Source organism: Rhinopithecus roxellana, chromosome 8, assembly GCF_007565055.1.
Source record: "Rhinopithecus roxellana isolate Shanxi Qingling chromosome 8, ASM756505v1, whole genome shotgun sequence".
Lineage (NCBI taxonomy): Eukaryota > Metazoa > Chordata > Mammalia > Primates > Cercopithecidae > Rhinopithecus > Rhinopithecus roxellana.
The window spans coordinates 115847209-115919297 of NC_044556.1; the positions used below are offsets into that span (position 1 = coordinate 115847209).

A 72089-nucleotide genomic window follows, 5' to 3' on the forward strand; every position below is an offset into this window, starting at 1 on the left:
ATAATTTTCTTCATTATCATTCAAATTATTATTTTGCTTAGAGTGGTCAATGATATGGAGAAAAGACCATTAAAAGTCATCACCATCCATTATCAGACATCATTCTGATAAAAGTAGTCTCAAAATAGGGACTTCTGTTCCCTTTCATCTGCTTTGAGTTCCTGCTGTGTTCCCACCCATGTTGACTACTTTGTAAAAAGGAGGAAAAAAAAAGACAAAGTCCAACTTTAAAGAGCTCTAGTTGAGGAGATGAGGTGATGAGAAGACAATCACCACATACCTACGAGGAGGCTGTAATATAGAGCTTGACAGCCTGGACTATTCGGCTTTACACTGGTTGAATTCAAATCCTGACTGCCACTCAATAGCTCTGTGATACAGAGCAAGTTACTAACCTCCCCTGCCCCAGTTGCCTCATCTGTTAAATGAAAGTAATAACAGTAATTACCTTGTAGAGTTGTCTTGGGATAATCCTTAAATTAGATAATCCACAAAACACTCAAATTTATCCATATATACATCCATATATTTTATTTCTCTGTTGACCACTGTTTCTTGTATCCCATACCTTTGCCTTGGGCAGATCTTCTTTTTTGTCCTTGAAATATAACCTTTAATCATTCAATTCTCTTAGTTTTATATGTCTAAACATGTCTTTATTTTGCCTCTAATATTGTGCATAAAATTCTAAGTTGATACTTATTTTCCTCAGCACTTTGAAGATATTTTTCCACTGTCTTCTGGACTTTACGGTGCTGATAAGAAAGAAGTTTGCTGTTGGTTTAACAATGATTACTTTGAAAATTATGTGTTTTTTTCTCACTGGTAGAATACTAACATTTAAGTAGACATTTGATGAATGTGCATATTTATTGACAAGACTCCACACAGGACTCCTAATTCCATAGATTATAGGGGAGGATCATGGTACAAACATCCTTCTTCCTTATGAAGGGGCATGGCAGAAACTGAAGGCTATTGTGACTAAAAGGAAGCTCTGCAAGATTAATAACATATAACTATAACCTTGCCTCCAAGGGGGATCTAAGAGTGCCCCCACAAGAATCTGAGAGACTGTAAGAGGATATGAAGAGAACAGCTGAGGACCCTTATTTTTATTTATTTATTTATTTATATTTAATTTTTTTTTTTCAGACATCAGTGTTACTTGCCAAGACCCTCATTTTTAAACTTCCACGAGTTATTACGTTCCTTTCCACTCTTGCTTTCCAATTCCTACACCAGGACAAGTCTGTATTTTGAGGATATGAGTCAAGTATGGCAAAAACTACAGTACCTTAAAAACTTTAATTTTAGTCCTTCCTGGCCCATGCTAAAACTTACATCTAGAAATGTGGCAAAACAAAATGAAACAGATCTCTCCTTGTACATAAAATAGCTAAAAATTTGGCCTCTTTATTGATCTTATGTCATATATTTGGCTTGAAATAAAACAACAAAACAACCAGTTACAATGAAGGGTTATACAAACTAAATTTTTCTTCTAAATCTCTAAATGCTCTTAGAGAGCAACTTGCAGGGCATACACAGGGCCTTGAGAGTCAGTCCCACAGAAAATACTTACATAAATGAAACAAGAAGGATGCTATTTGCTTTTCATTATGTAAACATCACTTGAACGTAACTATCAACTTATTTGATAAAAATCATCTAGGACCAAAAGCACTATCAAGTTTGCTGGGTGCCATTTTCACTCTAATCATACCCAAAAGGCCTAGAAATAATTCAAAACTAGAAAGAGGCCCAAGTAGTAAGGCTACCTATGGCTCTTGCTAAAAAACATTTGCCAGTCTGATGTGCGTGTGTCTAGAAAGAATGATAGAAAATAAAGAGTTCTGCTTGAGTTCAGGAGAACTTCCCAGAAGGAGGTGGTGGGCCAAGAAATCCACCTGCCTGTTTGGTGGCGGCTCGTGAAGGGGCAAGGCCGAGAATCTTCTGAATGTTCTGTGAAGAAAACAGAGTAAGGATAGGGTTTTAATATCAAATATACAGAAGATGTATTTTATGTAGCTCTCAAGCAAAGGAAACTCATATAGATTAAAGGTATCATTATGACCTGCAATAGGATGATTATCACTGTTATTTTAAAAAAGGCCTACAATGTAATGAAAATCATAGAACAGTAAAAAGCCTTCCTTACCTGATGAGACCTTGGTCTACTAATGAAAGTGGTTGATTTTTTTCAAGCAGACAATGATAAAAGGAGATAATCTTTTTAACAAGAAGCATATGAAGAATATTCATTAGCTATTTCTTATGGGCATTTTCTTTGAGTATAGGTCTGCTGGCTGGATTTGTCATTACTGCACTGTCTATAATTTTCAGTTTCGGCCAGGTGTGGTGGCTCACACCTGTAATACCAGCACTTTGGGAGGCCAAGGTGGGTAGATCACTTGAGGCCAGGAGTTCAAGACCAGCTTGGACAGGATGGTAAAACCCCATCTCTACTAAAAATACAAAAAAATTAGCTGGGCGTTGTGGCGTACGCCTGTAGTCCCAGCTACTCGGGAGGGTGAGGCATGAGAGTCCCTTGAACCCAGGAGGCAGAGGCTGCATGAGCCAAGATTGCACCACTATACTCCAGCCTGGGCAACAGAGTGAGATTCTGTCTAAAAAATCAGTTTCAGTTTCTTTACAGTGTTGAAAGTACTTAGAAACCTGCAAAGCACTCTGAGTTCAGAATTCTCTTAAATTTTCAGCAGCCCCCATCTTTTTCCATTGTTTCATCTACATCTAATGCAATTTTTTAAGAAACTCACTTTTATTCAGTTTTTAAAAATGTATTTCATTCTCATAATAATGTTTTGTTTTTTTTTTTTTGAGGCGAAGTCTCACTCTGTCATCCAGGCTAGAGTGCAGTGGCATGATCTCGGCTCACAGTAACCTCTGCCTCCTGGGTCAAGTGATTCTCCCTGCCTCAGCCTCCTGAGTAGCTGGGATTATAGGCGCCTGCCACCATGGCCAGCTAATTTTTGTATTTTTTTTTTTTTAGTAGAGATGAGGTTTCACCACATTGGCCAGGCTGGTCTTGAACTCTTGACCTCAGGTGATCTGCCTGCCTCAGCCTCCTAAAGTGCTGGGATTACAGGCGTGAGCCACCATGCCTGGCCAAAACCCCTCCCCGCCCCTGCTGCTTTTTTTTTTAAGATGGAGTCTGGCTCTTGTCGCCCAGGCTGGGGTGCAATGGCATGATCTCAGCTCACTGCAACCTCCGCCTCCCGGGTTCAAGCAATTCTCCTGCCCCAGCCTCCCAAGTAGCTGGGATTACAGGCATGCACCACCACGTCCAGCTGATTTTTGTATTTTTAGTAAAGACGGGGTTTCACCATATCGGCCAGGCTGGTCTCAAACTCCTGACTTCAAGTATCCGCCTGCCTCAGCCTCCCAAAGTGCTGGGATTATGGGCATGAGCCACTGCGTCCAGCCAATGTAGCATTTTATAAGAGGAAAAAGGCCGGGCGCGGTGGCTCAAGCCTGTAATCCCAGCACTTTGGGAGGCCGAGACGGGCGGATCACGAGGTCAGGAGATCGAGACCATCCTGGCTAACACGGTGAAACCCCGTCTCTACTAAAAATACAAAAACTAGCCGGGCGAAGTGGCGGGCGCCTGTAGTCCCAGCTACTCGGGAGGCTGAGGCAGGAGAATGGCGTAAACTCGGGAGGCGGAGCTTGCAGTGAGCTGAGATCTGGCCACTGCACTCCAGTCCGGGTGATAGAGCGAGACTCCGCCTCAAAAAAAAAAAAAAAAAAAAAAAAAAGAGGAAAAAAACAGAGATCCTGATTATTCTCGCCCAATTCCTTCATTTTATATCTGAAGAAACTAAAACTCAGAAAGGTATGATGGATGGTTTATCCAGAATTACAAAGCTAAATTAAGAGCACAGTTAGAATTTAAACCTATTGTGTTTTGACCCTTAATCTAATGGATTCTCTTACACAGTAGTTTCTATGTTAAAGTTTTGCTCTTCAGAACAAACTCCATTCTGTGGTAGGCAGGTTTACATGCACTAAACTATTCATCCAGTAGTTACTGAGTACCTACTGGATATAAGATACTATGAGAATATCCATACTCAGGCTTCTCTGCAAGCATACACACCCTCAATCCTTCATCATGAAGAATGATGACTGTTATGGATAAGAGTGTGTATTAAGGTAACACTGTTAGAATACAACAGAATGTTTAAATATGGAGGACATAACTTTAAGGACTCATCTAAATTATATTTATCATAAAATATTTCAATACATGCATTCCACAATACTATAGCTCATGCTTTAAGAAGACATCTGAAACAGGTGAAGAAAAAAATCAATCGTTAGTACATTAGGATACTTCTCCTTAGTAAAGATGGAAACTGATGTGACTTTGTATTTCTTTTTCTGAGACGTGATCTTGCTGTCACCCAGGCTGCAGTGCAGTGGTGTGGTCACAGCTCATTGCAACCTCCACTTCCCAGGCTCAAGCATTCTTCCCACCTCAGCCTTCCGAGGAGCTGGGACTACAGGCATGCCACCATGCCCAGCTAATTTTTGTATTTTTAGTAGAGTCGGGGTTTTGCCATGTTGGCCACGCTGGTCTCAAACTCTTGGGCTCCAGTGATCCGCTCACCTCAACCTCCCAAAGTGCTGGGATTATCGGGGTGGGCCACCATGCCTGGCCTACTTTGCATTATCTTTTTTTTTGTTTGTTTTTTGAGGCAGAGTCTTACTCTGTCGCCAGGCTAGAGTGCAGTGGTGCGATCTTGGCTCACTGCAACCTCCGCCTCCCAGGTTCAAGCGATCCTCCTGCCTCAGCCTCCCAAGTAGCAGGGACTATAGGCACGCACCACCATGCCCAGCTAATTTTTTGTGTTTTTAGTAGAGATGCGGTTTCACCATGTTGGCCAGGATAGCCTCGATCTCCTGACTTTGTGATCCACCCGTCTCGGCCTCCCAAAGTGCTGGGATTACAGGTGTGAGCCACCATAGCCGGCCTGCATTACTTTCATAATAAAAATAGCTCCTTAAAGCTCACCTTCAAAAATACCATTACACAAAGCAGTAAAAAGACCAAATGATGTCACTAATTTGCAATTTCTTTAGTTAATTAGTATTTCCTGAGCACCTACAATGTATTTAGCACTAAACTAGGCATTAAGGGAAATTGCTTTAAAGATAAAATTTGAAATAGTAAGACATACAGAATTAGCTGCTGATAAACATATTTGTCTAGTTAACAAATACAGTAATATAGCCTAGAAAAAATACACAAGGGATTCTTGCTCAGTTATTCTGAAGGGTCAAATAGATGAGTCCTTATAACTTTAGAAATTAAAAACCAATGTAAAAATGTTGGATGCCCTTTATAAGTTTACTGTGATTTAAAGAAGATGATTGAAAAAATAAAAAATAAATAATATTTTGAAGAAATGAGAAACTGAATTGGTAGTCTGTTGAATTTCATTTACTAACTCAAAATATTTAAATGACTACTGAGGGTAAGCCACTGCTCTAGATGGGAATATCTCAAATAGCAATAGCAGCAACAAAAAAGTGTTAAAAATGAGACACTTCAGCAGCCACAAAGTACATGGAAATTCAGGCAACTCTATACTTCCCTTTCCTTGTGGCTCTTGCCACAGACCCATTTTGGGAACACTAAATTAAATGTATCGGTGTTACATTACGCAAGTATTTGTATTTTAACACAAACGCTTTGCATTTACTGCATGCAATTTTATCCTTTAGTGAAATTCTAAACTAATCTGTTTAAATTCCTATAGTCTCACAGGTGAAACCTAGGTCTTCTATTTTTCTCAGATAGATTTCCCCTGCTTTCCCATCAGTAAAATCTTTGTAGGAACTAAGTGATGGTCTCAAGATGCAAGAGCCACAGATAAAAGGACCAGAGGTCACTAACATCTCTATAGTAGTAACATCCTACATTTCTACACACTTTAAAGTTTGCAAACAGTTCTAAGGACTAGATAGTAGTCCTTAGTTATCCCTGCTGTTGAGATGAGAAAGTTGATGCAGGGAGAGGTTATAAGTCAGAAGTGAACTGATACAACTCAAAGTGCAGTTTTCCTTTATTAAGCCACCTCTCTGTAACAGACTGTTACCTTAGGAATAAGAAAATCACATAAAGAAGTTAAAAAAAAAAAAAGGAATAAAAAATTGTGTAACAGGTCTATTTTTTAAAAGTCACAATTATGTTGTTAAATGAGCAAATGCTTTCTCTCTCTCTCTATATATATATATACACACATACATATATACACATACACACACACACACATATATATACCCATGCACATATAAAATATAGTTGCTATGCAAAAAACCCATAGAACATACAATGCAAAGAATGGACCCTAATATAAAGTATGGATTTGAGGGTAATAATGATATGTCAGTGTAGATTAATCAGTTATAACAAACATACCACTCTGGTGGAGAACGTTGATAGAGGGGTGTGCTATGCATATGTGGGGGCAAGGCATATATATGAAATCTCTGTACCTTCCACTCAATTTTGCTGTGAACCTAAAACTGTTCTAAAAAATAAGGTCTAGGCCGGGCGCAGTGGCTCAAGCCTGTAATCCCAGCACTTTGGGAGGCCGAGACGGGCAGATCACGAGGTCAGGAGATCGAGACCATCCTGGCTAACATGGTGAAACCCCGTCTCTACTAAAAAATACAAAAAAACTAGCCGGGCGAGGTGGCGGGCGTCTGTAGTCCCAGCTACTCGGGAGGCTGAGGCAGGAGAATGGCGTAAACCCGGGAGGCGGAGCTTGCAGTGAGCTGAGATCTGGCCACTGCACTCCAGCCTGGGAGACAGAGCGAGACTCTGTCTCAAAAAAAAATAAAATAAAATAAAAAATAAGGTCTATAAAAAGGAATATAAAGTATTTAAGAATATAAAGTAAGATAGTAGTTGTATTAATAATAGTTGTATACTTTTTCTCATACCTTGCCTTCCCCAACTTTTTGAAATACTGCTAAGTGGAATACTTTTAAAATAAAGAAAAATATTCTTGTGGGTGCTATTTTAAAGTGAAGGTCATGGTATGAAGCGAAAAAAAAGAATAACAACAATAATAATGGTTAACAGTTACTGAGTACTTATACTCTGCAAGGCATTGTTCTAAGCACTTTATATGTATGTTCTCATTTAAATCCTCACAGCTTAATGAAGTGGACATTATTATCCTTGCATGCGGATAAGAAAAATAAGATACCAACTGTCAGGCTGTAATTCAATAAATACTCACTGAATATCACACTGTACAACAGGCACTTTTGTAAATATTATCTCATTACATCTTTCAACAATCTCATCCATTAAACTTAACCTGACTGCTTTCCTATAATCTCTCAATTTTTCTTTCTTTCTTGAGGTCAAGTTTTCAGGCCTTGTTAATTAGCAAGATTTAGTTTAGAAATATGCATTTAGGCCAGGACTGGTGGCTCACGCCTGTAATCCCAGCACTTTGGGAGGCCGAGGCGGGTGGATCATCTGAGGTCAGGAGTTCGAGACCAGCCTGGCCAACATGGTGAAACCTATCTCTACATGCGCCTGTAATCCTAGCTGCTTGTAAGGCTGAGGCAGGAGACTCATTTGAAACCTAGGAGGCAGAGGTTGTAGGAGATCGTGCCGCTGCACTCCAACCTGGGTGACAGAGCAAGACTCCATCTCAAAACAAACAAACAAAAGAAATATGCATTTAGCTAAAAGTTAGGAGTTTTAATATATAATAAAGATGCTATGAAAGAAAATACAAATGCAAAATATAGTAAGATGCAATCAAGTTTTAGAAAAATGTAAAACAATTATTTTGAATTCCTGTCCAGTCCTGTGTAACAGGGTAACAAATGAAGAGTGTATACCTAGAAGAGAAAAACAAAGGAAAAACATCTTCCTGTAATTGTGTCTTCTATTGGCAGGAAAACCAGAAAAATACCACCACAGGATTTGTGTTCTTTCCTCTTTACAAAGATTAAGAACCAGTGACGGCCGGGCGCAGTGGCTCAAGCCTGTAATCCCAGCACTTTGGGAGGCCGAGACGGGTGGATCACGAGGTCAGGAGATCGAGACCATCCTGGCTAACACGGTGAAACCCCGTCTCTACTAAAAAATACAAAAAACTAGCCGGGCGAGGTGGCGGGCGCCTGTAGTCCCAGCTACTCGGGAGGCTGAGGCAGGAGAATGGCGTGAACCCGGGAGGCGGAGCTTGCAGTGAGCTGAGATCCGGCCACTGCACTCCAGCCCGGGCGACAGAGCGAGACTCCGTCTCAAAAAAAAAAAAAAAAAAAAAAAAGAACCAGTGATCAAGAAAAGGAAGCTGTTGGTTGTTAACTGGATATTTTGGGACGACTCAGGTCAATGGCGATAAACACATTCTGTGAAATGTTATTCCTTAGTCATTTAGCTAAAATAACACACCTATGGCAATCCTCAGTTCACTCTGTTAGTTTCTCTGACATCTGGCAACCAGTCTTCACTTCCAATTAATCACAATATCTCATTAATTCCCATAATATAATCTTTACTGTATCAACAAAGCTGTGTATAAAATCTAATCACCTCAAAATGACCCTTTTCAATATTACCAGGGCACTCACATTATATCTAACTAGACTACTTCGGAAAAATAATGTAGAGATTAAATATTTACTAAAAAAAAACCTGACAGTACAAGCTTGATATCGCTGAAATATTATTGGGTTAGCAATCAGAAAACTTGGGTTATAGTGCTGACAAACTAGACAATAAAACAACAGGAATGATGTTGTCATTTTACCAAGTCTCAATTTCCTTACTGTTAAAAAAAGACGGTTGATTAGATCAATCATTTTCAGAACCTTAAAGCCTTTAACAATTCTTTTATTTTTTAACTTTTAAAATAAATTTCTATTCTTTTTTTTTTTTTTTTTGAGACGAAGTCTCACTCTGTCATCCGGGCTGGAGTGCAGTGGTATGATCTTGGCTCACCGCAACCTCCGCCTCCCGAGTTCAAGCAATTGTCTTCCTCAGCCTTCCGAGTAGCTGGGATTACAGGCGCCTGCCACCACGCCCGGCTAATTTTGTATTTTTAGTAGAGACAGGGTTTCACCATCTTGGCCAGGCTGGTCTTGAACTTCTGACCTCGTGATCCACCTGCCTCAGCCTCCCAAAGTGCTGGGATTACAGGTGTGAGCCACCGCACTCGGCCCATCTTTTTTTTTTTTTTTTTTTTGCACACAATTCACAGAGATTAAAAGAAGCTTTTTGAAAAATAAAATGTGATGTAAAAAAGCCCAATACAGAAAACAAATAAAATAAGGTAGAAAACTGAAGCTCCCTTCTGGGTCCTTCTTAACACATATATTACAAAGTAGAAATAAACATTCTGAAAGGTAAGCACATCAAATCTGCACTAGAGTAATGTCACTTCCTTTGTAATGATGAATATTTTCTGTCTTAGGTTGACCAAAGGCCCTCTGTAATAAAGGTCTTTTCTGCTGGGGTCAGGGGATTAAATGACAATCTCTTTCTCTCCCTCTCACTTCCTCCTTCCTTTCCTCTTTCTCTTTCTCCCCTGTCTTTCCAATGAAAATGTCCCTAGATCTCTTTTAGCTCCTTCTTTGAGGATCAATCAAGGAGAATATTCTGAATTTTAGTTTAGTGCAGAGACAAAATGTTTTATTTTTTGAAAATCTCATAATGGAGGGAATAACCCCAGTTGGCACTGTGAAGAGTGTCTAAACCTCAGAATAAACTACAGTCTTACTGGTTCGAAGAACCAAAAAGCAAGGTTCAGGAAAACCACAGCTACTGAAAATAGAGAAAGAATCCTGGAAAACAGAGAGACAACGAAACAGGAACCTTAAATTTTGCGTATAAACTCTGCCCCCAAATCTCTGCTTAATTTTTTTTTTTTTTTTTTTTTTTTTTTTTTTGAGACAGAATCTTGCTGTCACCCAGGCTGGAGTGCAGTGGTGCAGACTCAGCTCACTGCAACCTCCACCTCCCAGTTTCAAGCGATTCTCATGCCTCAGCCTCCTGAGTAGCTGGGATTACAGACGTGCACCACCAAGCCCGGCTACTTTTTGTATTTTTGGTAGAGACGGGGTTTCACCATGTTGGCAGTGTTGATCTCGAACTCCTGACCTCAAGTGATCTACCCACCTCGGCCTCCCAAAATGCTGGGATTACAGGCATGAGCCACCGCGCCTGGCTCTGCTTAATTTTTAAACTACATGCAAGGCAGCCTGTAAGAGCCCAGTTAAGACTAAAATAACTGACCTGAGACTTCAGTTGCCATCTACCACAAAGGAGAGTTTGGAGTTTGAGTGCTGCTATGGTTTGAATGTTCGTGTCCCTTACAAATTCGTATGTTGAATCCAAACTACCAAGGTGTTAGAAGGTGGAGCCTTTGGGAGGTGATTAGGTCATGAGGGTTCTGCCCTCTTCAATGGGATTAATGTCCTCTTTTAAAAAAGGTACCAGAGAGCTGCCCTGTGCCTTCCACCATGTGAGGATGTAGACAGAAGGCACTCTCTATGAAGCAGGCAGGAAACAGGCCCTCACCAGACATTGAATTTGCCTTGATTTTGGACTTCCCAGCCTCTGGAAGAGTAAGAAATAAATTTCTATTGTTTGTGGTATTTTGTTACAGTAGCCCTAATGGACTAAGACAATGCCAGGTTAACTGCCTGCCTAAACAAAAATATCAACACTTCTTCCAAAGAATAAAAGAATCCAGAATCTCTTCAACCCATCATTTACATTATCCAGGATATGATCCAAAATTACTAGATATATCAAGAAACTGGAAAATATACTGTTCTTAAGAGAACAGGTCAGGCGCGGGGGCTCACACCTGTAATCCCAACACTTTGGGAGGCCGAGGCAGGTGGATCACCTGAGGTCAGGTATTTGAGATCAGCCAGCCTGACCAACATGGTAAAACCCGGTCTCCATTAAAAATACAAAATTAGCCTGGCATGGTGGCGGGCACCTGCAATCTCAGCTACTCAGGAGGCTGAGACAGAAGAATCACTTGAACTGGGAGGTTGAGGTTGCAGTGAGCTGAGATCGTGCCACTGCACTCCAGCCTGGGCGACAAGAGCAAGACTCCATCTCAAAAAAAAAAGAGAACAGGCAATGGAGTCCAAATACCAAATGCTGGAATTAGCACAGAGGTTTTTTTTATTTTGTTTTTCAGACAGGGTCTCGTTCTGCCGCCCAGGCATGAATGCAAAGGCGTGATCATAGCTAACCTCAAACCTGACCTCCAGGGCTCAAGCAATCCTCCCACTTAAGCATCCACAGACCAGCAACTAGGACTACAGGTACATGCCACTGTGCCTGGCTAATTTTTCTATTTTTTGTAGAGACGAGATTTTGCCCTGTTATCACTTGGGCTCAAGTGAGCCTCCTGCCTCAGCTTCCTAAATGCTGAACAGGCATGAGCCACCACACCCAGCGTAGCAGACAAGGTTTTTAAAGCAGCTAAATAATTATGGACATAAAATATGGCTCATAATATATTAACAAACAAGAAATCTCAGGAAGAATGCCAAATAAAGCAAAAATTCTGAAACTGAAAAATACAATACCTAAAATTCAAAAATCATTGGGTGGGCTTAGGGTTAACACAGATTAGAGGAGTCTGTGAACTTGAAGACAGATCAACAGAAATTATCCCATCTGAAGAATAGAAAGAAAACAGAGTAAAAAAAATTCAATGTAGCTTCAGTGTTCTGTTGGACAATACCAAAAAAGACTAATATATAAGCAACTGGTGTTCCAGAAGGAGAGAGAGAGAATGAGGCAGAAAATAAAGAAATAATGATTGAAATTTCCCTACATTTAATGAAAACTGTAAGTCCTAGCACGAAAAACTTTTAAAAAATACCCTAGGCACATCATAGTCAAATTTCTGAGAACCAATCTCAAAGAGAAAATATGAAAGTAGCTACAGAAAAGTGACATTACTTACAAGGACACAAAGATATGAAGAACTTTTCAGAAACAATGGAGGCCAGAAAATAGAAGAAAGGCATTTAAAATGCTTAAAGGTTAAAACAAACAAAAAAGCCAACCCAGAATTCTATGTCCAGTGAAAATATCCTTCAAGAATGAAGATAAAATAAAGATATTTTCAGATAAATGAAGAGTAAGATAATTTGTCACCAGCAGACTTGTACTATTAGAAGCACAAGAAAGAAAAATGAAATTGCTTCATGCTATACCGTGAGGTAAAGATTCGGGTAATCCTTCTCAGTGACAAGCTTCACTTCCTGTTACATCTCACCAACAGCTCTAGATTCAGCAGTCCCTAGATCCATTACAAACATTCATGCCTCCATGTTTCCTATGCCAAGAACACTTAAGAATGGAAAGCTGCCAGGCGCTTAGCACTTTGGGAGGCCCAGGTGGGTGGATCACCTGAGGTCAGGAGTTCAGACCAGCCTGGCCAACATGGTGAAACCCTGTCTCTATTAAAAATGCAAAAATTAGCCAGGTGTGATGGTCGGAGCCTGTAATCCCAGCTACTCAGGAGGCTGAGGCAGGAGAATCACTTGAACCCGGGAGGCAGAGGTTTCAGTGAGCCGAGATCGAGCCATTGCACTCCAGCCTGGGTGACAGAGCGACATTCTGTCTCACAACAACAACAAAAATAAACTCAGAATTGCTCTTTGTTGCTTAAAGTGAAATATATACATTGTGGTTTATTTTATTTTATTTATTTATTTATTTATTTATTTTGAGACAGAGTCTTGCTCTGTCGCCCAGGCTGGAGTGCAGTGGCACGATCTCGGCTCCCTGCAAGCTCTGCCTCCAGGTTCACACCATTCTCCTGCCTCAGTCTCCCAAGTACCTGGGACTACAGGCGCCCGCCACTATGCCTGGCTAATTTTTTTTTGTATTTTTTTAGTAGAGACAGGGTTTCACAGTATTAGCCAGGATGGTCTCAATCTCCTGACCTCATGATCCACCCACCTCGGCCTCCCAAAGTGCTGGGATTACAGGTGTGAGCCACCCCGCGCCTGGTGCGTTACATCGTGTTTTATTAAGATATCTGGCCGGGCGCGGTGGCTCAAGCCTGTAATCCCAGCACTTTGGGAGGCCGAGACGGGTGGATCACGAGGTCAGGAGATCAAGACCATCCTGGTCTACACGGTGAAACCCCGTCTCTACTAAAAAATACAAAAAACTAGCCGGGCGAGATGGCGGGCGCCTGTAGTCCCAGCTACTTGGGAGGCTGAGGCAGGAGAATGGCCTAAACCCGGGAGGCGGAGCTTGCAGTGAGCCGAGATCGCCCACTGCACTCCAGCCTGGGTGACAGAGCGAGACTCCGTCTCAAAAAAAAAAAAAAGATATCAACCCAAGCCACAATTTTAAAATTTGAGACTTAACAAATTAAAGAGCAATATTCCACAGAGATCAAAGGATCTGTGCTAAACCAAGAGAGATCTGTATTGTCATTACCTTAGCTTTCACTAGAATAAACTCCTGCTATGGTTTGAATGTGTCCCCGAAAAGTTCATGTGGTGGAAGTTTAATCCCTCTGCCCTCATGAATAGATTAATGTCATTATCACCGGAGTGGGTTCCTTATCACGAGTGGCTTTGCTATAAAAGTGAGCTCTCTCTGATTCTTGCTCTTGCCCTCTCACCATATGATGTCCTCCACCACGTTATGATGCAGCAGGAAGGCCCTCAGCAGATGTCAGCACCATGCTCTTGGACTTCCTGCAGAACTGTGAGCTAAATTATCTTTATAAATTAGCCAGGCTGTGGTATACTGTTACAGCAATAGAAAATGAGCTAAGGCAGCTCTATTACAGAGACCATTTCAAAAATTTAAGTATATACCTCAGCTAAGCAAGAGTACAACTTATTGGTGGACATAATCATTTAGCTATTCAACAAACACTTCAAACTCAGTGTGTCTTCTAACCAACATACTCTTCTTTCTTCTATTCCCAACCTCTTAGTGCAACTAGTCCCCATTTGGTCACCAAATCAGAAACCTGAAAGTCATCTTAGTTCTTCCTTTCTCCTTCACATTAAATCCGTAAGTTCAGCTGGTTTCCTCTTCTATTTATTTCTCAATCTTGTCCCATCCTTTTCATCCCTCTCTTCACTGTTATAGTTTATAACATAATGATTTTTTGCTAGACTATTATAATAGTCTTTGGTATTTCTGTATTTTAGTCATGCTCCTCTTATAGCTAACCTTCACAATGCAGTAAGTGCCAGAAAATATGTGCCAGAAAAGGAAGCCTTGAAACTTGATTGCGTTTAAAAGAAGAGGGAGGCATTCAGAAATAAGGAAAAACAGAAGCAAAAAGTACATCTGAGTGAGTGTAACATGAAAACTATTAAGCAAGCCAGAATGGGCAAAGTGCTGTATTTGTGGGGATATGATGGGATATGAATTGGGAAAAAATATTAAGCAATACAATGACAAAGATCTTGGTGAGCCATGAACTATAATTCAATTTCCCATTGATTCTCACATGCCAGGGTGATAATGGTTTGAATCTGTGTCCCCACCCAAATCTCATGTCAAATTGTGTGGTTTAGCACCATCCCCCTTGGTACTGTTCTTGTGATAGTGAGTGAGTTCTCACGAGATCCGGTTGTTTAAAAGTGTGTAGTATCTCCCTCCTTTCTCTCTTGTTCCTACTCTGGCCATGTGACATGCCTGCTCCCCTTCTGCATTCCGCCATGATTCTAAGTTTCCTGAGACCTCCCCAGAAGTTGAGCAGATGCTAGCATCATGCTTCCTGTACCAGCCTACAGAGCCATAAGCCAATTAAACCTCTTGTCTTTATAAATTACCCAGTCTCAGGTATTTCTTTATAGCTATGCAAGAACAAAGTAATACACAGGGCAACAAAAACTCTTCTGCCACAGACAGTATTCAGAAGGAGGGGAGAAAAAGAGAATCACTTGTGTAACAAATACTGAAAATGTTATGTTCCTATTCACTGCATGTGCAAACCTTTCCACTACAAAGCCTGCCAAATGGCAGTATGTTCAGAAACTGAATAATGCCTTAAAATAAAGAATTATTCAGCCAGAGACCTTAAGAGACCTTAATTATCTTTTTTTTTTTTTTGAGGCAGGGTCTCACTCTGCTGCCCAGGCTAAAGTCTAGTGATATAATCAAGTCTCACTGCAAGCTCAAATTCCCAGGCTTTTGTGACCTTCCCACTTCGGGTAGCTGGGACTCAGGCACATGCCACCATACCCAGCTAATTGTTACATTTTTTGTAGAGATGGAGTCTCACAATGTTGCCTAGGCTGGTCTCAAATTCCTGAGCTCAAGTGATCCTCACACCTCAGCCTACCAAAGTGCTAGAATTACAAGCATAAGCCACAGCACCCCGCCACCCTTTCACTTTCATAGTTCCATCTCAAAAGCCACTTCATTCTCTAAACCTTTCTGCCTGAACCTTTCCCCACTAATCGAATGTTACAGCTCTCTTACGGGCCTTCATAACCCTTTTACTTCCTTAGTTCTCACTCTTTTTCACTATGAATGTCAAATTACCAAGTTGGCCAAATGTAAATTCTATAACCTAAACTTTATCTCTACTGCGAATAACCTAAAATTACCACATTGTTAAACTTACTTGTGCTCCTGAGCTGCTAAATGGTGCTGGTATATAATGAAGAAATGATACTGGGAAGACCAAACTCACTCTCTACTTTTGTAGCTTTAGGCAGTTGTAATAAAGAAGGAGCCTGAGAGCTCTAAGAATGGGATGTGGAATCCATGTTTGGTTTTATCACTGCTTCTCATCCCTAAGGATCAGTCATCTAGACCTACAGCCATTTAAAATGGCTTTTGGAAGATACACTGAAATTCTAAAATGAGCAACTGAAAGAACTCAGTAACAATGGGTAAACATTTCTAGTATTATAAAAGTAAAAGCTAATTGGTATGACAGCAAGGAAAAATATACATATTAAATGGTAGATGTGATCACTCACCTGTCGAATCGACATAGTACAGAGAATATACAGGAAAATGAAGGAACAGTCTGTGGTGTCATCTCCCAGCAGATTTCGATGAGACAGTCCTTGGATATAAGAAAGAGGGGTAAAAGGAAGCTTTGCCACCACTCTACCATCAAATCTAAAGGAAAAAAAAAAACAAAGAATTGTTATTTTTGGAAGACTGACAAGTTTCTTTCTTCTAAAGAAGAATGTGGGACAGAAATAGAGCTTTAAGTCTCTGATCTCTGAAAAACAAAGAGAGGGTGACATGATAAAAATACACATGAACCTGATGTGCCACGATGTAAGGAAGAGCCTAGATTATTCTCATAAATCTTTTCTTAAATTAGTGGTTCTCAATTATTTTGGTATCAAGACCCCTTTATATACTGACAAATTATTTAGGACCCTAAAAACTTTGCGTTTATGTAGCTTATAGTTATTAATATTTACTGTATTAGAAATTAAAAATGAGAAATGTTTAATATTTATTTACATTTTTTGAGACAGAGTCTTGCTGTGTCACCCAGACTGGAGTGCAGTGACACAATCTCGGCTCACTGGAACTTTCGCCTCCCGGGTTCAAGTGATTCTCCTGCCTCAGCCTCCCAAGTAGCTGGGATTACAGGTGTGTGCCACCATGCCTGGTTAATTTTTGTATTTTTAGTCGAGATAGGGATTCACCATTTTTGCCAGGCTGGTCTCCAACTCCTGACCTCAGGCGATCTGCCCGCCTTGGCCTACCAAAGTGCTGGGATTACAGGTGTGAGCCACCGCCTCCGGCCAGAAAATCTTTTATATCTTGTAAGTCATTTAATTATATGAAGTTGAACGTGCATGAGACCTTAAACCAGCAGCAAATCTGAGAAAACTTCTGATAGTTCTTTTTTTTTTTTTGAGATGGAGTCTCGCTCTGTCACCCAGGCCAGAGTGCAGTGGCACCATCTCAGCTCACTGCAACCTCCGCCTCCTGGTTCAAGTGATTCTCCTGCCTCAGCCTCCCGAGTAGCTGGGATTACAGGCGTGCACCACCACACCCAGCTAATTTTTGTATTTTTAGTAGAGACGGGGTTTCACGATGTTGGCCTTGATGGTCTTGATCATGATCTCTTGACCTTGTGATCTGCCCACCTCAGCCTCCCAAAGTGCTACAGGAATAGAAGCTTGTTATAAGGAACAGAAATTGGTGTCTAGGATAATAAAGAAAAAAATTGGGAAGAGAAAAAGGAAGGTGCAAAGAGAGAGATGATTTACAATAGGTGGATTATTTCTTTAAGTGCACTTACTCTATGACTCCAGAGGGTAGGACCACTGCTCACGAGTACAGATATAGGGAGGCATATTTTGGCCTAGTAAAAGGAATTATTTTCAAACTCTAAAAACTACTCAATAAAAGTACTAGTTATCTCAGAAACCACTAAGCTCCTCATTGTTGGAAATAAAGGATGACAAATTATCTGCTAGAGACATTACTGATGAGCTTTCTGTATTGGGAGAGAAGTTATGTGTTAAATGACTTTTAAGATCTCTTTCAGGCCGGGCGCGGTGGCTCACACCTGTAATTCCAGCACTTTGGGAGGCTGAGGCAGGCGGATCACCTGAAGTCAGAAGTTTGAGACCAGCTGATCAACATGGAGAAACCCTGTCTCTACCAAAAATACAGAATTAGCCAGGCATGGTGGTGCATGTCTGTAATCCCAGCTACTCGGGAGGCTGAAGCAGGAGAATCACTTGAACCCAGGAGGCGGAGGTTGTAGTGAGCCGAGATAGCGCCATTGCACTCCAGACTGGGCAACAAGAGCCCAACTCTGTCTCAAAAAAAAAAACAACGACAACAAAAAAAAACACTCTTTCAATTCTAAAATCCTGTTATTTCAACTTTATGTAAATGATTCAGGAAGAGATGTCAGAAAGAACAATGAGAAATAAGTAGCTATATCTAGTCCTTTTTCTGGCAATCTGGGAGTTCAAGTCCTTCCCTTCTTAATATTTAACCTTAGATTTTTTTTCCTTAAAGCATCTGCCAGCTGTTAACAAATTTTAAGAGTGTAAGGTTATTTTTGTTTGTTTCAAACAGGGTCTTGCTCTGTTTGAAGCTGGAAAGCAGTGGTGCAATCATGGCTTACTGCAGCCTTGACCTCCTGGGCTCAAAGAATTCTCCTGCCTCAGCCTCCCAAGAGGGTGAGATTACAGGGGCATATCACCACGTCCGGCTACTTTTTTTTTTTTTTTTTTTTTGTAGAGCCGTGGTCTTCCTATGTTGCCCGGGCTGGTCTCAAACTCCTGGCTTCAAGTGATCTTCCTGCCTCAGCCTCCCAAATTGCTGGGATTATAGGAATGAGCCACCACTCCTGGCTTACACAATCTTTTAGTATCCCTTTTAGTCTTCGCCAGGTGTGGTGGCTCATGTCTCATAAACCCAGCACTTTGAGAGGCCGAGGCGGGAGGATCACTTAAAGCCATGAGTTCGAGACCAGTCTGGGCAACATGGCAAAACCCTATCTCTACCAAAAAAAAAAAAAATTAGCCAGATGTCGTGGTGCATGTCTGTAGTCCCAGCTACTCAGGAGGCTGAGGTGGGAGGATCACTTGAGCCCAGCAGGTTGAGGCTGCAGTGAATAGTGATCACACCACTGCACTCCAGCCTGGATGACAGAGCAAGATCTGGTCTCAAAAAGAGATGATCAAAGTTAAACTTGGAGAAATTATGTTAAAGACTGAATAACTTTTGTTCAATATAATCTAAACATATATTAGACTTTTAATTTCATATGCCAGTTTATAAAAATAGATATATAGCCTTTAACTTCTAGGTGCTGACAATCTAAGACACAATATTTTTAAAAAATGTACAGGGTACAAAGACCAGAACAAAAACATGAATACAGCACTAATATTGGTAAAATGTATTACGCGAACCTCCACTAGTTTGGGAAAACAAAACAAGCAAATAAAAAGGTATTGTTTGCCAGCATTCTGAATAAGAAAGTTGATGAAAATAATATACATAAAAACGAAAAAATAAGGCTGGGAGCGGTGGCTCATGCCTGTAATCCCAGCACTTTTGGAGGCTGAAGCGGGTGGATCATGAGGTCACGAATTCGAGACCAGCCTGGCCAATATGGTGGAACCCCCTCTGTATTAAAAATATAAAAATTAGCCAGGTGTGATGGCACATGCCTGTAGTCCCAGCTACTTGGGAGGCTGAGGCAGAAGAATTGCTTGAATGCGGGAGGCAGAGGTTGTAGTGAGCTGAGATTGTGCCACTGCACTCCAGCCTGGGTGACAGAGATAGACTCCGTCTCAAAAAAAAAAACCAGAAAAAAAAAATAGCCTTCTTTCCTGCCAACACATCCTTTTATAAGAAACCTGATTATAATGAAACTTTCATATAATTTTCCTCCTTGAAGATACTCTACTTGACTTCTTTGACTTATATAGCTTGGAAGACCTATATCTCTCTCACTCACACACACACACACACACACAGCATCTAGTATTTTATCTTATATTGATGAACTGCAAAAATAATCTGGCATTTCAATACTGGTCCAAGGTCTAATAACTTAATCACCAAATATTTGATAAGTACTTATTATATTATTAACTCTATTAAGGATAATGTATCACATATGCTTGCATATAGCTTTGAAAACCTCCATTCTCTAAAAATGTCATAAATATCATAGCAGTGATACAGGCATTCTCTTCATCTTGTTCCCATCTTTACTGCAGTATCTTTGGTATTTTACTTTCAAGTATTTAACCCTCTTCTGGTTGTTCTAATTCATTGCACATTAGAACTAGAGAACAGTGATAGAGAGAAAGGAAGGGAGGGAGGGAAAAGAGAATTTGGAAAAGATGACAATATTATTTGTCTGATCATATGATTATCTATCTAGAAAACTAGAGAATCAAATTAAAAGCTATGAGAGTTCAGGAAGATGTCCAGTTAGCAAATAAAATCCCAAAAATTGATAACCTGCTGGGCATGGTGGCTCACGCCTGTAATCCCAGCACTTTGGGAGGCTGAGGCGGGTGGATCACTTGGGTCAGGGCTCAAGACCACCCTGGCCAACATGGTGAAACCCCATCTCTACTAAAAATACAAAAATAAGCCAGGCATAGTGACGCATGCCTGTAATTCCAACTACTCAGGAGGATGAGGCAGGAGAATCACTTGAACCCGGGAGGTAGAGGCTGCAATGAGCCAAGATCATGCCACTGCACTCTAGCCTGGTCAACAGAGAACAGAGTGAGACTCTGTCTCAAAAAAAAAAAAAAAAGATAACTTAATTACATACAGTAGTACCAAACTAGAAAATATAAAATATTACTTATTTGGAAAGAAACTACAGAAAATATATAAAATAGACTTGGCAGAAATACCATCTTTCTGGATAGGAATACTAAAAATTATAAAGGTTATTTAATAACTCAAAATTAATGTACAAATTTAATAAAATTTCAGTCAAAACTCAGAAGGGATTATTTTAGAAGAAGCTGACACTTGATTGATTCTAAAATTCATTTGAAAGAATAAGTGCCCCAGGAACAGTGAACAACACAGTTAAAAGAGAGTAGGTAGTAGGCAATGATAAGAAACAGTTTGAAAAACAGGCTGGGGCCAAAGCATGGAATGTCATGACAGCCAGGGTAAGGAGTCTCACTAAAATCAGTAATCAGAGTTGCATGGTGATAAGTGTGGACTTCAAAGTCTAAGAGACAGGGTTAAACCCCAGCTCAACATTTACTAGCTTGGAGACCTTGAGCAAGTTAAGTAACTTAAGAGTCTCATGTCCTCATCTGTAAAATAAAGATTAGAATTCTTATCTTAGAAAACTGTTAAAAGTAAAAGGGAAGGCAGGGTGCGGTGGCTCACACCTGTAATCCCAGCACTTTGGGAGGCCGAGGCAGGCGGATCACCTGAGGTCAGGAATTCAAGACCAGCCTTGCCACCATGGTGAAACCCCATCTCTACTAAAAATACAAAAATTAGCAGGGTGTGGGGGCAGGTCCCTGTAATCTCAGCTACTCAGGAGGCTGAGGCAGGAGAATTGCTTGAACCCGGGAGGTGGAGGTTACAGTGAGCCGAGATCACGCCACTGCATTTCAGCCAGGGTGATGCAGGGAAACTCCATTTAAAAAAAAAAAAAAAGTAAAAGGGTAACACATATAAAGAGTTTAGTACAGTCCCCAACATAGGTTACTATTTAATTAGTAGCAGATAATGTTACTAGGCAATGAGTAACAGGCTTCTGAGGATGGCTAACTTAACAATGTTGGATAGAGAGGAGACACCTGAGGGAGTGCAAGGAGGCTATTGTGATACCAAGCAAAAAGTAACAGCAGAGGAGAAAAAAGGAAATGATCATTGAAACTAGGATGGGAGCTGGTGCTAGGATGAATGAGAAGAAAGGAGAGAGGGATGAATGGATGACTACACAGAAAAAAGGGACTGTTAACTGAGAGGAAGAGAAGGTTGAAAGGTTCAGATTTAATCCAGTACATATCATTCAGTTTGGGACAGGACAGATACGGAGTAATGTCTAGTGAAAATAAGAGGGAGAGGAAGGGAAACAAAAAAGGTTTGAATTCTCGGTGATTAGAATTGAGTACCACTAAGACATATGGATGAGAGTGTTGCTTTCACAGGGAACACGACTGGTTCCAAGTAAGTTTCAAAGCTCATGGTTGACATTAGGGTTCATTCTTGGTGTTGTATATTCTATGGTTTTGGACAAATATATAATAACATGTTATCCACCATTATAGTATCATAAAGAATAATCTCATTGCCCTAAAGATTCCTCTGTGCTCTGCCTGGTCATCCTTCCCTTCCTCCTAACTCCTGGCAACCATTGATCTTTTTACTCTCTCCATAGTTTTGCCTTTTTCATACAGCAGGAATCATACAATGTACAGCCTTTTCAGAAGAACTTATTCACTTAAAAATACACATTTAAGGTTTCTCCATGTCTTTTCATGGCTTACTAGCTCATTTCCTTTTAGCACTGAATAATATTTCATTGTTTAGTTGTACCACAGTTTGTTTATCCTTTCACCTACCGAAAGACATCTTGATTCCTTCCAACTTCTGGCAATTATGAATAAATAAACATCTGTGTACAGGTTTTTGTGTGGATCTAAGTTTTCGCTTTATTTGGGTTCACTTTCACTTTTTATTCTAAGTAAGTGTTTAAATTTTTTAGAAGTAAGTTTTTATATATTACTCATATAAGAAAATCATTTTGTAAAACTCCATATATGATTTTTCCCCCATATATGATTCTGATGCACACTCCTGGTTAAGGTCCACTGCCTAAGTTTTGGGAAACTACTGATACATAATAAGTCATTTCAAATCATCAGGGAAAAGATGATTTATTCAACTATGTGATATTGACAATGGTTAAAAACTTAGTAAAGTTGGAAACCAAATACCAAAATAAATTATAGATGAAACAAGTATTTAAATATAACAAGTAGGCTAGGTGCAGTGGCTCATGCCTGTAACCCCAACACTCTGGGAGGACAGAGGTGGGGATCACTGGGGCCCGGGAGTTCAAGGCTGCAGTGGGCAATGACTGCACCACTGCACTCCGGCCTGGGTAATGGAGTGAAAACCTGTCTCTAAATAAATAAATAAATAAAATAGGAAAAAATTTTTTTCTATAATCTGATATGAGGAATGCATTACTTACATAATGGAAAAGAGTAACATCTTCAACAACAAAAAATATTTACCAAAAAAAGAGTCTAATAGCCTCTATATGTAAAAAACTCTTGTAAATAAAAACAAAAAATAAACGGCAAAAAAGAAGGCAGGGAGCAAGTGGAAGGAATGAACTAGGAACTTAACATTGGAAAAACATAGTAAGTATATGAAAAGATGTTAAATCTCACACAAGTTATCAAAAAATGAAAAAATTTGAAAGAAATAATATTTTTCAACTATTCAATTGGCAAATATTAAGCAGTTATATCATAATTCCCAGTGATAAGTATAAGGAGAAAGATCCACTCACAAGTACTGATGGCAATAATCTAAAGATATAAATTAATAAAATCTTTCTAAGGAACAATATATACCAAAGTTTAACTCAAGAAATACTAGGATACACCCTAAGGGAATAATAAGTATACACTGGTATACATATTATCTGAAAAATTCTATATGATGATTAATAAAAAATTAGTTAAACAGAGTACATCCTGGCCAGGTGCAGTGGCTCACAATTGTAATCCCAGCACTTTGCGAGGCCAAGGTGGGCAGATCACCTAAGGTCATGAGTTCAAGACCAGCCTGGCCAACATGGTGAAACCCCATCTCTACTAAAAATAAAAAAATTAGCAAGGTGTGGTGGTGCACACCTGTAATCCCAGCTACTCAGGAGGCTAAGGCAGGAGAATGGCTTCAACCCGGGAGGCAGAGGTTGCAGTGAGCTGAGACTGGGCCATTGCACTCCAGGCTGGGCAAAAACAGCAAAACTCTGCCTCAAAAAAAAAAAAAAAAGTCTTTATAATGAACATTATAAAGACATTTCAAAAAAGAATATGTTATAGAAATTAATATACATATCATGTTTTAAAAATTGCCCACAGATTTTTGTGTGGACAAAAATTATAGCAGGTTACAAAAACCATTCTTGTGCATTAAAGTTTATATCCAGCCTGGGCAACATAGTGAGACCTCGTCTCTACAAAAAAAAATTAAAAAATTAGCCTGGGCCAGGTGTGGTGGCTCACGCCTGTAATCCCAGCACTTTGAGAGGCTGAGGCAGGTGGATCACCTGAGGGCAGGAGTTTGAGACCTGGCCAACATGGTGAAAACCTGTCTCTACTAAAAATACGAATATTAATCAGGCATGGTAGTGGGAGCCTGTAATCCCAGCTACCTGGGAGGCCGAGGCAGGAGAATCACTTGAACCCAGGAGGCAGAGGTTGCAGTGAGCGGAGATCACACCATTGCACTCCAGCCTGGGCAACAAGAGCTAAACTCCATCTCGAAAAAAAAAAAAAGAAGAAGGATAGATGAGTACTGAGATAGATCTTTAGTGTCCAGAATGTAACAAATATAAGAAGAGTATTTGAATAGTTGGAATTCTACCAATGAAGCTTACAGTTGACTATAAAACATTGCAGCATTTGGTTTGCCTGGTAATTCATGGTGGTATGTATCTGAGAAATGAGAGAAAGTATGACAGAGTGCAAGAGTACTGGGTTTAGAATTATAAGATAAAAATCATGTGATGTCAAGATATCTTAGACAAGGTATTTATTCTTCCAAAGGTACCTTCCAGCTCTGAAGGTCTGTGATATCAATAATGGTTAGTTAAGTGTAAATTTTATATTAAAAACACTTTGGACAACTTTTCTAATCCCTCATCTAGATAAAAATAATCATTCCCTTCTTTCTCCCTTACTGTACCTCACACTTATTTCTATTGTAATACCCATCAATGTACTCATTTTTTTATCTGTCTTTTCTTCCTATAAATTTTTGATTCTACTAAGGGCAAGGATCACATATTTGGTTTTTTTTTTTTTGGAGATGGAGTTTCATTCTGTCACCCAGGCTGGAGTGCAGTGGTGTGATCTCAACTCATTGCAACCTCCGCCCCCCCAGGTTCAAGCAATTCTCCTGCCTCAGCCTCCCGAGTAGCTGAGACTACAGGTTCACACCAACACACCCAGCTATTTTTCGTATTTTTTTTTTAGTAGAAATGGGGTTTGACGATATTGGTCAGGCTGGTCTCGAACTCCTGACCTCAGGTGATCCACCTGCCTCGGCCTCCCAAAGTACTGGGATTACAGGTGTTAGCCACCGTGCCCAGCCATTATATTCTAATACCTAGCACAGTGCCTGGCACAAAGTACACAGTTAACAGGTTGGAAGGAAAAGACAGGCTTGGGGAGGAGATGCAGGGAGAGGGAGAGTCAGACAGAAAGGAAGCTGGAGAAAAAGAGTAAGAGGAAGGGAAGGAAAGGGGGAGTGAGGAAAATTCTAATACCTGCAGTATAGTTCAGATGAGCTTTAGAAAGGTAATAAATGGACCAGGCCAGGCTCAACGCCTGTAATCCCAGCACTTTGGGAGGCTGGGTGGGAGGATCACTTGAGGCCAGGAATTTGAGACCAGCCTGGCCAACATGGTGAAACCCCGTCTTTACTAAAAATACAAAAAGTAGGCAGGCATGGTGGCGGCCACCTGTAGTCCCAGCTACTCAGGAGGCTGAGGCAGGAGAATCACTTGAACCCGGGAGGCAGAGGTTGCAGTGAGCTGAGGTCATGCCACTGCACTCCAGCCTGGGCGACAGAGCGAGACTCTGTCCTGAACAACAACAAAAAAAGGTAATAAATTACTATCATCTTTGGGTATTTTCTGTCAAACGCAGTTCCACAATTACTCTGGTCTGCTATATGCTGGTTTAGACAACAGTAATTTACCTTATCATTAAACAAGATTATAGTTATTAAGACTCTATTTTAAGAGGCAAAAGATCTTTATATGACTACCTTCATTTTGAAGCAGCATGTTAGTAAGCAACTGAAAAAAAGAGGGAACATATTACCTTCTCTACAGAGAACCCATAATGCCTAAGCCTTATGTCTTATACATAAAATACCCTCAATATTAAGAGGGTAAAAAAGATATTGTGTAATTATATTTTATAAAAATTAAATTCTGGCTGGGCGTGGTCGCTCACGCCTGTAATCCCAGCACTTTGGGAGACCGAGGCAGGTGAATCACCTGAGGTTAGGAGTTTGAGACCAGCCTGACCAACATGGTGAAACCCCGTCTCTATTAACGTCTCTACTAAAAATACAAAAATTATCCAGGCATGGTGGTGCATGCCTGTAGTACCAGCTACTCGGGAGGCTGAGATAGGAGAATCGCTTGAATGCAGGAGACAGAGGTTGCAGTGAGCCAAGATTGTGCCACTGCACTCCAGCCTGGGTGACAAAGCAAGACTCCGTCTCAAAAAAAACAACCCCAAAAAACAAAAATTCCCTTGATTTTGATGATTGTTTTGAATTTATATAAGAAAATGTCCTTAGGAAATATATAGAGAAGTAGTTATAGGAAACAGGGCATACAGCCTACAACATACTCTCAAATGATTAAGAAAAATACACAAATAATGTATGGATGAACACACATATAATAGAGAAAGAAAAGGGAGAAAAAGAAAAAAAGAAGTGAAGCAAAACATTAACAATTGTGAGTGTAGATAATGGATATACTATCCTTGCAACTTTTCTTTAAGTTTGAAATTACGTCGAAATAAAATATTACCCAAAAAATTCATGCTAACCCATGTACAAATATAGAGTAATAGTTATTAGTCAAAAGCATATAAAAGGACACTCACATGGAATTGAACATTCCCATTAGGGCAGTAAAACAAAAGCCAATCGCAAACATGGATTTCATTCGAACCTGTAATGAGACAAACAAATTATCATTTTACACCAAAAAAAACACATCTAAAGCATATCTCAAAAGTTTTGGTTTCATGTCATTTTTTTAAAAAAGCACTCTTAGCAGTTCAAGACCAACCTGGCCAACATGGTGAAACCCCATCTCTACTAAAAATACAAAAAATTAGCCAGGCATAGTGGCAGGTGCCTGTAATCCCAGCTACTTGGGAGGCTGAGGCAGGAGAATCTCTTGAACCCGGGAGGCGGAGGTTGCAGTGAGATTGTGCCACTGCACTCCTGCCCCGGTATACACAGTAAGACTCTGTGTCAAAAAAAAAAAGTACTCCTTAGCAAAAAGCTATAGTTGTATGTTGGCTAACCCACCCTTCACCTCCAATTCCTCTTCTTGCCGCCCAGTGAGGAAGAATATTGGGGTGACTTTGTGGCCCAATTCTGGCCAATGAGTTAATAAGTACTGGCAAAAGGCCCTCAGTAAGTAAAAGAGAACTAACTATTGCACAGTTCAGGTGTCCTGTGTTAAATATATAGAAGTTAAGTGAAAAATTAATCAAGCTATATAATTAGCCTATATATGCTTTAGGAAGACATGCTCAAATAAAGCCTACTCGTAATAAATAATGAGGAAATTGGTAATGAAATCACTCTTCCTTATACTTCATGGTATGCCAGATACTGAGAACAAAAGGTCTCTTAAAGAACAGAAGAGCCCGGCACAGTAGCTCACACCTGTAATCCCAGCACTTTGGGAGGCCAAGGCAGGTGGATGGCTTGAGCTCAGGAGTTCAAGACCAGCCTGGGCAACATAGCAAGACCCCATCTCTACAAAAAAATACAAAAATAAACCAGGCATGGTGGCACACGCCTGTAATCCAAGCTACTTGGGAGGCTGAGGTAGGAGGAGCACAAAAGCCCAGGTGGCAGAGGTTGCAGTCAGTCGAGATAGAGCCACTGTACTCCAACCTTGGTAATAGAGCAAGACTCTGTCTCAAAAAAAAAAAAAAAAAAAAGAAAAAAAAAAAAGAAAGGGCAGGGTGCAGTGGCTCACACCTATAATCCCAACACTCTGGGTAGCTGGGGCAGGAGGATCCATCACTTGAGCCCAGGAATTCAAGATCAGTGTGGGCAAGATGGCAAGACCTCATCTCTACAAAAAAACATTAAAAATTAGCTGGGCATGGTGTACTCCTGTAGTCCCAGCTACTTGGGAGGCTGAGACAGGAGGATCCCTAGAGCCCAAGAATTCACAGTGGCAGTGAGCTCTGATCGTGCTACTACATTCCAGCCTGGGTGACAAAGCAAGACCCTGTGTCTAAAAAAGAAACAAGAACACAAGACAGTAATAAAAGCCATTTATAATGTTCCAACTCCTATATTGGGATTACACATATCACCATAAAACCAAAGATTCAGCATTAACATAAGCAAGAAAAAGAAAATAAACTACTTCATTTGAAAACCTAAGAGGGAACTAAGAACTGTGTGAAGAGGACAAATTATGACCTCTGAGACAGTCTAGAAAAGCTACTTATAGTATTAAAATGGAGTTTAAGAGCAGGAGCATATTTTCACTTCCATGTGGTCCAGGAACACCCATGATATTATTTATAGCCTTCACAAGTGATAAATTTCTGAAAAGGTGAGTGCAATGCACTTGATGTAAATCAGTCTTTTGCTAAAAACATTATGTGGTTAACCAGAAAGTTATATTTAGGTCTCTTACCATTGATAGATCTCTGTTGTTATTCTTCAGTTTCTCTTCTTGTCTCTCTGCAATGAATTAATGAGATGGTTAATACATACAATGCTGAGCACAAAGCAGCTGTTAAATAAACTGTCACTGCTTGGTGATTACAAAAGTACTCTATCTCAATATCATCTAATAAGATGATGAAAACACCTGGGATAGTATACATTTTGTACTCAGAAGATTCAAATTCAGCAGAGCACCAAAATATTTCAATTTAAATAAATACAATCTTTAGAGTTTTTTTGAAATTACGTCTGGTATTAGATGTCTTAACTCTGTACATTAATATATACGCTTATGTTACACCAATAGGAATTGCCAGTTAATTTGTAAGTATAACATAATGATTGTACTTAGATGTCTCAAATTAGTTATCCTTCTCTTAAATTTTCTCCCTTTTTTCAATTTCTCTAAAATGGCATATAGTCTAAAATTATAAGCCACTTGATAGGATGAACTTAAAATTCAGGTTCTAGCTGGCCAATCCCAGCACTTTGGGAGGCTGCAGTGAACACCACTTGAGGCCAGGAGTTCAAGACCATCCTGGGTAACATAGCAACACCCTGTCTCTACAAAAAATTTACAAATTAGCCAACCATGATGGTATGCCCCTGTAGTCCCAGCTACTGGGAGGCTACAGTGGGAGGATTACTTGAGCCCAGGAGTTTGAGGCTGCTGTGGGCCATGAACGCGTCACTGTGCTCCAGCCTGGGCAACAGGGTAAGACTCTGTCTTAAAATAAAAAAACAAAAAGCTATGCATTCTCTAAGTAGTGAATTTTTAGAATACAACATCTATGAAATTTGAGAAAATTTCATGGAAAGAATAATCTGGAAATATGCAGAAGATACATTTATATTTAGAATGATTTATTTTTCCAATGTGACTAGCAAAAGGGAAAATTAAAAGTCAGAAAAGGAATACTCCAAAAATGGAGGTACATTTCTTGTGGCTACTGGAATAAACTAGCAGCAATGATGACATCCATCTGACCACAGAGTCAGTAGACCTTCAGCTAATCCAAATAACATAGAAAACGACCTAGAATGAATGTATAAATTCAGGGCCCCAAATATATTAAATTTCAAGAGCTTCCTCTCATATTTAAATCCAAGTCATGAAGAAAAAAGGCCAGGTGTGGTAGCCCACATCTGTAATCTCAGCTCTTTGGGAGGCTGAATTAGGAGGACTGCTTGAGCCCAGGAGTTCAACGGCAACACAGAGAGACCCCATCTCTACAAAAAACTTAAAAATTAGCCAGGCATGGTGGTATATGCCTATAGTCTGAGCTATCGAAGGAAGCTGAGGCAAGAGGAGTTAGGGGTTGCAGTGAGCCATGAACATGCCATTATACTTCAGCCTGGGCTGACAGAGGGTAACCCTGCCTCAAAAACAAACACAAAACAAAACAAGAAAAGAGATACTTATCCCACTCAGCCAAGCTTCAGAATGTCTGCCCGCCCTTTCCCACCCACCTTCTGGGGATATCTGCCTGGCATCATACCTTGTTGAAGGGTTAGCCTCATGAAGATTTATAACATCCTCTATCCTACTACTGCTGACCCAAGAGGCAGTCAAACCATAGGCTCTCCCATGACCTATGGCATAAAAAGATCAGCTGGACCAATTAGATTCCCCTCTCAGGAATTTATGCTAGAAAATTTTGGTAAAATAAATCAATTAACTATGGGAACAGAAATAGAAAAGTTATAATATAGTACTGGCTCCAAAACTTAATTTGCCTAAGAATTATATGGGCAGCTTGTTTAAAAAAAAAAATAGAAAAAAGTAGACTCCTGGGTCCCACATCCAGAGATCCTGATTCAGTAAAGTCTGGGAGTAATACTTGGAACGCTTCATTTTTCGTAACTATCTCAAGCAATATTGATGTAGGCAGTCTATAGATCACACTATGAAAATACTGAGATAGAACCCCAGGACACAAGCATCTGGAGCAGATATTCCTAAGGGGTTGGCGGCGGGGAAGGACACAGGGAAGGTTAGGTGAAGGCAAAAGCTGAATGCCAAAAAAATTAGTGAAATCTTACAGTGAAGATTCCTGTCTGACGTTTTCTCAAGACTTGCTCTGCTTGCAGGACTTGCTTTACCACGGTTCCTGCCTTCCTGGAACCACTTAGTTCAGCTTTGCCTGAGTTTCTCACCACGTATATCCTTCAAATAAACCCCTTATGACTTCTTTATTTGGAATACAACAAAACAAACTATATATAAAATTCATATACCAAAAGTAAATTCATTTTTCTTCTTTTTTTTTTTTTTTTTTTGAGACGGAGTCTCGCTCTGTCACCCAGGCTGGAGTGCTGTGGCCGGATCTCAGCTCACTGCAAGCTCCGCCTCCCGGGTTCACGCCATTCTCCTGTCTCAGCCTCCCGAGTAGCTGGGACTACAGGCGCCACCACGTCGCCCGGCTAGTTTTTTGTAGTTTTTAGTAGAGATGGGGTTTCACCGTGTTAGCCAGGATGGTCTCGATCTCCTGACCTCGTGATCCGCCCGTCTCGGCCTCCCAAAGTGCTGGGATTACAGGCTTGAGCCACCGCGCCCGGCCATTTTTCTTCTATAAGAGGGAAATACAAAATAGTCAAAACATTTGCTTCTGAAATTAAGAACTGGGAATATCAAATCTTCAGTTAAAAAGCAAAAGACACTTCCACTGCAGATTAATGGTTCTTTCAAGGACTGTTATCAAAGAGCTTCACCTAGTGAAATCAATGACATTTTGCTTCTCTGGAACACTGAATATTGCTGACTGCTTCCCTCTTACTGAAAACTCCCTTCTTTCAGTGCAGTGGCTTTACTCTTTATGCCCCCTTTTTCCCCAGATACTATATATATATACACATTTGTAAATAAGCTCAAGTGAGGAATCTGGGCCAAGAAAAAGTAAGGGTTAGATAATAACAAAACTATAGAGGATCCGTACATAAAAATACATTTAATTGGTCCTATAAACTTGCTGGAGATGAACAGCAAATCTCATTCTAGGCTTATCAGCAGCCAATTCAAAGGAAAACAAAAATCAGTTTGAGCACAGTGTCAGTAAGATAAAATAAATCAATTACTTATGAGAACTGCTACTTTTCCTGACATTGAAAACTAATAGAAACAGTTTCCACAATTTCTTATCGAAAGACAATTGTCTAATGTTGCGGATGTTTTTGAATATATTCCATAGCAGTACTATAACAAAGTGTATGATATCTGGCTGAATTTTTCATAATAAGCCTAACAATGCAAATGCCAAGGCGAAATACAGTAAAAGCATTGTATGAAGTCCAAAATAATCCAGTTTAGGTTTACAGATTTCTGATAGTCTGGCTTAATCTAAGATTAAAATGTACAAATCTAGAGAATGGCTAGATCATCTTTCAAGTAATTCCTCATAAATATTACATCTCATAATTTCTAGTAAGATTTTGATAAGCAACTCTTCATAAATACTACTTCTTTTTTTTTGCAACAAAGTTTTGCTCTTGTTGTCCAGTCTGGAGTGCAATGGCGCGATCTCAGCTCACTGCAACCTTCACCTCCCACCTGCCGGATTCAAGTGATTCTCCTGCCTCAGCCTCCCAAGTAGCTGGGATTACAGGCATGCGCCACTATGCCTGGCTAATTTTTGTATTTTTAGTAGAGATAGGGTTTCATCATGTTGGTTAGGCTGGTATTGAACTCCTGACCTCAGGTGATCCACCCAGACGTCTTGGTCTCCCAAAGTGCTGGGATTACAGGCGTGAGCCACCACACCCAGCCATAAATACTATTTCTTATAACTTCTGATGAGATTTTTTTTTTGGGTGAGCAAACAATTCAGGGTTGCACTCCATGTTAAGATCATTTGAATTCAGATACTCTGTGTTGCCAATTTAAGGACAGAGGATAATCTGCCTTCCATTCTTATATCCCTCCTATTTTTTATAGCAAAGGTACTTGAAAGAGTTGTCCATGTTCAATGTCTTCATTTTCTCACTGTCTGCATTCTCAATGTCTGCATTCTCTCCTTCATCTATATGATCTGGCTTCTGTCCCCCATCATGCCACTGAAACCGTTTTTGCTAAAAGCACTAATAACCTCCATTTCTTAGACATTTACCATCATCATCAGGTCCTTCCTCCTCCCTGACACTCTCCTCTCAACTTCTGTGACACTACTACTTTCCAACTTATCTGGCAATACTTTTTCAGAACTTTACTTCTTCTGTTGTTCCTTAAATTTCTGTTCCTCAAGACTCTCGGCGGGCACAGTGGCTCATGCCTATAAGCCCAGCACTTGGAGAGGTTGAAGCAGGCGGATCACCTGAGGTCAGAAGTTTGAGACCAGCCTAGCTAACTTGGGGAAATCCCGTCTCTACTAAAAATACAAAAATGAGCCAGGTGTGGTGGTGCATGCCTATAGTCCCAGCTACTCATGAGGCTGAGGCAGGAAAATCGCTTGAACTCAGGAGGCGGAGGAGGTTGCAGTGAGCCGAGATCACACCACTGCACTACAGCCTGGGAAACGAGTGACACTCTGTCTCAAAAAAAAAAAAAAACAAAAACAAAACAAGCAAACAAACAAAAAAGTACTTATCATCCTGCATAGTAATCATTTATTTTCTGGTCTATTTTCCCTCTCTAAACACAGTTCATAAAAATAGAATCTTTTTCTACTTTGTTTCTCCAATGCTGTTAGGGGTAACTGACACATACAGAGTAAATGTTCAATAGCATTTTCCCATAGAATTAAGTAAACAGACCACTTAAAAAACATCCAGGATCGCTATACTAACTGAAAAACTTTAATCAGAACAGGAATTGACATAATCTAATTGCATGGAATTCTCCCCTGGGCTGTAACAGCAGTGACCTAGGTATACAGACACAGTTTCTGAAACAAATACACAATCTCACAATAATTTTTTTCCTAATTTCAGAATCAAGAAACATCATAATGTATAAAAACAAGTCATATACAATCCTTATGAATTGCCTTTTGGAAACAGAATTACTTAAATTCTAAGTTATACTAAAAAACTAAAAACATATGATATGTTCATTATTTCTCCAAGTACATCAAAATTACTCAGAAAATTTCCTACCCCTTGGTGGATTTCCATCACTAGTCAATACTCAGTAAGGAAGCCATGGAAACAAAGAATACAAGTAAGACTTAAGTGGAAATAATCATCTTAGATATAAAAAAAAAATATGCTTTTACAAACTATGCCAAAAACCCTCAGCCAAGTTCAAAAGCCACAACTGTCATTTTACAAAACTCAAATTCCAAAGCTAAGAGCAAAAATAGAGGAACTGCTTAAATTTGTCCTGTATACCTCACGAAATGGGTAAGAATCAAGTGAGATAAAGTACGCACGTGCTTTATAAACCATAAAATCATAGAAATGTGAGTTATCACTGTTAATAATTTTATTATAGTTTCATTATCTAAGGATTAATTTTTTTCCAAGAAAAACCAAATTTCATTTGACCAATATCTCATCTTACCTATTTTCTTTTTCTGTTGTCGACCAGCTGACTCTGTTATTGTTTCCTTCTTCTTTTCCACTGTAAACAACATAGTAACACAGTAAAAATTAACTGGACTATACCAAAGGAACAAAGGATGCTTTATTACAGCTGAACCAATGAAAAAAGCTTGCAAGAAAGTTACACAGTGACTGATTATGGTCATGATTAAGTTAACTGGTCCACTCTCACAGCTACTGATGGTAAAAGGTAGATGCAACATTCTAAGAATGAAACAATTATAAGCATCATTAATCAAATACCCATAAAGAATTGTATTGATACGATCACAATGAAAACAGACTATCAGCTGAGGATGATTACCTTAGCTAGCGTCAAAGCACAATTTTCAAATTCTGCTCTCTCAGATAACTAGGTTAATTGTAATTCCATTATCTTATGACAAACGGTAGAAATTTATTCACTCAGTTATTCGCTGCCTAAATAACTCTAAGCAGATGAAAAAAATATGCTCCCTACCTTCTAAAGAATACTGTAGTCAGGGGAGATAATCAAATGACAATTACAGTAATGTGACAAGATAGATATATGCACACTGCAGGAAAATCAGGAGAGCCAGAAAAGCGAAGACCAGCCAGACGCAGTGACTCACACCTGTAACCCCAGCACTTTGGGAGGCCTAGGCGGGAGGATCACCTGAGGTCAGGAGTTTGAGACCAGCCTGGCCAACATATAGTGAAACCCCGTCTCTACTAAAAAACGTACAAAATGGCCGGGCGCGGTGGCTCAAGCCTGTAATCCCAGCACTTTGGGAGGCCGAGATGGGCGGATCACGAGGTCAGGAGATCGAGACCATCCTGGCTAACACGGTGAAACCCCGTCTCTACTAAAAAATACAAAAAACTAGCCGGGCGAGGTGGCGGGCGCCTGTAGTCCCAGCTACCTGGGAGGCTGAGGCAGGAGAATGGCGTGAACCCGGGAGGCGGAGCTTGCAGTGAGCTGAGATCTGGCCATAGCACTCTAGCCTGGGTGACAGAGCGAGACTCCGTCTTAAAAAAAAAAAAAAAAAAAAAACGTACAAAAATGAGCTGGCGTAGTGGCATATGCCTGTAATTCCAGCTACGTGGGAAGCTGAGGCAGGAGAATCACTTGAACCCAGAAGGTCGAGGTTGCAGTGAGTCAAGATCGCACCACTCCACTCCAGTCTGGGTGACAGAGCGAGACTCTGTCTCTCAAAAAAAAAAAAAAAAAAAGACCAATTTTGCTGATGCATTTCAATTACTATCAAGATTACATAACAATAAGCTTTTGAAAAAGAAATAGTGGACCAGGCCTGGTGGTTCACACCTGTAATCCCAGCGCTTTGGAAGGCCAAGGCAGGTGGAATACGAGGTCAAGAGATCCAGACCATCCTGGCCAACATGGTGAAAACCCATCTCTACTAAAAATACAAAAATTAGCTGCACGTGGTGGCACATGCCTGTAGTCCCAGCTACTTGGGAGGCAGAGGCAAGAGAATTGCTTGAACCCGGGAGGCAGAAGTTGCAGTGAGCCGAGATCTCACCACTGCACTCCAGTCTGGCGACAGAGAGAGACCCCATCTCAAAAAAAAAGAAAAGGAAAAGAAATAGTGTAATGTATTTATATTATTTTTCTATATTTAATCTCCTGTAAATGGACTAGGGATATGTCAAAAATTGCCTTTACTTAGTTTATTTATATTATCTGTTACCCATATGATTTTAGTATGCTAATAGCAAACAGTACGGTATAGGTATCATTTCTAAAACCTACATTAAAGAGAATTAGCAAGTAGAACTCTTTCCTTTAGTACAGGAAGTTTGTCCCTGAATTCTAAAAGCAAAATTAGTATCACTGCTTTATCTAAGAATTGTAAAATTCAATTTAACTCCAATATTGCAAATGAAATTTAAAGGGTTGGCCAAAATAAAATGTGATTTATGTGATTTGTGTGTGTGTGTGTGTGTGTATGTGTGTATAGTTTATGTATGTTCTGGGAAACTGAGTAACAGATACTGTTCTAGGTAAACAAAAAGATAAGATATAGGCCAGGCATGTGGCTCACACCTGTAATCCCAGCACTTTGGGAGGGTGAAACAGGAAGACTGCTTGAGCCCAGGAGTTTGGGATCAGCCTGGGCAACATGGCAAGACTCTGTCTCTATAAAAAATTTAAAAATTAGCTGAGTGTGGTGACACATGCCTATAGTCCCAGCTACTCAGAAGGCTGAGGCAGGAGGAGCTCTTGAGCCTAGGAGCTTGAGGCTGCAGTGAGCTGTGTTCGCTCCACTGCACTCCAGCCTATGAGAGAGTGAAATCCTGTCACCAAAATAAAATAAAATAAAACACAACATCATGTATGTGGAAAGAGAGAGAGAAAGATTTTGAATGAACATACTAGTGAGAGATCATAAAAGAAAAATGTCAAATTTCACATTTTAAGATGTTATAAAAACAACATTTTATGTCGGGTGCAGTGGCTCAGGTCTGTAAGCCCAGCACTTTGAGAGGCCAAGATGGGAGGATCGTTTCAGTTCAGGAGTTCGATAGATCAGCATGGGCAACATGCTGAAACCTTGTCTCTACCAAAACTACAAAAATCAGCCGGCCATGGTGGTGCACTCCTGTGATGCCAGCTGCTCAGGAGGCTGAGATGAGAGGATCACAGGAGCCCAGGAAGTCAACACTGCAGTGAGCCATGACTGGGCCACTGTACTCCAACCTGGGTGACACAGTGAAACCCTGTCTCAAAAAATAAATACATAAAAAATAAACATTTTTATTAAAATGTTATAAGGATAACATTTCAAAAGACAAAATGGATTTAGAAAACACTTAATGTTTTATTCTTTATCATTATTATCAAAGAAACAAAAATATTTCTTTCCCACCCCAGAAGGACTATAACACAACTACTTGGCAGTTAATCATGACCACAGAGAAAACAGGGCAATAAAAAGACAGAAGGCTAGAGAATAGAAACATAAGACAATTTCATAAACATTAGTCTGGTCCTCTCGCAGACCAGATTGAGACTAGATAAACTGTTTTTAGGGATACATTAATCTAAGGTTTTTCAAACTTCATGAAGTTGTGATGAAACCTTGGTTGTTGATATTTATTCATCAGAATCTTACCTGACAACAAGAAGTAGAAAAGTCAGAGTTGACAAAAATAAAAGATGTCTACTATGAAATGCATTTCTGTCCATGACCTGGTATTCCTGCCTTCTGAATTCCAGAGTTCTGCCAAACAGTTTATAGATTATTCTAAAAGATTTATCCTATTTTACCGTAAACAACATAACTCATACTTCACAGCAATTTATACTTAGTAAATGCTCTCAAATTAACAAATGTGTTATAAGAATCAAGTTATATATACTGTACTCTAATCTTTCTCATTTATTGAAGTATCCTTTCATTAGTATATATTATAATAGTAACACAATAAAAGGAGACCCACTGATATTCAGAGTACGTCTATAAGCCCAGTGACCATCTGAGTCCACCAACTTACTATCTGTAAGAAAGCATTTTCTTTTGCTAAAGGCAGCTCAGTAGGACTGCTTTTTGGTACCAGTATTCTTTTAAAAATGCCAAGGACCAGATCAGCACAAGCAAAGTAACCTATATCAAATTCTGATTCAAACCTCTTTATATTTTTTGATATTCTTCAAAAACCCTACAAACTTCCCTTGCTTAAATTCCTACTAAGTATCAGAAGGAATTCTGTATTTGCAATTAAGACATTTGTTCAAAGAGGAAATTTACCTTATGTTTTTCCTTTTTAATATTCCTCATGCTAAACATAATAGCTGTGCATTTGATTATACATTCCAGAGACAGAATTTGTGGCCACTCATTTCATATTGTACTTGCTATGGTAAACTCAACACATAGCAAGCAATCAAATATTTCAATTGATCATATAAAAAAAAATAATACATGCTTACTGAGTTTTGGTAGATTATCCGGAGTAGAGGACCTAAGACCACAAGAAATGCCATGAGTCATTCCAATCATCAGCCTACCTCATACTTACCTTCAAAGGAAGTATATGAAGAAATTATAGTAAAATTGCAACTATAGACGTGTAAACTGGCAAATGTATTACTTTGTTTTGTTTTTGTTCAAGATTGGATCTCACTCTGTCACCTCGGCTGGAATGCAGTGGCCCAATCTCCCATCTCTGCTCACTGCAAACTCCACCTCCTGAGCTCAAGCAATCCTCCCACCTCAGCCTCCCAAGTAGTTGGGACCACAGAAACACGCCACCATGTCAGGCTAATTTTTTGTATGTTTTGTAGAGGTGGGGTTTTGCCATGTTGCCCAGGCTGGTCTTGAACTCCTGAGCTCAAGCAATCTACCTGCCTCAGCCTCCCAAAGTGTTGGGATTACAGGTGTAAGCCACTGTGCCTGGCCTCAACGGTATTACTTTGAATTGCAGTGTACAGTGAAGGAGACTTCATTTATTTCTATAATGTAAATAATTAAAGACAAGGCAATATCATAGATACCAGTGAAGCTCAAAATCTATAGGGCAAATCCATATTATATAAATATTTAAGGTATGAGTATATTCAAACAAATGTGAAGCTAAATTTGTTTTGTATTTCATAAAACTACTCAATGATATAAATGACATGAAGAAATGCATACAGGGATGTCATTGCATGCTGCCAACTAGCATAGGATCGTAGCAAAACAATTTTTCACAAAGAATATATGTGATATTATGCTATACAGATAATTTATTCAATATACATTTATCAAGTATCTAATATGTGCCAGGCACTGCATTAGGTACTGTGGATACAATGGCCTTTGTCCTCATAGAAATTACAGTTTTGTTGAGGAGAGACACATTACCCTGATGACCATAATCATATATAGGTAAAACTGCAATTGTGACAAACACTCTAAGGAGAGGTATGTGGATAAATCATAAACTATGATAGGAAGATTTGGCCCCGTCTGGGAGACTGGATAAGGCTTTGAGATCTGAAGAATGTGTAGGATTTTACTAAACAAAATGAGAAGGGAAAATTATTCCAGATAGGAGGAACAACAGATACAAAGTGCCTATAGTAGGAAACCATAAGACTAGCCCAGAGGACAGAAAAAAGGCATGAATGAATAGAGAACAGGGAGCAAGAGAGAACATGATACAAGACGTAGCCAGGAGAAGGGAGGGTGGTGCCGTACCATGCTGGACCTTACAGGCCACATGTTTATCCTAAAGCAACTGTGAAGAAATTGAAAGGTTTTAAGAAAGACAAGTAACATAATCAGATTTGTGTTTTAAAACATTACCCTAACTCGGGAGGCTGAGGCAGGAGAATGGCGTAAACCCGGGAGACAGAGCTTGCAGTGAGCTGAGATCCGGCCACTGCACTCCAGCCTGGGTGGCAGAGCAAGACTCCGTCTCAAAAAAAAAAAAAAAAAAAACATTACCCTAGATGCATTATAGGGGACAAATTTGAGTGGGTGCAGGTGGACCAGAGAGGAGGTTACTGCAGCAGATTAAATGAAATATAATAGAAGTTTAGACTAGGTGGTGGTGGGAGAAATGGAGAGATGTGAAATGATCTGAAAACTAATCAGGAAAACAGCAATAGGGCTTGGTAATGGACTGCATATATGGGGCAAAAGAAGAAAGCATTCAAATCAATAAATGTTTATTAAACATTTACTATGTGCCAGTCAGTGTTCTAGGTAAACAGGATACATAGGTAAACAACAACAAAGAACCCTGCCCTAGTGGAGTTTTCATTCTAGCAGGTAGAAATACACAATAAACAATAACATGATAAATAAGTAAATCATACAGTATATTAGAAAGTAATAAAAGCAACAGAAAAAAATAGAACAGGGTAAGGAATATTAGGAGTAGGGGAGACTGGCAGGTTGCAGTTTCAAATAGAGTGGTCAACTTAAGCGTCAGAGGTGATGTTGGAACAAAGATTTGAATAAGGTAATAGGATTAGCCCAGCACATACTGTAGGGAAGAACATTTCTAGGCAGAAGGAACAACCACTAGAAAGAACCACTCTCAGCACAGAGTATGGCCAGTATGTGTAAAGAACAGCAAGTTGGACAGTGTGGGTAAAGCAGGGTAAGTGAGAAGAAAGAATATCAGAGTGGTAAAAAGGAAGCTCTGTAGGCCATTGTAAGGATGCTGGCTTTTCTGCTGAGTGAAAGGCACATGACCTAATAGGCTTTTAAAAAGATTATTCTGGCTGTCATCTTGAGAACAGACTTCAGGAAGACAGGAACGCTTGTTGGAGACTGTTGCAATAATCCATGCAAAAGATCACAGTGCTTAGACCACAGTGGTTAACACTGGAGCTAATGAAAAATGGTCAAATTCTGGATATCGGAAGCTCTCTGAACCTTTACTGGTTTGGGGTATTTCCCCAAAAAGGAGACCCCACAGTATCTGCAGACAGACTAGATATGGGTTTTAAGAAGAGTAAAAGATAACTGCACAAGAATTATGGCCTAAGCAAGTGGAAGGACAGAAATGCCATAGACCAAGATAAAGAAGGCTACAAATGACACAGGCTTAGACATGAGGAACAAGTATTCAATTTGGGATGTGTTGGGATTGAGATGTCCACCAAACATTCTAGCTGAGATAACAAACTGATGCATTGATACGTGAATCTTGAATTAAGGAGAGAGGGTTACATAAATTTGGGAGTCACTGGCCAATACAGCTGAAAGGTAAGTTCACCAAGGAAGTGAATGTAGAGAAAAAAACCTAAATTTCATGTCACCCCCAACAACAGGAGGTCAAGAAATGAAACCAACAAGTAAACTGCAGAAGAATGATCAGTAAAGGCTGGGCACTGTGGTTCATGCCTGTAAATCCCAGCACTTTGGGAGGCCTAACCAGGAGGATCGCTTGAGCCCAGGAGTTTGAGATCAGCCCTGACAACAGAGCAAGACCTCATCTCTCCAAAATATTAGCCAGTCATGGTGGCGTGTGTCTGTAGTCCCAGCTACTCAGGAGTCTGAGGCAGGAGGATCACTTAAGCCTGGGAGGTCCAGGGTGCAATGAGCTGTGGGGGGGTGACAGAGTGAGACCCTGTCTCCAAAAAAAAAAAATTAAATTAAATTAAAAAGTAAAAAATAAAAAAAGGATGGCCAGTAAGATAGAGAGCAGCAAAACAGAGAGTATGGTATCCTGGAAGCCAAATTAATAAAGCATATCAAGGTTTCTGGCTTACACTACTGGAAGCATGGAGGTACCCATCACCAAAATAGGGAAATTCTGGAAGAGTATCTTGTTTGTGAAGGTAAAGATAAGGAGTTTGGCTCAGATATGCTGAGGTACATAATCAACATTGAGTAAATGAAGTAACAGTAAGCTGTAATTTTAAAAGTCTGAGTCTGGTCTCTATTCTTTGTTTTCTCTGTGACGTAAGTTGTCATTATCATCCTGAGGCTCAGTTTTCTTTCCTATGACATGGAAGTAATATTTATACGAGTGACCACAAATGGTTGCTGTGTGGATCAAATGTGGTAATTTAAGAAAAAAACTTCAAATTCCTATGAAGATATAAGAAAAAGTCACAGAATACAGAAAGTTGTAGGAATTCTAAGAAACCAAAGCTATATTTAATCCTTATAAGGGAGAAAAGAACAGAGAAAACTAAATCAGGCCTATAAGGAACCATTTACCTTGTACCTTTAGCTGAGTCCTGTGGAATTCCTGCTTTATTTCAAAGGTAACAAACCCTTCTTGTTTTTAATCTTTTCCTCAAACACCTCTTCAACTTCCTAACCCAACTGAAACCTGGCTTATCTCTGAAGACACCACTTACCTTGACACCAGTCATAATGACCTATTATCCTCCAAACACGCCTTAAATGTTAAGATTTCCGTATTTTTGCTCATATGTTATTTCCTTTACCTGGAATTTCCTTTCCCCATTTCATTCTCTATCCAAATTCTAACTACCCACAAGGAACTGCAAGGCCATCAGCATTATGAAGGCTACCATGGTTCCGCATAACTGAATGAAACCGCTTCTTTTTTTCTAAAGACAAGTCTCACTCTATTGCCCAGGAGGCAGTGTAGTGACACCATCGTGGCCCACTGTGGCCTCAACCTCCTGGGCTCAAGGGATCTTCATGCTTCAGTCTCCCAAATAGCTGGGACTATAGGCATGTACCACCATACCCAGCCAATTTTTTTTTGTAGAGATGAGGTCTCCCTATGTTACCCTGGCTGGTCTCAAACCCCTAGGTTCAGTCCTGCCTCAGCCTTCCAAAGTGCTGGGATTAACAGGAGTAAGCCACTGCACCAAGCTGAACCTCTTCTTTAGAACCACCACAGCACAAAACATGTATCTGCCACGTCCCCCACTTCCCTCTAGTTGGTATTACACATTTTGCATAAAAGTCTTCTATTTCTGAATAGGCTTCAAGTCAGGTTCATCTTCGTACCAGCTGGTGCTCTTAAAATATTTACTGTGAACATGGACTTAATGAGCTTGACGTGTTGAAATTATTTCTAATGTGTTGTCACACTCACATTTTTTACTCTGTTTTTCCACTTCTGCCTTCAGTCTCTTGTACTTGTCTGTCCTGTAAACCAGGACCCAGGTTATGCCTAAAACAGTAAAAGCAACATGTTAATAGAGAAATGACTGGAACGATCACAACAAACTATTAGAGGTTACTGTTGGAGAAGGAGGGATTCCAACTTTTTGCTTGGTATTTACCCATGGTTAACTTTTTTCAAAGGTTAATACAACTGACTCTTCAGCCAAAACAACAGTAACATGATGTGAAGGTGTCTCCACAATTACACAAGTGAAATCTACCTGAGACCAAAGAAAACTCGGCAATCGACTCCACACTCCCCTCCTGCTCCTCCTGTTCACGAGTTGCCCAGAGATGCCCTGGAGTAGAGTAGATGAGCCTCTCTAGCAAGTAAGGCTCGCGATCTTTCCCCTGGAGGCACAAGGGACCCCGGGGCCCTTCCTCCCGGGGACTGATCAAACGTCTGAGAAATAGCCGCTCTCACCTTCTGCAAGCAGAGCCGTGCACACAGAGATAAAAACGATGAGGAGAGTGTCCGCGAACATAGTGCTCATCTCGCACCTTCGTCCCTGCACTCCCACTCGCCAGGGGGAAAGCGCTCTAGAGCCAGTAAAAGTGAAGCGAAAACGGCTTCCGTAGACTCCACCACCACAGAGTAACAGACCAACTCTGACAGCCCGAAGATCGCACTTCCGCTTCCGGGGCACAGCACCGGAAAGGCTCGTGTCTGAGAACGGCGTAGCCACGAGAATCTAGAGGAAACGAATCCGCAAATCACTGGAGCTGAAGGCTGGTACTCAGACCGAATCTCGCGAGAATTGGAACTATTTCAGACCCAGAGCAAGATAGTGGCGGCGGCGAACTTTGCCCGGTAGTTTTTACTGATTGGGGTGCTGGCGCGCGCCTTTTTCTCGGCCAGAATCAGTAATTGGGATAGTCTTGGCTTCCATCTCAGCTGCACTTCTGTGATCGTAATATTAGTTTAGCTTGGATTTGCCGTGAAGTAAGAAGACTGACTTCCGCAAACGTACTGAACGCCTGGGTGTAGGTGCCAGAGCAAGGACGTGCAGCTGGGGCCGCGAAATGAGTTAGTTGTGGGCCGCTGGCCTCAAGGAGCGAATTGTCAGCGCGAGGAGGAGAAGCTTGTGCATACGCTTTGATAAGGGTTTTAATAGAGGTATTACCACAGTGCTGCGTGACACGGTTGAGAGGGCGGTCAGAAGAAACTAACGAAAAGAATTGAAGCAGTGCCTTAGGGGAGTAGGAGTGCTTTTGGAGAAAGCAAAGGACTTTCTAGGCAAAGTGGAAGTCAAAGCACGGATGCCTGAAAATTCATAGTGTGATAGTGCAGTGAGTAAGTAATGTGTCTAGAGAAAGGGTCATAAACCCAGATGCCTTAATTGGCAAGAGAATATAAATTACGTTATGCAAGCTGAGCCTAAAAAAATGGTGGAAGGTACTATGATGGCTAAGGGAGCACTAAGTTCATCTGAAAGGAGAATTTGATACCCAAATCCAACCCATTTCTCTCGGAGAATGAGCACCCAGTTTCTGAGATGACTTCGTTTCTCAGGAAAATCCAGAAATCCAGGGTTTTATGTGAAACTTCAATTTATACATGCTGGTAACTAATTAAAATTTAAAAATGCCTCAGCAGCGTGGTTTCAGCCATTGTAGACGGTTTCAGCTTTTTCAGACTGGGGTGTGTGTGTGTGTGTGTGTGTGTGAGAGAGAGAGAGAGAGTGAGTGAGAAAACTTGGAAGCTGGCGCCGGGCGCGGTGGCTTACGCCTGTAATCCCAGCACTTTGGGAGGCCGAGGCTGGCGGATCACAAGGTCAGGAGATCGAAACCATCCTGGTTAACACGGTGAAACCCTGTCTCCACTAAAAATACAAAAAAATTAGCCGGGCGTGCTGGCGGGCACCTGTAGTCCCAGCTACTCGGGAGGCTGAGGCAGGAGAATGGCGTGAACCCAGAGGCGGAGCTTGCAGTGAGCTGAGATGGCACCACTGCACTCCAGCCTGAGCAACAGTTCCAGACTCCATCTCAAAAAAAAAAAAAAAAAAAAAAAAAAAAAAACCTGGAAGCTGGCTGAGCTGTATCCTCTTGTACTTCCTATCATTGGTGGGGTTTTGTTTTTTGTTTTTTGTTTTTTTGAGATGGAGTTTCACTCTTGTTGCCCAGGCTGGAGTGCAGTGGCACAATCTCGGCTCACTGCAGCCTCTGCCTCCAGGTTCAAACGATTCTCCTGCCTCAGCCTCCCGAGTAGCTGGGACTACAGGCACCCACCTCCACACCCCGCTAATTTTTGTATTTTCAGTAGAGACGGGGTTTCGCCATGTTGGCCAGGTTGATCTTGAACTCCTGACCTCAGATCCACCCACCTCGGCCTCCCAAAGTGCTGGGAATACAGGCGTGAGCCACCGTGCCCAGTCCTCATTGGTTCTTTTAAACTCTACTGCACTTAAATATATAATTCTCCTAAACACTACTTTTGACCTTTTTTTAGCTTTATGTGCATTTCTTGTCTCCTAGACTTAGCAGCAGAGACCCTATCTCCTTTGTAAGAAATATTATCGAGCTTCTACTATACGTCAAGAACAGTAGTAGGCAGTGTACGGTCAAAAGGATGGTTAAGAGAATATTCCTGACTTCCAAGGGCCCAGGGAGATTATACAATAGAATATAGGTATTATAGAGATTCTTATAATGTTGAGGAGAACAAGATGTGTTCTTCCTGGGGAGTTGGAAAGGTTTCAAAAAGATCATATTTGAGCTAGACGTTGATTTGAGCAGTTCAGACAAGGATAGATTTTTATTCACCTTTGTATCACCCAAGGTAAGTGCTGAGATAACAGTAAGAGCATGATCTTGGAAATCGACCTGCTTTTAAATTCTGGCTCTGCCAGTTACTTGACAGCAATCCTAGAACCTGTTGTTTAGCATCTTTGAGCCTTAAAAATGGTGGTAACATCAGCTGCATAAAATTGTTATGAAGATTGAATGAGGAAGAGTATATTATAAAGCATTTCAAGCAGTGCTTGGCACACACAATTCATCAAATTCGACATGCTATTCATTGTAAGATGCATCATTATTTTACTACTAAAAAGGAAAAAATAATTAAACCATGACATACCATTGATTGTAAGATGAATCCCATTCAGAGATGTTAAAATATGAACAAATAAGAAAATATGAAATATATTAATAAGCAGTTAAGTTATTCCTGTGTAAATGTTTGCAGCCATGGACTGCTAGGATACACTTCTAGGGTAATGATGTCATGACACTATGCCCCTTGTTTAAGAACAGTGCTAGAGACAAGTTCAGATAACATCTTTTCTAGATTCAACTAGTTTTCTTTGTCATATTCCCAAATTCTCTAAGCTCTCAGTTGTACTATCTAATTTTTAGATTTAAAAGTTTTCCCCATGAGGACAGCTCTCCCAAAGCTCATGACCTCCTCCGGTCTCTAGTACAATAGCAAGACTTTTGTCCTGGGACTTAATTTTACTATTCTCTTGAACCTATTTTTTTTTCTAGTTTATAATTGATGTTGTGGTACATCTTCAAGTAACTTTCTGTGAAAGGTGAATGGGAGCTAAGCCTGTTCTTACGTTATTAGTAGAATTAGTAACAATAATATTGTTGTGAGAGTTCCGCGCGGCGCCAGCCCTTCCGCCATGGCCGCCACTGGAGAGCAGTAGCCATGGCTCTACGCTACCCTATGGCCGTGGGCCTCAACGAGGGCCACAAGGTGACCAAGAACGTGCAAGCCCAGGCACAGCCGCCGCCGCGGGCGTCTGACGAAACACACCAAGTTCGTGCGGGACATGATTCAGAAGGTGTGTGGCTTTGCCCCGTACGAGCGGCGCGCCGTGTAGTTACTGAAGGTCTCCAAGAACAAATGGGCCCTCAAGTTTATCAAGAAAAGGGTGGGGACGCACATCGGCGCCAAGAGGAAGCGGAAGGAGCTGAGCAACGTATTGGCCGCTATGAGGAAAGCTGCTGCCAAGAAAGACTGAGCCCCCTCCCCTGGCTTCTCCCTGAAATAAAGAACAGCTTGACAGAAATAATAATAATAATAATAATAATAATAATAATAATAATAATAATAATAATATTGTTGTTGCTTTGGGGTTTTGTGTTGTAGAGACAGGGTCTGTTGCCCAGGCTGGGTCTCAAACTCAGGTTCAAAGCAGTCCTCCTGCTTCAGCCTCCCAACGTGTTGGGATTACAGGCATGAGCCACCATGCCCAGCCAATACTGTGCTTCATTTATTTTTATTTATTTATTTAGTTAGTTAGTTATTTTATTTTTGAGATGGAATCTCACTCTGTCGCCCAGGCTGGAGTGCAGTGGCACAATTTTAGTTCACTGCAATCTCCGCCTCCCGGATTCAAGCAATTTTCCTGCCTTAGCCTCCTGAGTAGCTGGGTTTACAGGCATGCACCGCCACGCCCAGCTAATTTTTGTATTTTTAGTAGAGGCAGGGTTTCAACTTTTTGGCCAGACTGGTCTTGATCTCCTGACCTCAGGTGATTCACCTACCTCGGTCTCCCAAAGTGCTTGGATTACAGGCATGAGCCACCATGCCCAGCCCAATACTGTTGTTTAAATACACAGTACTAAGCTAGGTATTGTAAAAGACTGTAAGAGAATTATAAATCCCTGCTTACCCTCAGGTTTGAAACAATATGAACTTTACCTTTCAATTTTAGTCCCACTACATGTAAGCTACCTTATTTTTAGCAAGTTATTTAATTTATCTGAGCCTCATTGTTTTAAATCTGTAAAGTATAAATACAAATATCTACCTTCAAGAACTACTGTGAGGTTTGTATAGGGTTGAGAACAAAGTTCTGGATTCAGACTACCTGTCTTCAAATCCTGGCTTCTCCATTTAACTAGATGTGCAATTTCAGGCAAATTTTTCACTATACCATGCCTTGGTTTTTCTGGAGTGTAAAATGTCATAATAGTATGTAAATTTAAAGGATTTTATTTTTTTAAAAGTATGTAAGGAAAGTGTTTAGAAGGTCCATGGTCTGTCTGTTCTTGTTACATGGCCAGTAACACATTACTGTTACGTTCTTTTTATTGGATATTCAACCACTGAGCACATAATACTTGAACTAATTTTCTTATTTTATTCATTTTCCCTGTGCTCATTTCTTCAGTAGCTTCAGTTACCATTTATCTGCTGATAATGCATAAAATCTTATCTGAGCCCAAGTTCTTTCCAGTGTCAGGCCTAGTAGTTAGCCGCTCACTGAAAATTTCCATTTGGATATACCAAAATCAATCCATTGTGTTCTTTTCCCCAAACTCCATATTCCCTTGTTCTCTTAATGAGTAGCACCACCATCTAACTGGTTTTCAAGCCAAAAATAAGGGAACTATCCTCAGTAACTCCCTCTTTATCTCACATGTTTACTTTGCAAGTTTCATAGATTTCCCCCTTTTCATATCTTTTTTTCACATCTTTCAGTCTCCTCTAGTACACCTCAATTCAGTTCATCATTATCTCCACTTGTATTACAGCTTTCTAACTGGTCTCCAGTTGTATACCCAATTCTGTCCCCTTCAGGCCATTCTTCTCATTTAGGCAGTAGTGATCTTTGTCAAATACAAAGATGACTGAGTGTGGAAGACTGGGAAGAAGAAGGAGTTAGGGGCAGCTCCCAGACTTTTTTCTTGGATACCTGAACAAATTCATATCAGAGAAAACAGGAAAGGAATCAGGTTTTTATGAGATTTCTCTCCTACTGGGCTAGTAGGACTAGATGAAGGCCTTCAGAAACCCTGGGCACTGAGAAGATCATGAGGTCTCTTCCCAGATATAATTAAAATACTAAGGTGAAATATATTTTTAATTATTATTTTTGAAATCTTATTTTTTCTAAATGTTTTCCCTCTGAGTCCATGTGTGTATGCCCTAAATACATGTTTCATCTGCTGGTTGGATAATCCTGTACTGTTGTGTTTTTTTTAAGAGACAGGGTCTCACTGTGTCATCCAGTCTGGAATGCAGTGACTCGATTGTAGCTCACTATGACCTTGAACTCCCAGGCTAAAGCAGTCCTCAAGCAATCCTTCCACCTCAGCCTCCTGAGTAGCTAGGAGTAGCTGATTAACTAGTGTGTGCAACCACGCCCAGCTAATTTGTGTATGTGTGTGCATGTGTGTGCACGTGCATAGAGCTATGGGTCTCACTATGTTGCTCAGGCTAGTCTTGAACTCCTGGCCTCAAGCAGTCTTCCTGCCTTGACCTCTCAAAGCAGTGGGTTAATAGGTGTGAGCCACTGCTCCTGGCTGAGCACTGTTTCTTTAGGACAGAGACTGTGTTCATTGTTGCATCTTCAGCTTTTGGAACATGGTCAAGGACAGAGAAGTTGCACAATTTGTATTTATTGAATGAATGAATGAAACCTTTGGGAGAGAAGACAGTGGGTTGGAGAAATATCTTGAAAGAATTGGAAATTTTAGGTAGACCTTGAAGAAAAGGTGAAATTCAATTAGGACACAAGCAGTGATTAAAAGCATTGAGTTGGGAACAAAGTGGTAGGATGTGGGAGTTAGTGTGTAGTAAAAACAACTAAAATATAGAAAGAGATTATATATTTGATAGAAACAGGATTGACTAAAGTGAATCCAGGTTGTATCTGTAAGAGGTCCATGGTTGCACTTTATTTTTTTTGTTTTTGAGACAGGGTCTCACTCTGTTATCTAGGCTGGAGTACAGTGGCATGATCTCAGCTCACTACAGCCTCCGCCTCCCAGGTTCAATTGATTCTCCTGCCTCAGCCTCCCATGCAGGGATTACAGGCCTGCACCACCACACCTGGCTAATTTTCGTATTTTTAGTAGAGACGGGGTTTCACCATGTTGGCCAGGCTGGTCTTGAACTCCTGACCTCAAGTGATCCACCCACCTCGGCCTTCCAGAGTGCTGGGATTACAGGCCTGAGCCACTGTGCCCAGCCAACTTTATTTATTTTTGAGAAGGGGTCTTGTTCTGTCACCTAGGCTGGAGTGCAGTGGTGCAATCATGGCTCGCTGCAGCCTTGACCTCCCACCTCAGTCTCCTGAGTAGCTGGGACTACAGGTGTGCACCACCACACCCGGCTAATTTTTGTATTTTTTGTAGAGATAGTGTTTAGCCATCTTACCCAAGCTGGTCTCAAACTCCTGGCCTCAAGTTATCCACCCATCTAGGCCTCCTACAGTGCTGGGATTACAGGGATGAGACACCACGCCCAGACTAATGGTTGAACTTCAGGAGAGCCATACATCGTCTCCTGATAATGCATGCAAAACTTCATGTGTGCTTTTTTTTCTGAGTTGAAGTGTTGTAGTATTCATCCAATTCTCAAAGGTGTTTATAAATCAGTAAAGGTTAAGAATCATTTATGTTGTGCATTTGAAAGACTAATAGAAAGGCTTAAGCTTAATGCTGTAGCAAATTAGTCTTCAAAAATTGTCTACTACAGCACTCATTAGGAACAGAAGAGAGGGAATGAGACCCTAAGATTTAGAGATGAAGGCTGAAACTTAGGACTTTATATTTATCCTAACATCCTATGTAAATGTTACTATTATGGGACTGGTATTAATGCTTCCTTATAAAAAGATATTCCGCCTCATCAGTGATCAGGGAACCATATTTGGGACCAGTCTGTTCAACTGGCAAAAATTAAAGAGGCCATCATATTGGAAAGGAAGAGGTAAAATGATTTGTTTACAGACAAGATGATGTTTTATGTACAAAACCCTAGAGATTCCACCCATAAAACCCTGTTAGAACTACAAAACAAAGTTGCAGGATGCAAAATCAGCACACAAAATTTAGTTGCATTTCGATGTAAAATTTAAAAAGGAAATCTTAAAAATTCCATTTACAATAACATCAAAACTAAAATACTTATGAATAAATTTAACCAAAGAGGCAAAAACTTGTATACTGAAAACTACAAATGTTGCTGAAAGAAATTAAAGATACACAAATAAGTGGAATGATGCACTGTGTTCATAGATTGAAACACTTAATCTTAAAATGTTAATACCACTCAAAGTGATCTACAGATTCATTATGTAATCCCTGTCAAACTCCCAGTGACATTTTTTCAGAAATAGAAAAATTCATCCTAAAATTTATATGAAAACTCAAAGTACCCCAAATAGCCAAAACAATTTTGCAAGAGAACAGAGCTGAAGGTCTCACACTTCTTGATTTCAAAATTTAACTATAAAGCTACAGTAATCAAAACACTGTAGTTGGAGGGGTGTGGTGGCTTACGTCTGTAATCCCAGCACTTTGGGAGGCTGAGGTGGGCAGATCACGAGGTCAGGAAATCAAGACCATCCTGACTAACGTGGTGAAACCCCGTCTCTACTGAAAATACAAAAAAAAAAAAAAAAAAAAAAAATAGCCGGGCATGGTGGTGGGCACCTGTAGTCCCAGCTATTCGGGAGGCTGAGGCAGGAGAATGGCATGAACCTGGGAGGCAGAGCTTGCAGTGAGCTGAGATGACACCACTGCACTCCAGCCTGGGCAACAGAGTGAGACTCCATCTCAAAAAAAAAAAAACACAAAAAACAAACGAAAAAAACCACTGTAGTCCTGGCATAAAGACAGACATATAAAATAATTAACCCAGAAATAAACCCTCACATATATGATCAATTGATTTTTGACAAGGCTGTCAAGACCAGTCAATCAATGGAGAAAGGATATCCAGTTTTCCCCATTTTTACATGTGGAAATCCAGTTTTCCCAACACCATTTATTGAAAAGATAATCTAAATGATAATCTAAATATCTAAAAAATAAATAATCTAAAAGATATATGATCTAAAAATATCCAGTTTTTGTGGCCATGTGCAGTGGCTCACACCTGTAATCCTAACACTTTGGGAGGCTGAGATGGGTAGATCACTTGAGGTCAGGAGTTCAAGACCAGCCTGGCCAACATGGTGAAACCCCATCTCTACTGTAAATGTAAAAATTAGCTGGGTCTGGTAGCGGGCACCAGTAATCCCAGCTACTCAAGAGGCAGAGGCTCGAGAATCGCTTGAATCCAGGAGGTGGAGGTTGCAGTGAGCCAAGATCATGCCATTGCACTCCAATCTGGGTGACAGAGCGAGACTCTGATTCAAAAAAAAAAAAAAAAGATATCCAGTTTCCCAACACCATTTATCTTTTCAATAAATGGTGAATTTTGCACATGGATAATCCAGTTTTCCCAAGATTTATCTTTAAGATAGCCACAGGCAAAATTAACTCAAAATGGATCAAAGACTTAAATGGAAGTGCTAAAACTCTTAGATGAAAACGGGAAAACCTTCATGACATTGGATTTGGCAATGATTTATTGAATATAACACCAAAAGCAAAGGCAACAAAAATAAATTGGATTTAATCAAAGTTAAATTTTTTTTTTTTTTTTTTTTTGAGACGGAGTCTCGCTCTGTCGCCCAGGCTGGAGTGCAGTGGCGCGATCTTGGCTCGCTGCAAGCTCTGCCTCCCAAGTTCAGGCTATTCTTCTGCCTCAGCCTCCCGAGTACCTGGGATTATAGATGCCTGGAACAATGCCCGGCTAATTTTTTGTATTTTTAGTAGAGATGGGATTTCACCGTGTTAGCCAGGATGGTCTCGATCTCCTGCCCTCGTGATCCGCCCACCTCCGCCTCCCAAAGTGCTGGGATTACAGGCGTGAGCCACCGCGCCCGGCCTAAAAATTTTTATTCATCAAAGGATACAACAGAGCGAAAAGGCAACTCATGGAATGGGAGAAATATTTACAAAGCATATATCTGGTAAGGGATTAAAATCCATTATAAAAACATTTTAAAATCCTTCAACTTACTAAAAAAAAAAAAAAATTCAAATATGGGCAAAGGGCTTAAACAAAGGTTTCTCCAAAGAAGATAAACAAATGGCCGATAAGCCCATGAAAAGATGGTCAACTTAACTAATTAGGGAATTGCAAATCAAACCACTTCACACTCATTAGGATGGCAGTTATTAAAAAAACAAAACAGGGCCGGCTCAGGGGCTCATGCTTGTAATCCCAGCACTTTGGGAGACCGAGGTGGGTGGATCACGAGGTCAGGAGTTCAAGACCAGCCTGACCAATGTGGTGAAACCCTGTCTCTACTAAAAATACAGAAATTATCTGGGTGTGGTGGCATGTGCCTATAATCCTAGCTTCTCAGGAGGCTGAGGCAGGAGAATGGCTTGAACCCCGGAGGCTGAGGTTGCAGTGAGCCAAGATCATGCCACCACACTCCAGCCTGGGCAACAGACCGAGACTCTGTCTCAGAAAAACAACAACAACAACAACAAAAAACAAGTATTAGTGAGGAAGTGAAGAAAGTCAACTCCTTGTGCGTTGCTGGGGTGAATGTAAAAATGATACAGTCAGGATGGAAAATCAGTATGATTGTTCCTCAAAAAATTAAACATAAGGTCAGGCACAATGGTTCACGCTTGTAATCCCAGCATGTAGGGAGGTTGAGGCAGGTGGAGTGCGTGAGCCCAGAAGTTTTTGATCACCCTGGGCAACATGGCAAAACCCTGTCTCTACCAAAAATACAAAAATTAGCCAGGTGTAATAATATACGCCTGTAGTCCCAGCTACTCAGGAGGCTGAGGTGGGAGGATCACCTGTGCCCAGGAGGTTGAGGCTGCAGTGAGCCATGAGGATGTCACTGCACTAAATAAAGAATTACTTTAGGATCCAGCAATTCCACTTCTAGGTATCTACCCAAAAGAACTGAAAGCAGGGACTTCAACAGATATTTGTATAGCTATGTTCATGGCAGCATTATTCACAGTAGCCAAAAGGTATCCCAAGTGTCTACCAATGGATGAATGGATAAAAGAATATTCTTGAAACCATATTCTTGAAACCTTGAAAACCTGACCTAGTTTTTCAAGTTAACTTTGGAATGCCCTTGGCTGAGAGAAGGGTTCCATTCTGATGGCTGTGGGGGGCGGGGGGCAGGAGGCAGTGGTGCTTATAATTTTATTTTTGGTTTACACTGGTATCTAGAGCAGTCATATACATTGGGACAAAAAAATAGAATGGTGGTTTCCTAGGCTGGAGGAGGGGAGAATGGAGAGTTATTTTTAGATACAGATTTATTTATTTATTTTTTGAGATGGCATCTCAGTGTCGCCCAGGCTGGAGTGCAGTGGTGCAATCTCGGCTTACTGCAACCTCCACTTACTGGGTTCTCCCACCTCAGCTTCCCAAGTAGCTGGGATTACAGGCGTGAGCCACCACACCCAGCTAGTTTTTGTATTTTTAGTAGAGACAGGGTTTCACCATGTTGACCAGGCTGGTCATGAACTGCCAACCTCCTGTGATCTGCCCGCCTCGGCCTCCCAAAGTGTTGGGATTACAGGCGTGAGCCACTGCGCCCGGCCTAGATACCAAATTTCAGTTGAGGAAGATAAGTTCTGGAAATGGATGGTGGTAATGATTGTATAGCAGTGTGCCTGTACAGAATGTCTCTGAACTATATACTTAAAAATGTTTAAAATGGTAAACCTGATATATATATGTGTGTTAAAGAAATGTTTAAAGTTGGCCCATATCTGGAGGATACAGATTATCAGAATATCTTAATCATTGCTGGTAGGAGTGTAAATTGGCACAGCCCTTTTGGAACAATTTGGCATTATCCTGTAAAGATAAACATTTGCATGCCCTTTGACGTTCCATTTTGTTCCTAGGCATATACATAAAAGAAACTTCTTTTTTTTTTGAGACAGAGTTTGCTCTGTTGTCCAGGCTTGAATAAAGTGGTGCAATCACAGCTCATTGCCTCCTTGATCTTCTGGCCTCCAGCTATCCTCCCACTTTACCCTGCTAGTAGCTGGGACTACAGGTGCATGCCACCATGCCCAGCAAATTTTTTTGGTGGGGGGGCGGTGGTAGAGGCAGGGTTTCACTATTGTATTAGTTCGTTTTTACACTGCTGATAAAGACATACCCAAAACTAGAAACGAAAACAGGTTTAATTGGACTTGCAGTTCCACATGGCTGGAGAGACCTCAGAAACTCAGCAGGAGGCAAAAAGCACTTTTTTTTTTTTTTTTTTTTTTTTTTTTTTGAGACAGAGTCTCGCTCTGTCACCAGGCTGGAGTGCAGTGGCGTGATCTCGGCTCACTGCAACCTCGGCCTCCCGGGTTCAAGCAATTCTTCTGCCTCAGCCTTCCGAGGAGCTGGGACTATAGGTGCACGCCACCACTCCCAGCTAATTTTTGTATTTTTAGTAGAGATGAGATTTCACCATGATGGCCAGGCTAGTCTCGATCTCCTGACCTTGTGGTCTGCCCACCTCAGCCTCCCAAAGTGCTGTGATTACAGGCGTGAGCCATCGCACCCGGCCAAAGGCACTTCTTACATGGCAGCGGCAAGAGAAAAATGAGGAAGAAGTAAAAGTGGAAACTCCTGATAAAACTATCAGATCTCATGAGACTTATTCACTATCACAAGAATAGCACAGAAAAGACCGGCCCCCATGATTCAATTATCTCCCCTTGGGTCCCTCCCACAACACAGAGGAAATCTGGGAGATACAATTCAAGTTGAGATTTGGGTGGGGACACAGCCAAACCATATCAACTATCTTGCCCAAGCTAGTCTTGAACTCCTGGGCTCAAGTGATCCTCCTGCCTTAGCCTCCCAAAGTGCTGGGATTACAGGAATGAGCCACTGCGCCCAGTTCAAAAAAACTTTTTAACAAGTATCAGGTCACACATACAAGAGCGTTCATGTGAGCACTCTTTTTAATACCAAAACCTGAAAACAACCCAAATGCCCACTAACAGGCAAGGGAATAGACAAATTAATCAGAAGCTCCTGGAGGACGGGGACCACCTCTACAAAAAATAAAAAATCTGTACATTCCCCATCTCACACAGTGTCCCAGGGCCCTGCGGGGCAGTGGAGGTGCACCTGTAAATAAATAAGGCTATATTTATATCCACTCCAAGTGAATGTACCATAATTATATACCATAATGTGGATTAATCCTAGCAATATAGTATTAAGTGAAAAGCATATGTCCTTAAAGATTATATATAAAGTCAATAACATCTAAACACTCCTGCCCCACAAAAAAGTCCACTGTTTTTGAATATATTCACATGTGACATTAAAAGGGAAAACCAGAGAATGATGATTTCAGTAGTGTTACCTTGGAATAAGGAAGAAGCTGGGTGATACAACTGAAGATCAAAGAGGTGAATATGAATGGAAATTCATTTCCTAGTTTTCATGTTGGTGATAATGTCATGGGTATTTGTTGTATTACTTTAAATGAATGAATGAATGAATGAATGAATGAATGAATGAATGAGGGTCTTGAATGCAACAACAATGAGAATGTGTCATGAACCAAGAATAATGATGTATCTAATTCTATGCATCTGAGCTCAAAATTTTTTTCCTTTTTACTTTCTATATCTGTTTGATATAAATAAGGGGAAAGATGGTGGGGGAGGAGTGATGTTTTAAATTACTCATCATCAAATAAAATGGATACTCTGGAAAAATGTGTCACATTTCTCCTGTGGTTTCTAGTACCCTCTGACCAACTGCCACTTTTGCCTGGGCATTTAAGCATCCCAATTTTAGGAGATTGGTGATAGTGGAAAGTCAGTGAAACATCTTAAGCTTGCATAAGAATTTTGCAAAACAAGCAGTGTTTCTTTTTAAAAAAAAAAAAATTAGTTTGGAAGCCTTATATCAGATAGATTCATTTGGGAGAGAGATCACATTCAGGGAAACCAACTATTAGGCTGTCACCATAACACAATTTTTAATGAGGAATCCCTTGACCAAGTAAGTAGTATCAGCAGAAATTAAGAAGAGCAAGTCCAAGAGCATTGGTGGTTCATAGAATTAAAGATATCGTGGTTCTTAGAATTAAACAAGATGTGCCAGTTATAAACAAACAAAATAATTAAAAGATGAAGTGAATAAGAGAATACATCAACAATTCTAAGGTTTCTATCAGGGGCATTTCAAGATCTTATATGACCTTATACAATTCTCTTTTTTTTTTTTTTTGAGATGGAGTCTCGCCCTGTCGCCCGGGCTGGAGTGCAGTGGCCAGATCTCAGCTCACTGCAAGCTCCGCCTCCCGGGTTCAGGCCATTCTCCTGCCTCAGCCTCCGAGTAGCTGGGACTACAGGCGCCCGCCACCTCGCCCAGCTAGTTTTTTGTATTTTTTAGTAGAGACGGGGTTTCACCGTGTTAGCCAGGATGGTCTCGATCTCCTGACCTCGTGATCCGCCCGTCTCAGCCTCCCAAAGTGCTGGGATTACAGGCTTGAGCCACCGTGCCCGGCCCCTTATACAATTCTCTTTAGAAAAAGAATACATAATTGGGAGTCAAAAGTAGGTACAAAAGTGAATATTTATTTAGAAGGGGCTAATACAAATGAGCAGCCCACTCATTTGTTTAATGTTAACAAATGTCTGAAGTTTAATGTTATTAACTTCATTGTAAAGTTGTCTCTGGATTTTAACCTGATATTGTGACAAGCCTGCCATAGAGTGGTTGGGAAGACCTCCTTCACTGGGAAAGGAAAATATAAAAACTTCAGTTTGACTGAACTTTTATGATCTTAGAGTCAGAAAGAGGCCTTAGAAAATGCATAAATACCTAAATAAATCCACATTCCTTTTCTCATGCATGAGTTGAGGCAGTCTTAATAGAAGCCTAAAATCTGAGGTGACCTTGCACATTACAAATACACACTGTCGTGCTTACTGGATATTCCCATGATACATTGTTGGCCAATAATCCACTTCTGCTCACTGTTTAAACTCTTACCTTTCACCTTAGTGATTTACTCTGCTGCCAAAAAGACAGTAATTTTATTCACACAGAAACACAAATACCATAAGCAATACTGTTGAATGTTCAGAGCTTCAGGTCCCTGACTCTAGGCCTTTTCAGGAGCTCCATCTCAAATTGACTTACACATCTATCACAGGGCCTGTTCTATAATGGATACTCAAAAATATTTGCGGCCGGGCGCGGTGGCTCAAGCCTGTAATCCCAGCACTTTGGGAGGCCGAGACGGGCGGATCACAAGGTCAGGAGATCGAGACCATCCTGGCGAACACAGTGAAACCCCGTCTTTACTAAAAATACAAAAAACTAGCCGGGCGAGGTGGCGGGCGCCTGTAGTCCCAGCTACTCCGGAGGCTGAGGCAGGAGAATGGCGGGAACCCGGGAGGCGGAGCTTGCAGTGAGCTGAGATCCGGCCACTGCACTCCAGCCTGGGCGACAGAGCAAGACTCCGCCTCAAAAAAAAAAAAAAAAAAAATTTGCGAAGGAGATGAAATGCATGCTCTGTATACAAAAGCACAGGAGAGGCCGGGCGCGGTGGCTCAAGCCTGTAATCCCAGCACTTTGGGAGGCCGAGACGGGCGGATCACGAGGTCAGGAGATCGAGACCATCCTGGCTAACACGGTGAAACCCCGTCTCTACTAAAAAAATGCAAAAAACTAGGCGGGCGAGGTGGCGGACGCCTGTAGTCCCAGCTACTCGGGAGGCTGAGGCAGGAGAGTGGTGTGAACCCGGGAGGCGGAGCTTGCAGTGAGCTGAGATCCGGCCACTGCACTCCAGCCTGGGTGACAGAGCGAGACTCCGTCTCAGGAAAAAAAAAAAAAAAAAAAAGCACAGGAGACCAGGCACAGTGGCTCATGCCTGCAATCCCAGCAGTTTGGGAGGCTGAGGCGGGTGGATTACTTGAGGCCAGGAGTTTGAAACCAGCCTGGGCAACAAGGCGAAACTTCGTCTCTACTAAAGATACAAAAATTAGCAGGGCATGGGGGTGGGCGACTGTAATCCCAGCTACTTGGGAAGCTGAGAAACAAGAATCACTTGAACCCAGGAGGCGGAGGTTGCAGCGAACCAAGATCATGCCACTGCACTCCAGCCTGAGCAACGGAGTGAGACTGTCTTGTTAAAAAGAAAGAAAGAAAGAAAGAAAGAAAGAAAGAAGCACAAGGAATTTTTCACTTTCTCTTAGTGTGGTACAGATAACGTATGCTTTCCCAGTTAGAGGGAAATGACTCTAACAGGCTACCCAGACTTCTTTCATTCACTTCAATATGATTCTCTCATTTTTCTGTGGTCTGTTCTCAGTGTGCTCTCTTGAACCCCATGGGAATCATTTTTTTCATGTGTTCTGAACATGGAGAAAGGTCAATTGACTAATTCAGATAAAACCTCCTGAAGTGACTATACCATGACAATCTTACCTCTATGTGAGGCCTGATCTTCAACTTTGAAAGTTTAGAAAATTGATTATATGGGTTCATATGATAGTGATCAGCCTCCAAATTTAATTGAAAGAAAGTGACTTTATCAATGGCATTTAGACTAATGCTTACCATATAGTAGGTGCTCAGTAACTGTTGGTTAAATTAATGACTACCAGAAGAGACAATTATATGAAAGTTGGTTGGAGATAACAGATACTTTAGTATACATAGAGGACTTTTGAAAAGCTGGAAAAATAGGTCAAACTTTGAATTGCAGATAAACACAAATCCAAACTTTATTCAGAAGACAGTAGGAATGGGGCCTTTGAAGATTTTAGAGCCAACAGAAGTGACACGATCAAAGTGGCGCCTTAGGAAAATTAATTTGGCAGTACAATTCAGGATGGGTGGCAGGTTAGCAGACTATTATTGAAGTATAGGCATATAGAAAACAAGAGCCAGAACTGGAGTGTTATTGGAAAAAAAAAAAAAATACAAGAAACTGGAAAAGTAATTCACGGGACTAATTTGACATGGTTTGGAGGATAGGAAAAGAAGACAAATGATGAAAATTATTCGTATTTCTAGAGTAGCAGATGGAAGAATGGATCTGTAACAACAACAAAAAAAATATAAGCTCAGCTTGGTCTTGTATGCTCCTTGTCAATCTTTTTATTTATCCCCTTCATTAAATCCCTGTCCAATTCCCTTTTCAGAATCTTTCCTACCTCTCTCACATCATTTACCACATTGGAGGTCATCTCATTTTTATTCAATAACCACACTTCTTTCTTCTCAGAAATGTAATTTGTGGTAAATTCTCTCTCTTGCCCTTGTGTTTTCATTTTGGACAGTTTCTAGTGTTTTCACTAATACAGTGTTACTTTTATCCAGTGTATTTTTCACTGAAGAAATTGTAGTTTTCATTTCTAGGAGTTCAGTTTGAGTCTTTTTAATATCTTTCCTGTCTCTACTTAACCATATTTAGTCTTTCCTCTAGCTTTTTCACAATATGGAATGAAGTTATAATACTGTTTTATACTGTTTTAACTACATTCCTTTATCCAAAAATCTCAACTAACTCCAAGTCGGATATATATCAGAAAAAAACCATATAAAGGCACATTATAATCAGATTGCTGACCACTACTAATGAAGAGAAAATTGAACAACAGTTAGAAGAAGTAAAGATTAGCCGATCACGGTGGCTCATACTGTAATCCCAGCACTTTGGGAGGCTGAGGCAGGAGAATGGCTTGAGCCCAGAAGTTCAAAACAAGCCTGGCAACATAGTGAGACCCTGTCTCTACAAAAAATTTAAAATTTTAATAATTAGCCAGGTGTGGTAGTCTTGGCTATTCAGGAGGCTGTGGCAGGAGGATCGCTTGAGCCCAAGATTTTGAGGCTGCAGTGAGCTATGATCACACCACTGCACTCCAGCCTAGGTGACAGCAAGATACAGACTCTTAAAAAATTAAAATTATAAATAAATAAATGCATGTATATGCATTTGATTCAGAGCTTCAAAATATATGAAGGAAAAACTGACAGATCTGAAGGAAAAATAGATAAATCCACATTTATACCTAGATTACAAGTAGACAGAAAATCCATAAGGACATAAAAGACTTGAAAAATGTTATTAGCAAAATGAATTTTAGATCTAAATGTAAAAAAATGAAATCATATAAGCCCTAGGCAAAAAACAGGATGAATTCCTTTAGAACTGGGAGAAGGGAAAATCTTTTCTTAATTATTATTCAAAATCAGAAGAAATCATAATAAAGGCTGACAATTTTTAAAACATAAGGATTAAAGTAAAAAAATTTGCATGGGTATAGAAAGCACCATAAGCATGGCAAAATACAAATGAAAAACAGAAGATAATTGCAGCTTGTACCACAGACAAAAGGCTGATTTGCCTTAAAAACTGAGATGATTACACTAAAAGTATGATAGGACAATGGATAAAATTCACAAATAGTTCACAAAAACAGATAGCAAATGTTCCTTGAATATATGAAAAGATAATTGAGCTCACTCGTAGTAAGAGAAAGTCCACTGAAAGCAACACTAAGACATTCCTTAGGTATCATTTTATCTCAACTATCAAACTGTCAGAAATCCAAAAATGTGACAGCATATTCTGTTAGCAGGGCTGTGAATTATCAGACACTCTCATACATTACCAATGGCAATGCACAATTATACAACCCTATGCAAGAGAATTAGCATTATCTAATTAAATTATATATGCCAATCAACTTTCAGGAAACTACCTTGAGGAGACATTTCCATATATAAAAATATATTTCAAAGATGTTTCATTGTAACATAATTTGTGATAGTAATGGATTAGAAACAACCTAAATGTCCATCAGTATGGGATTATTGAATAAGCTCTAGTATTCACTATTTAACTCAGAGCTTGAATTTAGCATCACTAAACCTGACATTATGTGCCTTCTGGTAAGATGTATTATGAAATACAGAGCACTATCTATAAAGAATTCTTGTCAAGCTCATTTTCATCTGAATTTAATCAAGATTTTAGGCTTAACTCCTAGTTTTCAGGAAATATAGAGGATATAGGGATTAGATAGTGACACCATGAAGAAATAATTAGACAAATCCAGAATGTGGTGCTTTCCACAAGAAAATAGGTCTACTTGCTTCAAAGAAAACCAATGTTATGAAGAAAAAAAAGTGAGGATATGTTCTAGATTTTACAAGCCTGAAAAGACAAAAAAGTGCTATGAGAGAAACTTCATTAGTTCTTGTTCATATTAAGCAGGTATAAGAAATATTTTGGGGATAGTTGGGGAAATTGGAATACAGACTGAAAGACGATTTTAGGCAATTCGTATTGTGGTTATATAGGGGTTTGTCCTTATCCTTACAACAGGCATATCACAGCATTTAGGGTGAAGTTTGATGTCTGCAGTTTATTTTAAAATGACTCCAAAAAAGTGAGAAAAAGCAGATATTGCAAAAACTGCTAGTAATTATTGGATCTAGGTGATATAGACTTGTTCATTGTATTGTTCTCTCAACTTTTCTGTTTGAACGTTTTTATTAAAATATTGAAATTTTTCACTATTATTAGTCTAAGCGGAGGTTTTTTCTTCTCTATCTTGTAGGCACTTTGTGAAGCCTTTCCGAGGACTTTCACCTTTCTTCAGTTCTAGGATATTCTTGTCATTTCTCCAGATATTCCCTTCCCCTCCATTTTTTTTTTTTTTCTGTCTTGGATTCATGTTGCATATATTGGTTTCAACATTACCATTTCCTGACTCCATATGGTTTTTCTTTTATATTTTACCTTAAAAAACTTTTTTTAAAGGTTCTTCTTAGCGTTTCCGACCTTATTTCCCAGCTCACAAGTTTGTTCTTTGGATTTACTCATTTTTCACATTACTCCTTTCATTGAGTGCTTTTCTTTCAGTTATTTTATGTTTGAGTCCCAACATAATTTTCTTGTTCTTTTTTCTTTTCCCAATATCCTCTCTTAACTCTTTAAGGATATTTAATGTTTGCTTTAAATTCTTGTTCTGTTTGGTCTATTAATTCTCTGTTAGAATGTTTCATTTTGTTTTTCCTGTACAATGCCTGTACTCCTCAGATGTTTCGACTGGAGCATCTCCTATTATCTGCCCATCACCCCCACTTCACCTCCTATCGGGGAACTCTGCCCCTCATGGAAGCTTGCTTCTCTGCTCTGCTGTCTCCTAAGAGCTGCCTTCTTGCATTCTCTCGAGGTGAGGGGAGGTGGGGAAGGATCCAGAGGAAACAATTGGAGCCAACTAGTCTGCCTGCACCTGTAATTACCTCCTCCAGGTTCTTTTCTTCTTCTTCTTCTTTTTTTTTTTTTTAGATGGAGTTTTGCTCGTTGCCTAGGGTGGAGTGCAATGGCACAATCTCGGCTCACTGCAACCTCTGCCTCCCGGGTTCAAGCGATTCTCCTGCCTCAACCTCCCGAGTAGCTGGGATTCCAGGCATGCGCCACCATGCCTGGCTAATTTTGTATTTTTAATAGAGACGGGGTTTCTCCATGTTGGTCAGGCTGGTCTCAAACGCCTGACCTCAGGTGATCTGCCCGCCTCGGCCTCCCAAAGTGCTGGAATTACAGGCATGAGCCACCGTGCCCAGCCCTCCTCCTCCAGGTTCTAACACTGCCCCAATATTGCCCTGACACTAGCCTGATGCTGGTATTACTGATATTTTTATTCCACACAGTAGAGAAAGAGTACGCAATGATGTGCCCATTTCAATGTAGGGGAGAAAGAAAAAGACAAACACAAGTAAATTCTCATCTGGAATATCTATTTTCATGACACTGGCGCTCTCACTTGTTCAGACTGCCATTTCCTTCCATTCAGAAACTGATAAGAATCTTTTTACGCCCAAAGGTTTCTTACAGTAAGCATCCTCACAGTTGGGTTGAAGGGGGAAGACATGGTAATTTTCTGTCTTGTCCCCAAAGGGTCATTTTTGCAAGATATTTTACTTTTTTTTTTTTTTTCCTCTCAGAGACAGAGCCTCACTCTGTTGCCCAGGCTGAAGTGCAGTGGTGCAATCATGGGCTCACTACAGCCTTGAATTCCCAAGCTTAAGCTATCCTCCCACCTCAGCCTCCTCAGTAGCTGGGAATACAGGCACACGCCACCACTTCTGGCTAATTTTTTAATTTTTTTGTAGAGACAAGGTCTCACTATGTTGCCCTGGCTGGTCTCAAACTCCTGGGCTCAAGCAATCCTTCTGCCTTTGCTTCCCAAAGTGCTGGGATTACACGTGTGAGCCACTGCACCTGGCAGTAATTGTTTTTAAATGCAGAATAATCTGTGCATATGCTACTAATGTGTGTGTGTGTGTGTGTGTGTGTGTGTGTGTGTGTGCGCGTTATGCATAGACTATCTTAAGAAAACATGAGAAACCAGTAAGAGTGACTGCCTTTGGGGAGGAAAAATGGAAGACACATGGGAAAGATTTACTTTTTTCCTATATACTCTTTAGTATTATTTATTTCTTTTACCTTGTGCACATATTACCTATTCTCTGTCTATATGTATTTTTTGATTTTACTTTACAATTTTTCTTTACCATTTCTGAAACCTAAAATAACTGGTAAATGGGAGGAGTGGGATGATGTTGGAAGATGATAAATTTAGTTTAGAGAAGTATTTAAATATGGGTTTGTTACTTGCATATATAGAAACATATAAAAGTAAGAGTTTAAAAATGTTTGTTCTAGTCTTCATTTACCTAAAGGCTTACATGTTGCCTGTTTAAAATTGGCCTAAGGATTACAGAGAACTAAAAATTAGACTGGACCTAACAGTTATGCTTTTTGTGTTTCTAAATGATTTTTATACTTTTCATCGTGTAATCTGCCTTTTCTATGAACTTTGCACCTCTGGCCATACCAGGTTTTGTTTCTGTGACTTTTCAGTCCAACCACAGATGTTGCTGTTACTCTTGCATATATAACCTATAAACATGCTGAAATAGCCCAAATTTAAAAAACTATATATAATTTAAGATTTCTTCCTGAAACATGGTAGACCTTGTCAGTCCCCTGCCCACCTTTGGGTCTGACTATTGTACTTATGCCAGCAACTTCCAAGTGCTGAAGATCTTCTGGCAATAGAAGCCTCTGCCCCTTTAGGGAGGCCAATCAGCAAATGAAGAGAATTAAGGTCTCTTGGGAAAAGCCCTGAACCAATGACTGGCAGAGTTGGGTTATAAACACCCCAACATCCTTCCCAGGTGGGATAACTCAGAAATACTTATTTTCACTGACTCTCAGAGTTCCATTTAACCACAGTGACAACTGGCTTCATAACTTGGTGGCCTTCCCTTCCCTTTTTCAGTTTCCCACATTCTTCTACTGGCATTTTCTGGAATCTCCTCCAAAATAAACTATTTACACTCAAATCCTTATCTCAAGGTCTGTTTGTGGGGAATCTGAATTAACACATAAGGGCTGAAATCAGGTGAGATATACTATCCTAGATGCTTTTAGAGCTATCAAATACCAGAAGAGAAGGAGGCCTTAGGGATTGTTTATTCTTTTTTTTTCTTTTCATTTGTTAATTTCATTACTTTCAACCCCGAGAAGCTAAGGAAGGGATTGTTTATTCTAATCAAGCCATATTGCTCAGTATGGGATGTTTGTAGGCCTGGCATGGTGGCTCATGCCAGTAATCCCAACACTTTGGGAGGCTGAAGCTTGAGGATCCCTTGAGGCTAAGAGTTTTGAGACCAGCCTGGGCAACACAGGGAGCCTTCTCTCTACAAAAATAAATAAATAAATTAATTAAAATAAATAATGGGAGGTTTGTAAAGTGATTTTCTATAAACAGATGCTTATTTTTAGTGCACTTGCATTATAATAGGAGAAGTAATGTTTTGCCTATTAATTCAACAAGTATGTATGGGTGTGGGACTACTATGTAAGGTGTCCTGTTAGCCTCTAAAATGGATACAAAGATTAAGAAAATGACCTTGCCAGGCACAATGACTCACACTTGTAATTCCAACACTGGGAGGCCAAGGTGGGCAGATCGCTTGAGCCCAGGAGTTCAAGACCAGCCTGAGCAACATGGCAAAACCCTGTCTCTACGAAATATACAAAAAGTAGTTGGCGTCATGGTGTGGCACAGTCAGATGTTGTAGTGAGCCAAGATCATGCCACTACACTTTAGCCTGGGTAACAGAGCCAGACCCTGCTACCCCCATCCCTTTCACCCAAAAAAGTGACCTCTTACCCTAAAGGCATTCATAGGCTAGTGCTAGGGGAAAAAATTCTGCAAGGTAGAATATTCAGAGGTGCATGCAAAATGCTGTAGGTGTTTTAAGGAAGAAAAAAATTCTATGCAGCTAGAGAGAATCACAAAGAAGGTGGCATATAAATTTTAATTTCAATAGGTGTGATGAGAAGAAGGTCCTTTTGATGAGGGAAAGCACTGGGTGTATTTAGGAAATGGTAAGCGTAGCCTCATTACTGGGGTGTTGGTATGTACAAGGAAAAAGTGAAAAATAAAACCAGAAAGGCTTGAATACCAGACTAAGGAATTTGGTCTTAATTTGCTAGGTTTTGAAGGCCATCAGAGCTTACTTTTAAAACAGGCATTAGAGGCTGGGCATGGCAGCTCACACCTGTAATTCCAGCAGTTTGGGAGGCCGAAGTGGGTGGATGAGTTGAGGCCAGGAGCTTGAGACGAGCCTGGCCAACATGGCGAAAACCCATCTCTACTAAAAATACAAAAATTAGCCAGGCGTGGTGGTGCATACCTGTAATCCCAGCTACTCAGGAGGCTGAGGCACAAGAATTGCTTGAAACCGGAAGGTGGAGGTTGTAGTGAGCCAAGATTGCGCCAGTGCATTCCAGCCTGGTGACAGAGCAAGACTCTGTTTCAAAAAAAAAAGAAGGAGAAGGAGAAGGGAAGCATTAGAGGGCCTGGTGGAATAGAAGATAAAGGAAACTTGCAGAGACCTGTTAGAAGTTTCAAAAATAATAGAAGAAAAAGTGGGTATCAATGGAAAGCTTGAAATTCTCTGTTCTTTCCTGATTGAAAGAACTTAGACAACTCTCCTTAATTGGAATAGATATCTTCTGATATATTCTTCTGTATCAATATGGATTTTGGGATCTGTAACTAAGTTTGCTTAAAGCAGAGCACTGAACAATAATCAAGGCAACGATTTAAGAAATAAACCGGGCACAGTGTGTATGCCTATAGTCCTGACTACTCAGGAAGCTGCCGCACGAGGATCGCTTAAGCCCAGGAACTTGAGTCCTGCCTGAGCAACATAGCAAGACACTGTCTCTGAAAATAAATAATAATACATTTTAAAAATAAACAAATAAATAAGATTTAAAAAACAATAACACTTCAAGGAAAGAAAAAGGACCTTAAACACTTACACACTTCTGGTGAGAGCTGAAATTGGGTTAAACATTTAAAAGCAATATAGCAGGATGTAGCAGAGGCTTTAAAAACAAAAGTCTTTGTTTTTTAAAGGCTTTGGGACGGGTGCAGTGGCTCACACCTGTAATCTCAGCACTTTGGGTGGCTGAGGTGGGAGGATCACTTGAGTCCAGAAGTTAGAGACCAGCTTGAGCAACATAGGGAGACCCTGTCTCCACAGATAATAAAAAATTAGCCAGGTGTGTTGGTGCACACCTGTAGTCCCAGCTACTTGGGAAGCTGAGGTAGGAGAACTGCTTGAGCCCAGGAAGTTGAGGCTTCAGCGTGCTATGATTATGCCGCAGCACTCAGCTTCAGCAACAAAGAACCTGTCTGAAACATACATACCCTTTGAGTCAATAAAAGAAAACAATCACGCAGATGGTCCAAGAAGCATATTTAAGGGTGTTTTTACATTCTTACCTAATTAAAAAGGAAGAATATTTAAATTTTTTTTTAAAAAAGCACTGGCCGACTGGGCATGGTGGCTCATGCCTGTAATCCCAGCACTTTGGGAGGCCAAGGCGGGCAGATCACGAGGTCAGGAAATCGAGACCAGCCTGACCAACATGGTGAAATCTCGTCTCTACTAAAAATACAAAAATTAGCCAGGTGTGGCTGCGCACGCCTGTAATCCCAGTTATTCAGGAGGCTGAGGCAGGAGAATTGCTTGAACCCAGGAGGCAGAGGTTGCAGTGAGTCGAGATCACATCACTGCACTTCAGCCTGGGTGACAGAGTGAGACTCCGTCTCAAAAAAAAAAAAAAGCACTGGCCAAATACAGTAAATTTACACAAGGGAATACTTTTCAGTATTAGTAATGATATAAATGCATATTAATTGCATTGAAAGTTCACCATACATTGTATCATCTTGGTTCATTGGTAAATATGTGTTAGGACAGCTTTTGCTTCTTAGTGCAATCTTGCAATTGTGGGGACTTGGTTAATGAAATCTTGGATTGAAAAGACCTCTTTTAAGTCAAAGTAATCTACATATGAAACAATCCCTATCAAAATTCCAATGGCATTTTTTTGCAGAAATAAAATAATTCATATAAAATCTCAAGGAATCTCAAATAGCCAAAGCAATTAAAAAAAAAAAAAAAAAAAAGAAGAGCTAGGTCAAAAGATTCAAACTTCATGATTTCAAAGCATGTTTCAAAGTTACAGTAATTAAAACAGTGTGGTGCTGACATAAGGATGACAAGTAGACCAGTGAAATAAGGCAACCAAGAAATAAATCCTCCCATAGGTGGCCAAATAATCTTAAACAAGGGTGCCAAGAATACTCAATGGGGCAAAGACTCTCTTAAAATAGTGTTGTGAAAACTGAATCTTCACATGTCAAGGAATTATGTTGGGGTTGGGTGCTATGTTTCATGCCTGTAATCCTAGTTCTTCGTATGGCCAAGGTAGGAGGATTGCTTGAGGCCAAGAATTCAAGACCAGCTTGAGCAACATAGGGAGATCCCATCTCTCCCAAAAAAAAAAAAAAAAAAAAAAAATAGCTGGGCATGGTGAGACCTGTAGTCTCAGCTATTTGAAAGGCTGAAGTGGGAGGACTGCTTGAGACTGGGAGGTCAAAGTGTCAGTAAGTGGTGATTGTGCTACTGCATTCCAGCCTATGTGACAGAATGAGACCTTGAAAAAAAAGACAGACAGACAGAAAGAGAGAGAGAGAGAGAGAGAAGAGGATAGAAGAGAAGAGAAAAAAAAGTAAAGATGAGAAGAGAAAAAGGACCTTATATTTAGGTCCTTACATTTAAAGATCTAAATATAAGACCTAAAACTAATGAACTCCTAGAAGAAAATGTGGGGGGAAAGCTTCATGACATTGGACTTGGCAATGATTTCTAGGATATAACACCAAAAGCACAGACAACAAAAGCAAAAATAGACAAATGGGACTACATCAAACTTAAAAACGTTTGTGTATCAAAGAACACAACAGAGTGAAAAAGGCAACCTACAGAATGGGAGAAAAAATTTGCAAATCATGTATTTGATAAGGTGTGTTAAAGCAAACTAAATGTGGCCTGAGAAGGACTCTGTACTTCTATATTTGGGGTCTGATAACCTAACTTAATAGGTGGATAAGATTGAAAACCTAACTTAGGAGTATGCACCTGTAACAATAGTTGAGTCTTGGCCAATCCCAGCAACCATACTTCAACCACTCATACACTGCTGAATGTTCAAACCATATTCAAATAAATCAAATGCTGAGCTGTAACCAATCCAGTTGTTTCTGTACTTCACTTCTGATTTCTGTATGTCACTTCCCTTTCTTTGTCTATAAATTTGTTCTGACCACGAGGTATCCCTGAAGTCTCTCTGAATCTGCTGTGATCTGGGGGCTGCCCGATTTGCAAATTGTTTTTTTTTTTTTTTTGAGATGGAGTCTCGCTCTGTCACCCAGGCTGGAGTGCAATGGCCGGATCTCAGCTCACTGCAAGCTCCGCCTCCCGGGTTTATGCCATTCTCCTGCCTCAGCCTCCCAAGTAGCTGGGACTACAGGCGCCCGCCACCTCGCCCGGTTAGTTTTTTTGTATTTTTTTAGTAGAGACTGGGTTTCACCGTGTTAGCTAGGATGGTCTCGATCTCCTGACCTCGTGATCCGCCCGTCTCGGCCTCCCAAAGTGCTGGGATTACAGGCTTGAGCCACCGCGCCCGGCCCCAATTTGCAAATTGTTAATTGCTCAATTAAACTCCTTTAAATTTAATGTGGCTGAAGTTTTTATTTTAATAGGTGTTAATATCCAAAATATATAAAGTACTCCTATAATTCAACAACAAAAAGTGATATAACTCCATTACAGAATGAGCAAAGTACTATGGAAAGCAGTTTGGAGATTTCCCAAAGAACTCAGAACTACCATTTGACTCAGCAATCTCATTACTGTATATATACCCAAAGGAATATAAATCGTTCTGCCATAGACACGTGCACATATATGTTCATCGCAGCACTATTCACAATAGCAAAGACATGAAATCAACCTAAGTGTCCATCAGGGGTGGACTGGATAAAGAAAATGTGGTACACATATACCATGGAATACTATGGAGCCGTAAAAAAGAATGAGATTGGTGTGGCTGGCAAGATGGCCGAACAGGAATAGCTCTGGTCTGCAGCTCCCAGTGAGATCAACATAGAAGGTGGGTGATTTCAGCATTTCCAACTGAGGTACCCGGGTCATGTCATAGGGACTGTTTAGACAGTGGGCACAGCCCACGGAAGGCGAGCTGAAGCAGGGTGGGGAATCACCTTACCTGGGAAGTGCAAGGGGTCAGGGAACTCCCTCCCCTAGCCAAGGGAAGCTGTGAGGGACTGTGCCTTGAGGAATGGTGCATTCTGGCCCAGATACTACACTTTGGCATGGTCCTCAAAACCCACAGTCCAGGATATTCCCTTGGGTGCTTATACCACCATGGCCCTGGTTTCAAGCAAAAAACTTGGCAGCCATTTGGGCAGACACTGAACTAGCTGCAGGAGTTGTTTTTTGTTTTTCCATACCCCCATAGCGCCTGGAACGCCAGTGAGACAGAACCATTTGCTTCCCTGGAAAGGGGGCTGAAGCCAGGGAACCAAGGGGTCTAGCTCAGCAGATCCCACCCCCATAGAGCCTAGCAAGCTAAGATCCACTGGCTTGAAATTCTGGCTGCCAGCATAGCAATCTGAAGTTGATCTGGGATGGTTAAGCTTGGTAGAGGGAGGGGAGTCCGCCATTACTGAGGCTTGAGTAGGCAGTTTTCCCTTCGCAGTGTAAACAAAGCCACTGGGAAGTTTGAAATGTTCATCGTAGCTAGCCAGACTAATAAAGAACTAATAAAGACTAATAAAGAAGAAAAGAGAGAAGAATCAAATAGACACAATGAAAAATGACAATGGGGACATCATCACTGATCCCACAGAAATACAAACTACCATTAGAGAATACTATAAACACCTCTTCATAAATAAACTAGAAAATCTAGAAGAAATGAATAAATTCCTGGACACATGCACCCTTCCAAGACTAAACCAGGAAGAAGTTGAATCCCTGAAGAGACCAATAACAAGTTCTGAAATTGAGGCAGTAATTAATAGCCTACCAACCAAAAAAACTCCAGGACCAGATGGATTCACAGCCGAATTCTACCAAGGTACAAAGAGGAGCTGGTACCATTTCTTCTGAAATTATTCCAAACAATAGAAAAAGAAAGACTCCTCCCTAACTCATTTTATGAGGCCAGTATCATCCTCATACCAAAACCTGGCAGAGACACAACAAAAAAAGAAAATTTCAGGCCAATATCCCTGATGAACATCGATGTGAAAATCCTCAATAAAATACTGGCGAACCAAATCCAACAGCACATCAAAAAGCTTATCCACCACGATCAAGTCAGCTTCATCCCTGGGCTGCAAGGCTGGTTCAACATACTCAAATCAATAAATGTAATCTATCACATAAACAGAACCAATGATAAAAACCATACAATTATCTCAATAGATGTAGAAAAGGCCTTCGATAGAATTCAACACCCCATCATGTTAAAAACTCTCAATAAACGAGGGATTGATGGAACATATCTCAAAATAATAAGAGCTATTTATGACAAACCCACAACTAATATCATACTGAATGGGCAAAAGCTGGAAGCATTCCCTTTGAAAACTGGCACAAGACAAGGATGCTCTCTCTCATCACTGCCATTCAACATAGTATTGGAAGTTCTGACCAAGGTAATTAGGCAAGAGAAAGAAATAAGATGTATTCAAATAGGAAGAGAGGAAGTCAAATTGACTCTGTTTGCAGATGACATGATTGTATATTTAGAAAACCCCATAGTGTCAGCCCCAAATCTCCTTAAGTTGATAAGCAGCTTCAGCAAAGTCTCAGGATACAAAATCAATGTGCAAGCATTCCTATACACCAATAATAGACAAACAGTCAAATCATGAGTGAACTCCCATTCACAATTGCTACAAAGAGAATAAAATACCTAGGAATACAACTTACAAGGATGTGAAGGACCTCTTCAAGTAGAACTACAAACCACTGCTTAAGGAAATAAGAGAGGACACAAAGAAATGGAAAAAACATTCCATGCTTCATGGATAGGAAGAATCAATATCATGAAAATGGCCATACTGCCCAAAGTAATTTATAGATTCAATGCTATCCCCATCAAGCTACCATTCACTTTTTTCACAGAATTAGAAAAAGCTACTTTAAAGTTCATATGGAACCAAAAAAGAACCCACATTGCCAAGACAATCCTAAGCAAAAAGAACAAAGCTGGAGGCATCACGCTACCTGACTTCAAACTATACTACAAGGTTACAGTAACCAAAACAGCATGGTACTGGTACCAAAACAGAGATATAGACCAACGGAACAGAACAGAGGCCTCAGATATAACACCACACATCTACAGCCATCTGATCTTTGACAAACCTGACAAAAATAACAATGGGGAAGGTATTCCCTGTTTAATAAATGATGTTGGGAAAACTGGCTAGCCATATGCAGAAAGCTGAAACTGGACCCCTTCCTTACACCTTATACAAAAATTAAT

At 40.4% G+C, this 72089-nt stretch overlaps 1 protein-coding gene and 1 pseudogene across 1 annotated transcript; one reads left to right on the forward strand and one right to left on the reverse strand.

Annotated features, from left to right (window-relative positions):
- Positions 1–851: 851 nt before the first annotated feature.
- On the reverse strand, positions 852–42971 carry TMCO1 (transmembrane and coiled-coil domains 1). The gene is made up of 7 exons (XM_010373370.2): positions 42737–42971; positions 42242–42319; positions 33696–33755; positions 28170–28216; positions 26380–26447; positions 16000–16144; positions 852–1965 (listed from the first exon to the last, which is right to left on the reverse strand). Exons 1-7 carry the CDS (start codon positions 42804–42806, stop codon positions 1867–1869), a joined length of 567 nt encoding a protein of 188 aa, XP_010371672.1. The 5' UTR covers positions 42807–42971; the 3' UTR covers positions 852–1866.
- A 1762-nt stretch (positions 42972–44733) lies between these two features.
- LOC104670185 lies at positions 44734–46324 on the forward strand (annotated as a pseudogene).
- The last annotated feature ends 25765 nt before the right edge of the window (positions 46325–72089 follow it).

What these genes read in the sequence shown, in the direction of transcription:
- TMCO1 (XM_010373370.2), bottom strand. Translation starts at nt 42,806, where the DNA reads ATGAGCACTATGTTCGCGGACACTCTCCTCATCGTTTTTATCTCTGTG. An exon ending in CACGGCTCTGCTTGCAGAAG is followed by an intron (nt 42,320 to 42,736) that starts GTGAGAGCGGCT and finishes TTACTGTTTTAG; the next exon opens with GCATAACCTGGGTCCTGGTT. An exon ending in GGAAAAACAGAGTAAAAAAT is followed by an intron (nt 33,756 to 42,241) that starts GTGAGTGTGACA and finishes TGTTGTTTACAG; the next exon opens with TGGAAAAGAAGAAGGAAACA.